Genomic DNA, 72,089 nt, shown 5'->3' with positions numbered 1-72,089 from the left:
AAAAAAGTGGAGAATGGAGAATTGGCGAACAGCGCTACGCAATAACTTCGTGGGGCTCCAGACTCGAAGGTAGAGGACACATGAACAGCGCTAGGCAATAAATTCATGGGGCTTCGAAAAAAGTTTGTTGGCAGGACCAAACGGTCCACCGGTTTTTTTTCACCTAAAAGGCAAACATGCTTTTTGCAAAGAAAAATAAATCATTCGCGAGAGCACCATATCTTAGAGAAACAATATACTTGTGCCAAGGGTAATCTTCCTTGTAATCGAGAATGAAGGGCAGAATGTCAACATTTAGCTTTTAAATGAACATGCAGGGGAAACATCGAGATAAGTTGAAAATAAATCACTCATAGTGTATAAAACTCACACAGGCAAGTGTTTCACCCTATTCCCAAACCATAACTGCACCATGACTTTTTTGCACACGATTTCCTATCGAATTAGAGATCACACGTACGATCACGGATCAATAGGATTTTCTCGAGGGTAGTGTTTTTGGAGAGGACGCTGGGTGTTTCGGTCTTTTCCTCTTTGTACATGTGGGGTGGGATATCGCCAGTCGAGAACGACCTTGAATGGCAATCTGAAGGGAAGAGACACCAAAAATGGGTTTTCCTTTGCCGGCAGTCACTTACCTTGCTGAAAATTTATCTGGTCTGAAGATCTTCCATTCTCTTTCTTTCATTGATCGAGAATTGCCTCTTTTCCCTTTTTACTTCCTTTCGATCTTTGATCGGGAAACCTTCCTTTTCTTTCTTTTGTTCTTTTCTTTATTTTCATCTTTTTTCTTTTTCTTTCTTTCCATTTCTTCCTTTTCTTTCTTTTCACTTCTCCTTCCCCATCCCTTTCTTTGGGAAATCGGGTTTTAGCATTCTATTCGCTCTCCCTTGAGGAGATTCCGCTGTCCTTTGCTTCGGGGAAGGAATGAGGATTCTTTTTTATAGGCCAAGGTTCAAAAAGTCTAAGGTTGTGTTTCAATGGCGTCTTTTATCGTGGGAACCCAATCTTGATATCTGGGGCAAAACAAATTTGGGTGTCAAGGTGTCGGTCTCGGGCCGAACTCCCATATTACTCCACAAGGCACACGTGACAATGATGATTTGAAAACAACGTGCAAAATTAGTCATGGCTACAGCCAGGTGGGCACTTAAGCATCCCATTTATGGCATTGTGATACTACGGTTGGGAATTTACACAAACAGACCCAACGTTTCCAAGTTATGTTCTTTCATCAGTTCAATGAATTCATCCATTCTTATCTCGGTTATTCCAGAAACTAAACTCTTAGCGTCAGTCCCTTGTTCCCAGAAGATACGTTTTCTCTTTACGAATGATTTATACTTCTTAACTATAACATGTCGACCTTCGCGGTCTTTCTTTCTTTTTCCTTTTTGTTTCATTTTTATATATTCACAAAATTACACACCTATGGTCCTCTATGAATAAATTTTCTTTGTATATCTACACTCTTGTACATAACAAACTCTTTCTGTATATGCATTGGAACTCTCTCTCTTCACGTCACACGATCAAACCCTATTTACATTCAAAGATCTTTTTCGTTTTTCTCAACACACACCTATGGTTCATACAAAAGTTTCTTTATATACATTCGTTGCTCACACCCACAGGGATTTCTTTTCACACATTACTTACACACGCAAAAATCCTTCTATATGTATTTTTCTTCTACATACATATATGAGAAACATTTTTCTTTTTCTTTATATACGTAGACATTTTATTCACAATGCTTCTTTCTTTTTATCATGATTTTGGTTCATTCATTTTTTATTTATTTTGGACGACGTTCCTAAAAGTGAAAAAAAAACTACACGATACCAGAACTTCAACAAACACTATTGACAACAACAAAGTAAACATTAACATAACAGTTCAAACGATATGTATGTACAAAACAAAAGTCAGTCAAAACAAAACAAGCGTTAGTTCCTCAGTTAAACAAAAGATAGCATACAAATGATAAATGATGGAACATACAAATTTGGGGATCCCACGGTCATGTGGCTCTGCATGCCCCTGGACTTTTGGGTCATGGTAACAAAAGGTGGGGTGGTCGACAAAAGCAGGGCTTTTGCTCCTACGTATCCTCCATTTGTGATGAGGAACTCAGACCTACGTAGTTCTTGCTAACTGTGAGACTAAAAATAGTCTCGGTGTTTTCTTCACTAAAATGCGAACATGCTTTAGTAAAGAGACAAAAATTCCAACTGATCAGAGCAACATATGCTTCTTTTTTTTTTTTGATGAAAAATGATGTGTCTATCGGGGAAGGAGAGTATGCTGATGAAAATTTCTCGTAACCATAAATGAGATTTTGGATGTTAGCATTTCGTTTCTAAACGACCATTTAGAGGAAACATCAGGTCCAACAAAAATAGGAGAAAATCACTCAAAGTGTATCAATCTCACAGGTAAGTGTTTTATCCTAATTCCTAACCATAGATATGTCATGACTTGACTTTGCAAATCATTTCCTATCAAATCAAAGATTATATGTATGATCATGGATCAATAGGACTTTCCTTGGGTATGGGTTCTTTTGGTGGGAAATTTGGCTTTGAGTGTTTTTGGGCCTTTTCCTTTTCTGTTTTTGTTTAGTGCGGGACGAGAAAGTCGCTAGCGTACAAGATTTTGGTTGACAATCAAAGGGAGAGGACCACTTTAGGTCGTGGTTTCCTTTCTCCCTTTTTTTTGTTTATTTGGTGACTGTCATACCCTAATTTCGTCCGGGGACCTTTGCTTGGTGACATGCGACCTTTCTTTGGTCCTTGTGAGGTGCTTGGCACCCATCATTAGGCAATTTGTGAAATTCCAAGACATGCCGGAAAACCAAAAAAATATTGATGCACAATCCGTAAGTTTCCGTGACACACCGGAAATCAAATGGAAGCATCGTTGCATAATTAAGTGAGGTTCCGTAACATTCCGTAAGTCAAAAGGGGGATGATTATGTAATCCGCAAGGTTCCGTAACATTACGGGAAGAAAACAAGTATCGTTACGAAATTCGTAAGTTTCCGTAACTTTACGAAAAAAGAATCACCAAAAAAAAGCAGAGGGGGGTGTACTTAGTAAAAATGGGGGTGCAAATAGCACCCAGGCCCACTTGGGCCCTCCAGAATATTCCTCCAGAAGGCTGTTGCTTCTGGAGGAAGCAACCTGGCTCGCCTGGGCGAGCTGAGCTCGCCTGGGCGAGCTGGGCGGCAACCACCTCCCCTATTTTGCTATAAATAGGGGAGGAAGTGAAGAAGAAAAGGGTTCAGCCCCTTTGGCACTTCTCTCTCTTTCGAATTTGCTTGGAAAAATCGTTTCTGTGAAGAAAATCTAAGCCGAGGCGCTTCCGAAACGTTTCCGTAACGTTTTCCGTGAAGAATTTCGCAAAGGTTTCAACCGTTCTTCGACGTTCTTCATTCGTTCTTCATCGTTCTTCGATCTTCAACGGGTAAGTACCTCGAACCAAGCTTTTCGATTCATTCTATGTACCCGTAGTGGTCCACATTGTGTTTCGTGCATTTTTATTCTCGTTTTGTTTACTTTTTATACCCCCTGTTGACGTGCTTAAGCCATTTTACTTAAGTCATTTCTCGCTTAACTTAAAAATAAAATAAATTTCCACCGAACGTTTGAATTGTATTATCCATTAACTTCGGTTAAAATAAATTCCGACCGTTCGGTCGTGCCGTAACCACGTTGGAAATCAAAAAGAGGTAAAAAATAATATAATAATCAAAAAGACATCTTTTAGTAAAATAAAGCGGAAAATCAATCGGACGTTTTCTCTTTGGGATTTCTCATTCTTAATCGAATTGATTAATAACTAAAGTGAAACTAAAGGCTAAAATCAATTCGCCTAGTCAAGCTCGTCCATAAAAATAGGCTTTTGAAGTTTGTCATTTCATTTTCTCACTAAGTAAAATGGATCATTTTTAAGGTCCAACGCCTTAAAATGATCACCTCTTAAAGTAAAAAAGAATCACTTGATAAAAAAGAACTACGTAGGTCTGATTTTCTCATCCCAAATTGAGGAATACGTAGGAGCAAAGGGAAACACCCTTGTCGACCACAAAAAGAGAAAATATAAAAAGGGTATAAAGGATATAGAGACATAAAAAGGGAACATAAAAAAAATCAAAGTCATGTTTGCACATTCGATTAAAGGCTGCCGTCCCTTGGGGCGGACGTGTGGGGTGCTAATACCTTCCCCGTGCGTAAATACAACTCCCGAACCTTTCACTTAAAAGTTCGTAGATCGCGTCTTTTCCGGTTTTTCCGACGTTTTCCTCAAATAAACGTTGGTGGCGACTCCGCGTGTATTCCTTTCGTGGAACACGCATCCCGCGAGTCACGCGTCGCCCTCCCGCCGAAGGGTAGGTTGCGACAGTTGGCGACTCCACTGGGGACTGTTTTTAGAGAGTTAGGCCATTTAATTTTGTGCAATGTTTTACCGTGACTTACCCCTTTGTTGGTTTCCTTTCATTATGTTCTTGTGTATATAAACTCTTTGTTGCTTTTAGTGCGTTTTAAATGTATGCATGAAGTAAATATTTATTCATTTGATGCACACAAACACCAACACTATTTGCACACACTGTGAGTGAAAAAGGGCCCTATACCCGGGTTCATGGGAGCATAAGGAGTGGAGGTGAATCTGTGATCATGCTAGGTCTCCGACTTGCTTGATTACAGTGAACCCTCATCTAGAGCTTTTCTCTTTGAAAACCTATTGTTGCTAGTAGTCCCTACTGCTACAATATGTTCTTCAAAGGGGATGATACCTCTAGAAACCCTCAAGAGAGATATAACTACCTTGGGGATTATTGCTAAAAGCCTAGTTAGTTCTCTCCCTTATAGGTCCCTTAAATAGGGGCACGAAGCAAACACGCTGCGTGCCATTTTTCACACTGCCATGCATGAGTATCATATACCCTTTTGCTTATGTTCGGTAAATATTGTCATACTGTGCACATTCCCGCATTGTGTCTTTTGCATAGGCATTGCATATGGGTTCTGTCTTGATCCCTACTGTAAACAAACCAACGGAGGGTCCGTGTCGCCTTCTTAAAAACATGCGTTGGGGCATTTCGCTACCCCTAGACGTCGTATCTAAGAAGGGGACAAATTCCCTGGACCCCCGCATTCCTAGATTGCATCTGTGTCATATGCATTCCATCATGCATTCATCCATCCCACCCATGAGATATCGGAGTTTTGATTTGCACCAGCTTTTGTCTCACTTTGGTAAGCATGGGAACAAATCAAACCGGCAAGAGGTTTTATCAAGTCAAAATCAAGAGCTTAGAGGTCACCAGTTTACGAAAGTTGGGGCAATTAATGGGTCAACTTCAACGGCAAGCCTTCCGCAAAGCCTATGGTAAGCATTTGGGACCTAGCTAGGGTAGAAGTCTCCATGGAACCAATTGCCTCCCTCGCCCAGTATTATGATCAGCCGTTGAGGTGCTTCATCTTTGGGGACTTCCAGCTATCACCAATGGTGGAAGAATTTGAAGAGATCCTAGGATGTCCTCTAGGGGGAAGGAAACCATACCTCTTCTCAGGGTTCTACCACTCATTGGCCAGAATTTCTAAAAAAGTCCAAATCTCGGCGTAGGAATTAGACCGCCAAAGGCAAGTCGAAAATGGGGTGGTCGGAATACCGAGAAAATATTTGGAGGTAAAAGAAAGAATCTTGGCAGATAAAGGCGAGTGGACCCCATTCATAGATATTCTCACACTGTTGATTTTCGAGGGAGTCCTCTTTCCAAATGTGGATGGGTTGGTGGACCTGGCAGTGATCGACGTTTTTCTCGCCTATCATAATCACAAGGAAAGTCCGGTTGTCGCTATGCTAGCCGACCTATATGACACCTTCGACCGAAGATGTGAAGAAAGCAATGCAAGGATTGTTTGTTGTACTCCAGCTCTCTATGTGGGGCTGGTTTCACACCTTTTTCTCCAAGAAGGTAGGCCCGTCTATCCGCTACAAGGTTACCGCTCGTGCGTCAAAAAAGGAAAGGCGAATTGGGACCAACTCTTGGCTAGCATGGGGGGGCGTCTGTTAATTGGTTCCCTCGCTAGAAGGAAGGAAGAATCAGGTTTCTATCTTCATGCGAAGGATGTCCAAATGTTCCCTTGATGGGAACAAGGGGTTGTATTAATTATAATCCCGTTCTCACCATAAGACAGCTTGGCTACCCCATGAGAGGAGCGCCATTAGACGAAAGCATCACGCCTTTCATCGCACGGGGTTTTAGTGACCACAACGCGAGGGTACTCCAAGGAGTTCGCAAGGCATGGGATGCGGCGTGAAGAAAGGACAGAGAGCTTAGGGGAAGCAGTAATGGGATCATCGGCGGCTATCATAAGTGGCTGAGAGTCCGAACACAAGGATTGGATTGGCTCCCAAATCTAAAGACTGTGAGGGACGATGAGGTTAAAGCTTCGGAAGAAAGTGATGAGGTACAAGCCCTAAAGGCAGAGCTTGAAAGAGCCCGAGTAGTCGAAGAGAAGTTCAAGTCCATAGCCATCAAAGTCTGAAAAGAGTATGATGAACTAAGGGACGTCAATATGGCCACCGCTGATGCCTTGGAACGAGAAACCAAGAAGGCCCAAAAGGAAGAACACGTGCCAGCAAAGTTTTGAGGGGCTTTATAGGGCAGCAATAGTAAGCTCAAGCTCCGAAGAGGTGAAAGGAATCATCACGGGTCAAAGGCATGATCTTGAAGGACGAGCTAAAGGCTTACCTTAGGTCGAAAAGAAATTTGTCCCAACAGTTAAGCGAGACTGAAGGGAATATGTGGGCCGTCATCGATGAGTGCAAAGAGAAGCTAAATCTAGCGGCGACTCACGAGCAAAGGCTAGAGGATGAGTACGCCAAGATATCAGCAGAAAGCGAAGCAAGGGAGAGGGTAATTGATTCATGGCACCAAGAGGCAACAATGTGGACGGACCGATTTGCTCTTACTTTGAACAGGAGTCAAGAACTTCCCCGATTGCTAGCCAAGGCCAAAGCAATGGCGGACACCTACTCCGCCCCCAAGAAGATCCACGGACTTCTCAGCTATTGTCAACATATGATAGACTTAATGGACCATATGATTAGAAACCGCTAGGAAGTTTGTATTGTCGCTCAGATCTTGACTAGTTATAACTTTTTGAATAAAATGAGTTTATCCCACGTTTTTACTCCAAAAATCAGTGCGAATAAAGTCACTCCCGCATTTTATCTCTAGCATGCATTGTATGTTGGTCTCGTCCTTTGTCACGGGAAGCCGGAAGGTCCATATCACCTTCTTAATTGTACACATGGGGCACTGCGCCCCCAAATGCACAAGTAAGAAGAGATAATTTTCCGGGCTCTCGTGTCCGTAAAATGCATTCATATCATGCATCGCATAAGCATCTCTTCATAACATCATAATGGACATATCCTGCATTTGTCCGTTATCATATTCCAGCCTCACATTTTGCATGAGTCATGGCATCATCATGCATATGCGTTCAACAAACTTTTTGATCTGCAAAATTGCATACCATTTGTTTTCATGTTTGCTCATCCTTGCGTTTTCCTCTACAAAACAAAAACAAAAAAGGGGGAAGCGTGAAACTTCACACTACATTCTTAGTTTCATGTGTTAGGCACCACGAGCCAACCATGTTGGGATCATAAACCCGTTTCACTTAAAAACAAAATAATTGAACATGGTACCTAATGCATGGTTAACTAGGAAATGGTGTTTCTTCGGGCATCTCAATTTCATAATTACATTTTCCGTGCATAAGCTTAAAGTATGCCCGAGTCATTCATCCCTATGAGATGTTGTTGAAGTATTGGCGATCAGAATTGCCATTCCTTGGATTATAGGGTTGAACCAAGCTCATGCTTTTACAAAAAGGTTCATCAAGTCAAGTTGAAATATGGAAGTAACCGTCTTGCAAAATTGGGGCAAAAGATGAATCGAGTCACATCACTGCTTCATCTACTGCCAAACATATTTAGGATTATTGATGTCCTTGTTACTTCCAGTTTCACCTTGACAAAGATGTCATGGACCATGTTGAAAATCTAAATTGATTCAACCCCATATCTTGCGTAAAAATTCGCAATACTTCAATTGTACATCATTCGCATGCATCCATGCTTTTCATTGGTTGCATTGCTCGTTGCATTCTTTCCTTGAAAAATAAAATAAAATGAACTTAATCATTGTTATAAAAAAGAAAGGGGCACGCTTTACGACGCCCTTACCGAACTCGTGCTAGAGCTAGAGTAATGGGTGAAGTAGAGGAGATACAAGAGAAGATGAAGGCCGACATGGAGGCCATTAAAGAGAAAATGGCCACAATGATGGAGGCCATGATGAGCGTGAAGAAGATAATGGAAGCCAATGCGGTTGCAATTGCCGCTACCAGCGTTGTTGCTAAGGTGAACCCGACGTCCCCATCCGGCCTCAAGCAAATGAATCATCCAACCTCAAATATGGTAGGCAAAGATTTAGGAAGTACGGGCGGCCCCCATGATGTGCAAATTCAAAACGAGCACGCCTTCCCGTCATATGGCTTGCCTCTCAACTATACGCCACCCAATGTGGCGTACACTCCCAATAAGAATGTCAATAACTCCACTCCTATACCCATTGAAAGCCAGCAACCCCAAACTGATCATGCACATGTCTCTTAAACTGTGGAAGAGACCCATGAAATTCCCCATCACAATCTAGCCGACTTCGAGCCTTGGCTCGGATATACCACTGAAGGGCAAGCAGTTGGTGGTATACCCCTACAAAACCCTTTGGAGGGCCCTCAGTATCACCCACAACTGCACCTCTTGCATTCCACAGCGGTTAAAAACCCTTATGACTATGGCAGGAATGGGAAAGTTGGATCATCTAGAGGAAAGGCTCAGGGCCATTGAAGGAGGTGAAGATTATGCCTTTGCTAACCTAGAAGAGTTGTTCCTAATACCCAAACATGGTCATTCCCAAGTTCAAGGTGCCGGACTTTGGCAAGTACAAGGGGACTACTCGCTCCAAGAACCATCTAAAGATGTACTGTCGGAAGATGGGGGCATACGCAAAAGATGAGAAACTGCTGATACATTTTTCCTGAGAAAGTCTTACTAGGACAACTGTCGCCTGGTATACTAACTTAGGAACCTTCTTGAGTCCATTCTTGGAAGGACCTAATGGTTGCCTTCATTAAGCAGTGTCAGTACAATTCTGATATGGCTCCGGATAGGATGCAACTACAAAAAGTGTGCAAAAAGGGGGCACAAATCTTTCAAAGAATACGCCCAAAGATGGAGAGACTTGGCAACTCAAGTAGCACCCCTAAAAACAGAGAAAGAGATTATCACAATGATAGTAGACACGTGACCGGTGTTCTACTATGAAAAAAATGGTGGGTTACACACCTTCAAGTTTTACAGATTTGGTCTTCGCCAGCAAAAAGATCGAAGTGGATCCGAAAAGAGGCAAATTTGATCGTCCTACTAGGACAACTGAGAAAACTGGGGCAAATGAAGAGGGTGAGAAAGAGGGAGAAACCCATGCTGTGACTGCCATTCCTATACGGCCAAGTTTCCCACCAACCCAACAATGTCATTACTCAGCCAATAACAAACCTCCTCCTTACCCACCACCCAGTTATCCACAAAGGCCATCCCTAAATCAACCACAAAGTCTGTCTACCGCACTTCCAATGACGAAGACCACTTTTAGCACAAACAAAAAAAAAACACCAACAAAAAGGAATTTTGCAGCAAAAAGCCTGTAGGGTTCACCCCAAATTCCGTTGTCATATGCTAAACTTGATCACATATCTACTTGATAATTCAATGGTAGCCATAACCCTAGCCAAGGTTCATCAACCTCCATTTCTCCAAGAATACGACTCGAACGCAACGTGTGCTTGTCACGGAGAAGCCCCGGGGCGTTCCATTGAGCATTGTAGGGCTCTGAAGCGTAAGGTGCAAGGTCTAATTGATACGGGCTGGCTGAAATTTGAGGAGAATCGCTTGTTGAATCCTAACATTAACAAGCAACACCATACATGGGGCAATTCTGGAAGCTGTTGTTATGACTCATCAGGATTTTCAAGTTTATGCCATAAACCACAGTTACAATGTTAAATGATATGGATAAAATGGACATCCTCTCACGAACACATCTTTGCTTATTCAACTTCCACCGGAATGTGAGTGTAAGCCATTGGTCTGTTTGCTCAAGCAACCTGCGCTCCTGAGTGTTGACTTCCAAGACCGTTCAATCAGAGATTACTCATCTTGCACGTTGGTGGGGGTGCCGTAAAACAACGAGCAAAGTTCAAAACAAATAAGTTTCAAAATAAAAAATAAAAAGGCATTTGATTGACTGTGTTTTCAAGTAAAAATATAGACGTTCATGTGACCTCATTTTGTCTTTTTAGAGAGAAGTGAGTTATCAAGAATAGGGTGTTGGACAAATGGCCTCAGTTACCTTGAGAAGAAGAGGGGATTGAATTAAGATACGAATATTATTCCCCAATTAAACTTTCACTCTCTCTTTTCGGATTAACAATGCACATAGGGACAACCCTTCCCTTGTGTTCAAGAATCCTCTACTACAAGAGACCCACGGTCTCTTAATCCTTTTTCAGAAATAAGAAGAAGAAATCTCTCTTAAAAGGGATAGATTGTACAATGAAGACCAATCAAAATTCCTTATTGAATAAGCAAGTGGTTGACCAAGGAATCTTTTTGAGAGGATAAGACATTTCAGTTCAGAAATACTCTTGATCTTTCGAGAGGATAAAACTGTTTGGGCAATAAAAACTCTCTTTAAAACATTTTGAATGGCCGTTCATAAAACATTTGAATAGATATGTCTCTTGGAAATTATTTTCTGAAAATCCCCTCTGGTAATCAATTACAAGACTTACGTAATCGATTACAGGTTTTAAAAGTTTGAATAAAAACATTTTTAACTACTGGTAATCGATTACCGGAGAGCAAATCTCAAATTGAAATGATAGAATTCTTTGGTGAAACCTTTGTTTGTTTCAATTTGGAAACTTCTTCCTAAAGATTCTAAAGAGATCAAACTTGATCATATATCTTGATTTTCTTGGATAAAACTTAGAAGCACTTGATCCTTTAGCATCATCAAGACATCAAAACATCTTGCTTCTACATAGGAGTCATTTGACTTAACCCATCAACTGAAAGATCCTTCAATTATTTCTCGTCATTGGAAAATTCTTTTTTGCAAGAATCAACTGCTTCTTTCATTCTCCCTTGCTTCAAGGTTGTCACCTCATAGCCCTACACTGGGGCAATGAGGGGCATCGTGCATGAGCCTCAAGTGAACCTAGGGGCAGATTAGAAGTTCTCACTCAATAGGTTCCCAGCTACAAGGTCATGACGAAAGACAACGATTGGTACCTCAAAGCCTTACACTGGGGCAATGAGGGGCACCGTGCATGAGCCTCAAGTGAACATAGGAGCCGATCAAAAGTTCTCACCCATCGATGTTTTTAACAAAAAAAAGGGGACAAACCCTAGGATTTCAATGGATTGATTAAACATCAAACGACTCCATTGCCGTCACTCCAAAATGGTCAAGTGACTAAATCAAAAAGAACATACACTCTGAGGGAGTTCCCGGAGAGATTTGCAAAAAGATAGGATGAGGTTGCATGAATTATTACCTTTTTCAAAAAGGCAGTCAATCTGTGTTTTCCAAAAAAAAAAAAAAAAAAAAAAATCAAAATCAAAATCACAAAATAGGGAAAGAATGCCATGAACATTGTACAACTTTCCATTACATTGCATTGTTTCATATAAAGTCCGCATTTACCCAAATTTCACGACAAAGGTTGCATGCATCTGCATCCCTAAAAATCATGTTAACTGCATAGATTTCCTACATCTAATGTCCAAATCTTGTGGATTTGGGATGACCGGCCCTCTCGGTGAGTCGATCTCTTGCTTTCTCATAAAGGTGGACCTTGGGTACTAGTTACCCTCACCGTTGAGAGGACTACACGTCCTCGCCTTGACAGGACTACATACCCTCACCATCAGAGGGTTGCACGCCCTCGCCTCTAGAGGACTACATGTCCTCGCCTTGGGTACTAGTTACCCTCACCGTCAGAGGGCTACACGCCCTCACCTTGAGAGGACTACACGTCCTCACCATCAGAGGGCTGCATGCCCTCACCTCTAGAGGACTACATGTCCTCGCCTTGAGAGGGCTACACGCCCTCACCTTGGGTACTAGTTACCCTCACCGTTGAGAGGACTACACGTCCTCGCCTTGAGAGGACTACACGTCCTCACCATCCGAGGGCTGCACGCCCTTACCTCCAGAGGATTACATGTCCTCGCCTTGAGAGGGCTACACGCCCTCACCTTGGGTACTAGTTACCCTCACCGTCAGAGGACTACACGTCCTCGCCTTGAGAGGACTACACGTCCTCACCATCAGAGGGCTGCACGCCCTCACCTCCAGAGGACTATAAGTCCTCGCCTTGAGAGGGCTACACGCCCTCACCTTGGGTACTAGTTACCCTCACCGTTGAGAGGACTACACGTCCTCGCCTTGAGAGGACTACATACCCTCACCATCAGAGGGTTGCACGCCCTCGCCTCTAGAGGACTACATGTCCTCGCCTTGAGAGGGCTACACGTCCTCACCTTGGGTACTAGTTACCCTCACCGTCAGAGGGCTACACGCCCTCACCTTGAGAGGACTACACGTCCTCACCATCAGAGGGCTGCACGCCCTCACCTCTAGAGGACTACATGTCCTCGCCTTGAGAGGGCTACACGCCCTCACCTTGGGTACTAGTTACCCTCACTGTTGAGAGGACTACACGTCCTCGCCTTGAGAGGACTACACGTCCTCACCATCCGAGGGCTGCACGCCCTTACCTCCAGAGGACTACATGTCCTCGCCTTGAGAGGGCTACACGCTCTCACCTTGGGTACTAGTTACCCTCACCGTCAGAGGACTACACGTCCTCGCCTTGAGAGGACTACACGTCCTCACCATCAGAGGGCTGCACGCCCTCACCTCCAGAGGACTATAAGTCCTCGCCTTGAGAGGGCTACACGCCCTCACCTTGGGTACTAGTTACCTTCACCTTCAGAGGACTACACGTCCTCGCCTTCAAAGGGTCATGTACCTTCAACTTCAGAGGACTACACGTCCTCGCCGTCAAAGGGTCATGTGCCTTCACCTTTGTAGGGCTACACGCCCTCACCTTCAGAGGACTACACGTCCTCACCTTTAGAGGACTACACGTCCTCGCCATCAGAGGACTACATGTTCCCCATTTTCAAAGGGGGGCATGCCCTCACCTTTAGAGGATTGCACGTCCTTGCCATCATAGGACTACATTCCCTCGCCTTCGAAAGGCGACACGTCCTGAACTTCAGAGGGCTACACGCCCTCGCCTTTAGAGGACTACGCGTCCTCACTTTCAGTGGGCTCCATATCCACACCTTAAGATAATTTAAGGTCCTCTGTCCTTAAATGCTTAACCGAGACTTGCACTCCCGATTAAGGGACCAGTAGTTTCCTTTTAACGGTTCCTGGGCCACCCCCTGATATTGGAGGAGGGCCAACTGTGCGAGCACAACCAGAGAGGGAGGCTATCACACAGCTACTATGCATACTGGGGCAAGATTTCACCCGTGCCGCTGCAAAGAGAAGAGTGCGGACCATGCGCACCAACATGACCACTCTTACACAGATATAGATGACATTGCTACTTAGCAACATTCTGCCCAGCGACCGCAATGCCAATCTCCCCCTGCGGAAGTATCAGTTGGTCTGTGTCGTCCCGACATGGGTAAGTATGCATATGGTTCAACTGATTTCTGATACCATTTATTTGTTTGCAGGGATCGCACCCACAAAGACACCCAGTGAACCTGAAGAAGTCCAACAGGGCCCTGGGGTTTCCAGCTCTGGTTACGGGCCTCTATCAGTCCTACAGGGTGCCCGTACCCCCCCGGCAAGGTCACGTCATCATAGGTAAGTATGCACATCGCTCAACTGATTTCTGATTTCATCTATTGTTTGCAGGGATCGTGACTGCAAGACACCTAGTGGACCCGAAGAAGTCCAACAGGGTCTTGGAATTGTCAAGCTCTAATTACGGGTCTCTGTCAGTTCTACGGAGTACCTGTCACCTCCAGCAAGGGCATCAGGCCCCCTACTAATCGAGCTTTCATCAAGAAGTACTGCGCCCCAGACAGGCGCAGGGCGAAACACCACAACATCATTGGGATGGTCGGCAGCGAGAAACAGACGCACCGCCATCACCTCTAGAGTTCACCTCTGCGCATCCACAAAAAGGTTTGAGTATTGCCTACACACATGGCCGACCAGTAGGCGACCAAGTCCAAAGCCAAAGGTAAGCAAAGTACTAGGTCCGTGACCAACAAGTCATATAGCGTCCAGCTAAAGACGTTAAAGAAGCGCTACTAGGAGGCAACCTAGTACCTTTTGAATCTATGCTTGTTATTTGATCACTTTTTATAGTAGGACGCACCTAGTTGCTCATGATCCTGGGGATTTAAATAAAACAAGCGCAAGCTCGGAAGGTAGTCATACCTCACAAAATATATATATGTATGTTTAGGTAGTGAAAATACCTTAGATATGCTTGTATGTAAACAAAAAAATACTTCACAAAATATATATATGTATGTTTAGGTAGAGAGATACCTTAGATGTGCGTGTATGTAAACAAAAAAATACTTCACAAAATATATATTTGTATGTTTAGGTAGAGAGATACCTTAGATGTGCGTGTATGTAGCAAAAAAATACCTCACAAAACATATATATGTATGTTTAGGTGGCAAGATACCTTGGATATGCATGTATATAGCAAAAATACCTCACAAAAATATGCACATGTTTAGGTAGCAAAATACCTCATGAAAAAAAAAAAAAGAAAAAAAAAACAAACAAGAAAAAGAAATAAACAAATGATAATGATAAAAAAAAGAAGGAGAAAAAAGAAAAAAAATAAGTTATCTAGCTAAAAAACCAACATGCTTTTGAAAGAGATCACTTCCAACTTTTCTTTGAAAAAATTCGCTGATCATAGCTAGTTTTTTTTTAAAAAAAAAAATGTGTATACACCTGAAGGGTGAATGCTGTGAAGATTTTCCCGGACGCCCAAAATGGACTCGAATGAATGCACTAATTGATAAAAGAACATATTTTGGAAACATTGGGTTGATTTAAAATAGAGGAAATAAATCCTGAGCCCTAGCATCACATGACCATAAAAATTTGACACTTGAGTGTCCGCATAGGTGCATGCATGACCAGTTTTGCATAAAATTTCCAAATCATCATTTTTGCATTTGTGTCATGGAAATAATGTGGGGCATCCCTTTTTATCCTTGAACCAAACCAAACCCTGACATGTATCATGTCTAGCCATTCTACAAGCCTTGAGCCAAAATCCTGACTCACCATAAACCTTACCCTCGGAAGCAAAAAAAAAAAAGAAGGAAAGGGAATTTCCAATCAAAGAGAAAGCAAAAAAGGAAGGAAAGGAAATTCCCAATCAAAGAGAAAGCAAAAAAGGAAGGAAAGGAAATTCCCAATCAAAGAGTGGGAGAAAGAGAAAAAAGAAAAGAAAGGAAATTCCCAATCAAAGAGTGGGAGAAAGAAAAAAGAAAAGAAAGAAAATTCCCAACCAAAGAATGGGAGAAAGTAAAAAAGAAGGAAGCTCCTGGTCAAAGAAACCAGAAGAAATGTGCAGAGAGGTCTTTGGACCAGACAATATCTGAACAGTACAGAATTGTCACCAAATGAACAAGAAGAAGGAAAGGAAACCACGACCTAAAATGGTCTTCTCCCTTTGATTACCAACCAAAATCCCGTGCGCTAGCGACTTTTTCGCCCCGCACTAAACAAAAACAGAAAAAGAAAAAGCCAACAAAAAAAAATCAAAAGCCAAAAACACATAAAAGCCGAAAAACTCCCCAAAAGAACCCATTCCCAAGGGAAGTCCTATTTGATCCATGATCACGCATGTAATTTTTGATTTGATAGGAAATAATTTGCAAAGTCAAGTCATGACATATCTATGGTTCGGAATTAGGATGAAACACTTACCTGTGCGAGATTGATACACTTTGAGTGGATTTCTTCTATTTTTGTCGAACCTAGTGTTTCCTCTAAATGGTCATTTAGAAACGAAATGCTAACATCCAAAATCTCATTTATGGTTATGGGAGATTTCATCAGCAGACTCTCCTTCCCCGGTAGACACATTGTTTTTCACTCAAAAAAGCATATGCTGCTCTAAATCAGTTGGAATATTTGTCTCTTTGCTAAAGCATGTTTGCATTTTAGTGGAGAAAACACCGAGACTTTTTCAAGTCTCACAAGTTATCCAGAACTACGTAGGTCTGAGTTCCTCATTGGAGGATACGTAGGAGCAAAAGCCTCGCTTTTGTCGACCACACTGCTTTCTGTTACCATGACCCAAGAGCTGGTAGCCTGCGGAGACACCTTACGGTTATCCGCACCTCGAGTGTGATTGATAAGCGGAGGCCAATATGGTCATCTGCACCCTTTCCAGAGATGTAGGCATCTTCTGGTGGAGACTTTTTCAAGTCTCACAAGTTATCTAGAACTACGTAGGTCTGAGTTCCTCATTGGAGGATACGTAGGAGCAAGAGCCTTGCTTTTGTCGGCCGCCCCATAATCTTTCTCATACTGACCCTGAGGTCATGTGACATGCCCCCTTGTATCATCCAGAGGCGGCGGGCCCGATGATACGCGGAGATACCTTACGGTTATCCGCACCCTTTTTGTCATCCAGAGGCGGCGGGCCCGATGACAAGCAGAGACCAAGTTTGGTCATTCTGCACCCTTGTATCATCCAGAGGCGGCGGGCCCGATGATACGCGGAAATACCTTACGGTTATCCGCACCCTTTTGTCATCCAGAGGCGGCGGGCCCGATGACAAGCAGAGACCAAGTTTGGTCATTCTGCACCCTTGTATCATCCAGAGGCGGCGGGCCCGATGATACGCGGAGATACCTTACGGTTATCCGCACCCTTTTTGTCATCCAGAGGCGGCGGGCCCGATGACAAGCAGAGACCAAGTTTGGTCATTCTGCACCCTTGTATCATCCAGAGGCGGCGGGCCCGATGATACGCGGAAATACCCGAGTGGTTATCCGTATAAACATTCTTTTGCTATCTGTAAGACAGAACGCTTGATAGCATGCAGAGGCTGACATAGTCTTCTGCACCTTTTGTTCCTCCGGGAACAACAAGTCATTTACATGCGGAAATTTCATGGTCACCCGCGACTCTCGTCAACCGAGAGGAGCGAGATTAGTGTCGTACACTAATTTTCGTCCAGGTACCTTTGCTTGATGACATGCGACCTTTCTTTGGTCCTTGTGAGGTGCTTGGCACCCATCATTAGGCAATTTGTGAAAATCCGGGAACGACAAGTCATGGTCACCCGCGACTCTCGTCAACCGAGAGGAGCGAAATTAGTGTCATACACTAATTTTCATCCGGGTACCTTTGCTTGATGACATGCGACCTTTCTTTGGTCCTTGTGAGGTGCTTGGCACCCATCATTAGGCAATTTGTGAAAATCCGGGAACGACAAGTCATGGTCACCCGCGACTCTCGTCAACCGAGAGGAGCGAAATTAGTGTCGTACACTAATTTTCGTCCGGGTACCTTTGCTTGATGACATGCGACCTTTCTTTGGTCCTTGTGAGGTGCTTGGCACCCATCATTAGGCAATTTGTGAAAATCCGGGAACGACAAGTCATGGTCACCCGCGACTCTCGTCAACCGAGAGGAGCAAAATTAGTGTCATACACTAATTTTCGTCCGGGTACCTTTGCTTGATGACATGCGACCTTTCTTTGGTCCTTGTGAGGTGCTTGGCACCCATCATTAGGCAATTTGTGAAAATCCGGGAACGACAAGTCATGGTCACCCGCGACTCTCGTCAACCGAGAGGAGCGAAATTAGTGTCGTACACTAATTTTCGTCCGGGTACCTTTGCTTGATGACATGCGACCTTTCTTCGGTCCTTGTGAGGTGCTTGGCACCCATCATTAGGCAATTTGTGAAATTCTGGGAACAACAAGTCATTTGCATGTGGAGATTTTATGGTCACCAACGACTCTCGTCAAATCGAGAGGAACGAAATTAGTGTCTTATCTTTACTTTCCTTTTATCTCCAATAAAAGACAAGTAAAGAGGGGCAACTGTCATACCCTAATTTCGTCCGGGGACCTTTGCTTGGTGACATGCGACCTTTCTTTGGTCCTTGTGAGGTGCTTGGCACCCATCATTAGGCAATTTGTGAAATTCCAAGACATGCCGGAAAACCAAAAAAATATTGATGCACAATCCGTAAGTTTCCGTGACACACCGGAAATCAAATGGAAGCATCGTTGCATAATTAAGTGAGGTTCCGTAACATTCCGTAAGTCAAAAGGGGGATGATTATGTAATCCGCAAGGTTCCGTAACATTACGGGAAGAAAACAAGTATCGTTACGAAATTCGTAAGTTTCCGTAACTTTACGAAAAAAGAATCACCAAAAAAATGCAGAGGGGGGTGTACTTAGTAAAAATGGGGGTGCAAATAGCACCCAGGCCCACTTGGGCCCTCCAGAATATTCCTCCAGAAGGCTGTTGCTTCTGGAGGAAGCAACCTGGCTCGCCTGGGCGAGCTGAGCTCGCCTGGGCGAGCTGGGCGGCAACCACCTCCCCTATTTTGCTATAAATAGGGGAGGAAGTGAAGAAGAAAAGGGTTCAGCCCCTTTGGCACTTCTCTCTCTTTCGAATTTGCTTGGAAAAATCGTTTCTGTGAAGAAAATCTAAGCCGAGGCGCTTCCGAAACGTTTCCGTAACGTTTTCCGTGAAGAATTTCGCAAAGGTTTCAACCGTTCTTCGACGTTCTTCATTCGTTCTTCATCGTTCTTCGATCTTCAACGGGTAAGTACCTCGAACCAAGCTTTTCGATTCATTCTATGTACCCGTAGTGGTCCACATTGTGTTTCGTGCATTTTTATTCTCGTTTTGTTTACTTTTTATACCCCCTGTTGACGTGCTTAAGCCATTTTACTTAAGTCATTTCTCGCTTAACTTAAAAATAAAATAAATTTCCACCGAACGTTTGAATTGTATTATCCATTAACTTCGGTTAAAATAAATTCCGACCGTTCGGTCGTGCCGTAACCACGTTGGAAATCAAAAAGAGGTAAAAAATAATATAATAATCAAAAAGACATCTTTTAGTAAAATAAAGCGGAAAATCAATCGGACGTTTTCTCTTTGGGATTTCTCATTCTTAATCGAATTGATTAATAACTAAAGTGAAACTAAAGGCTAAAATCAATTCGCCTAGTCAAGCTCGTCCATAAAAATAGGCTTTTGAAGTTTGTCATTTCATTTTCTCACTAAGTAAAATGGATCATTTTTAAGGTCCAACGCCTTAAAATGATCACCTCTTAAAGTAAAAAAGAATCACTTGATAAAAAAGAACTACGTAGGTCTGATTTTCTCATCCCAAATTGAGGAATACGTAGGAGCAAAGGGAAACACCCTTGTCGACCACAAAAAGAGAAAATATAAAAAGGGTATAAAGGATATAGAGACATAAAAAGGGAACATAAAAAAATCAAAGTCATGTTTGCACATTCGATTAAAGGTTGCCGTCCCTTGGGGCGGACGTGTGGGGTGCTAATACCTTCCCCGTGCGTAAATACAACTCCCGAACCTTTCACTTAAAAGTTCGTAGATCGCGTCTTTTCCGGTTTTTCCGACGTTTTCCTCAAATAAACGTTGGTGGCGACTCCGCGCGTATTCCTTTCGTGGAACACGCATCCCGCGAGTCACGCGTCGCCCTCCCGCCGAAGGGTAGGTTGCGACAGTGACAATTCTGTATTGTTCAGATATTGTCTGGTCTAAAGACCTTTTTGCATGTTTCTTCTGTTTTCTTCTGATCTTTGATCGGGAACTTTGTTTCTTTTTTTTTTTTGCTTTCTCCCACTCTTTGATTGGGAATTTTTCTCTCTTTTTTTTTTGTTGTTTTCCGAGGGCAAGGATTGACATTCTCACCTTGGGTCAAGGTTTATGATAAGTTGGGATTTTGGCTCAAGGCTTGTAGAACGACTGGTCATGATATATGTCAGGGTTTGGCCAGCGGTTCGGGGATAAAGGGGATGTCCTACATTATTTCCATGATACACATGCAACAATGATGATTAGGAAATTTTATGCAAAACTAGTCATGCATGCACCCATGTGGACACTCAAGCATCAAGTTTTTATGGTCATGTGACACTAGGGCTCAGGATTCATTTTCCCTATTTTAAGTCAACCCAGTGTTTCCAAAATATGTTCTTTTATCAAATCATTCATCCGAGTCCATTTTGGGCGTTCGGAAAATTTTCACAGCATTCACTCTTCAGGTGTATACACATTTTTTTTTTCAGAAAATGGTTAAGATCAGTAAAATCTTTCAAAGAAAAGTTGGAAATTATCTTTTTCACAAGCATGTTGTTTTTTAGCTAGACAACTTTTATTTTTTATTTTTTTCTTATTTTCTATTTTTTTTCTTCCTTCTTATTCTTTTCTCTTCAGGTGTGAGGTATGACTACCTTCCGAGCTTGTGCTTGTTCTATTTAAATTCTTAGGATCATGAGCAACTAGGTGTGTCCTGCTATGACTTGAGAAACAAAGGTGATCAAATAACAAGCAGAGATTTAAAAGGTACTAGGTTGCCTCCTAGTAGCGCTTCTTTAACGTCTTGAGGTGGTCGCGTGATGGCTTGTCGGTCACGGACCTAGTACTTTGCTTACCTTTGGCTTTGGACTTGGTCGCCTATTGGTCGGCCATGGGTCGTAAGCAACGCTCTAAGCTTTTTGTGGATGAGCTGAGGTGAACTTTAGAGGTGATGGCGGAACGTTTGTTGCCCGCTGCCGGCCATCCCCAGGCTGCTGTGGTGTTTCGCCCTGCGCCCGCCTGGGGACGTAGTACTTCTTGATGAAAGCTCGATTAGTAGGGGACCTGATGACCTTGCTGGGGGTGACAGACACTCCGTAGAACTGACAAAGGCCCGTAATTAGAGCTTGGCAACTCCAAGACCCTGTTGGACTTCTTCGGGTCCATTGGGTGTCTTGCGGGCACGATCCCTACAAACAATAAATGAAATCAGAAATCAGTTGAGCGATGTGCATACTTACCTATGTCATGATGACGTGACCTTGTCGGGGGGAACGGGCACCCTGTAGGACTATAGAGGCCCGTAACCAGAGCTGTAAACCCCAGGGCCCTGTTGGACTTCTCCGGGTCCACTGGGTGTCTTTGTGGGTGCGATTCCTGCAAACAATAGATGGTATCAGAAATCAGTTGAACCATATGTATACTTACCTATGTCACGATGGCATGACCTTGCTGGGGGAACGGGCACCCTGTAGGATTGACAGAGGCCCGTAACCAGAGCTGGAAACCCAAGGGCCTTGTTGGACTTCTTCGGGTCCACTGGGTGTCTTGTGGGTGCGATCCCTGCAAACAATAGATGACATCAGAAATCAATTGAGTCACGTGCATACTTACCTATGTCATGACGGCACAGACCAACTGATACATCTACAGGGGGAGATTGGCATTGTGGTCGCTGGGCAGAATGTTGCTAAATAGCAATGTCATCCATGTAAGAGTGGTCATGTTGGTGCGCATGATCCGCACTCGTCTTTTTGCAGCGGCACGGGGGAAATCTTGCCCCGGTATGCATAGTAGATGCGTGATAGCCTCCCTTTCTGGATGTGCTCGCACAGTTGGTTGCCCTCCAATGTCAGGATGTGGCCCAGGAACTGATAAAAGGAAACTACTGGCCCTTTAACCGGGAGCGCAAGTCTCGGTTAAGCATCTAAGGGCAAAGGACCTTATATTCTCCTAAGGTGTGGATATGGAGCACACTGAAAATGAGGACGCGTAGCCCTCTAAAGGCGAGGGCGTGCAGCCCTCTGCAGGCGAGGATGTGCAGTCCTCTGATGGCGAGGACATATAGTCCTCTAAAGGTGATAGGTACTAGTACCCAATGGTCCATCTTTATGAGAAAGCAAGAGATTGACTCATCGAGAGGGCCGGTCATCCAACATGATTGGACATGAGATGTAGGAAATCTATGCAGTTAACATGATTTTTAGGGATGCAGACGCATGCAACCTTTGTCGTGAAATTTGGTAATGCTGACCTCATATGAAACAATGCAATGCAATGGAAAGTTTGTACAATGTTCATGACATTCTTTCCCTATTTTGTGATTTTGATTTTGATTTAATTTTTGGAAGACACAGATTGACTGTCCTTTTGAAAAAGGTGATAATTCATGCAACTTTATCCTATCTTTGCAAACCTCTCCGGGAACTTCCTAAGAGTGTATGTTCTGTTTGATTTAGTCACTTGTCCATTTTGGAGTGACGACAATGGAGCCGTTTGACGTTTAATCAATCTATTGAAATTCCAGGGCTTGTCTCCCTTTTTTTTCTTGTTTAAAAACATCGACGGGTGAGAACTTTTGATCTGCCCCTATGTTCACTTGAGGCTCATGAACGATGCCCCTTATTGCCCCAGTGTAAGGCTTTGGGGTACCAATTGTTTTCTTTTGTCATGACCTTGTAGCTGGGAACCTATTGGGTGAAAACTTCTAATCTGCCCCTAGGTTCGCTTAAGGTTTTTGCATGGTGCCTTTCGTTGCCCCAGTGTAGGGCTTAGAGGTACCAATTGTTGTCTTGTTTTCACAACCTTGTAGTGAGGAAGAATGAAAGAAGCAGTTGATTCTTGCAAAAAGAATTTTCCAAGGACGAGAAATAGTTGAAGGATTTTTCAGTTGATGGATTAAGTCAAATGACTCCTATGTAGAAGCAAGATGTTTTGATGTCTTAATGATGCTAAAGGATCAAGTGCTTCTAAGTTTTATTCAAGACAAGAATCCAAGAAAATCAAGATATATGATCAAGTTGATCTCTAGAATCTTTAGGAAGAAGTTTCTAAATTGAAAAAACAAAAGGTTTGACCAAAGAATTCCATCATTTCAAATTGAAATTTGCTCTCTGGTAATCGATTACCAGCAGCTGAAAATGTTTATAACAGTCACTAGAAATTTGAATTCAAAATTTATAACGTATAATTGATTACACATGGATGGTAATTGATTACCAGCAGCTTATTGAACGTTTTAATTTAAATTTTAAAGTCTGTAATTGATTACACAAGTCTTGTAATCGATTACCAAAGGGGATTTTCAGAAAATAATTTCCAAGTGTCACATCTATTCAAATGTTTTATGAATGGCCATCAAAGGTGACTTGGAAACACGAATTTAAAGGGAGTTTTCATTGCCCAAAAAGTTTTATCCTCTCAAAAGATTAAGAGTTTTTCTGAACTGAAATGTCTTATCCCCTAAAAAAGATTCCTTGGTCAACCACTTGTATATTCAATAAGGAATTTTGATTGATCTTCATTGTACAATCTATCTCTTTTAAGAGAGATCTCTTCTTCTCTTCTTCTTATTTTTGAAAAGGGATTAAGAGACCGTGGGTCTCTTGTTGTAGAAGATTCCTGAACACAAGGGAAGGGTTGTCCCTGTGTGGTTCAGACTTTGTAAAAAGAGTTTTACAAAGAGAATGGAAAATCTCAAGTGGGTTGCTTGAGGACTGGACGTAGGCACGGGAAGTGGCCGAACCAGTATAAATCAAGTTTGCATTCCTCTCTTCCCTTAAACTTCTTTTATTTATTGCTATTTATCTTTTGCTTTAAAGAAGTTTATTTTGAATTGTCTTTTGAGTAATTCATGTTTAAGGGTGCATTGTTAATCTGAAAAGAGAGAGTGAAAGTTTAATTGGGGAATAATCTTTGTATCTTAATTCAACCCCCCTTTTTCTTAAGGTAACTGAGGCCATTTGTCCAACATCCTATTCTTGATAACTCACTTCTCTCTAAAAAGACAAACTTTCCGGAATGATAAAATGAGGTCACATGAACGTCTTGAAAACACAGTCAATCAAATGCTCTCTTTTTTTTTTGAACCCTTTTTTTTATTTTTATTTTTATTTATTTGTTTTGAACTTTACTCGTTGTTTTACGGCACCCCCACCAACGTGCAAGACGAGTAATCTCTGATTGAATGGTCTTGGAAGTCCAAACTCAGGAGCACAGGTCGCTTGAGCAAATAGACCAATGGCTTGCACCCAATTCCGGTGAAAGTTGAAAATCCTGATGAGTCATTAGAGACATCTAACAACAGCTTTCAAAATTGCCCCATGTGTGGAATCTCTTGTCAATGTCAGTATTTACACGCGATTCTCCTCAAATTTCAGCCAGCCCGCATCAATTAGACCTTGCACCTTACGCTTCAGAGCCCTACAATGCTCAATGGAACGCCCCGGGGATTCTCCGTGACAAGCACACGTTGCGTTCGAATCGTATTCTCAAAGAAATGGAGGTTGATGAACCTTGGCTGGGGTTATGGCTACCATTGAGTTATCAAGTTGATATGGGAGCAAATTAGCATAGGACACTGGAATTGGGGTGAATTCTACAGGCTTTTTCATTGCAAAATTCATTTCTTGGTTGGTGCTTTGGTTTATGCTAAAGGTGGTGTTTGTCATTGGAAGTGCGGTAGGTAGGCTTTGTGGTTGATTTTAGGGATGGCCTTTGTGGATAACTGGGTGGTGGGTAAGGAGATGGGTTGTTATTGGTTGAGTAATGACATTGTTGGGTTGGTGGGAAACTTGGCCATATAGGAATGGCAGCCACAACATGGGTTTCTCCCTCATTCTCATCCTCTTCATTTGCCCCAGTTTTTATCAAAGCAGGATGATCAAATTTTCCTCTTTTCAGACCCACTTCGATCCTTTTGCCGGCGAAGACAATATCCGCAAAGCTGGAAGGTGTGTAACCCACCATTTTCATAGTAGAATACTGGTAATGTGTCTACCATTACGATTATCATCTCCCTTTCCATCATTGGGGGTGCCACTTGGGCTGCCAGATCCCTCCACCTTTGGGCGTATTCTTTGAAAGATCCGTGCCCCCTTTTTGCATATGTTCAGTAATTGCATCCTATCCAAAGCCATTATACTGACACTGCCTAACGAAGGCAACCATTAGGTCCTTCCTAGCATGGGCTCGGGAAGGTTCCAAGTTAGTGTACCAGGTAACAGCTACCCCCAGTAAGACTTCCTTGGAAGGAATGTATCAGCCATTTCTCATCTTTTGCGTATGCCCCCATCTTCCGACAATACATCTTTAGATGGTTCTCGGGGCAAGTAGTCCCCTTGTACTTGTCAAAGTCCAACACCTTGAAATTGGGAGGGGTGATGATATTGGGTACTAGGAACAACTCTTCTAGGTTAGCAAAGGCATAATCTTCACCTCCTTTAATGGCCCTGAGCATTTTCTTTAGATGATCCAACTTTCCCATTTCTGCCATAGCATGAGGGTTTTTACTTGTTGTGGAATGCAAGAGGTGTAGCTGGGGGTGATACTGAGGGCCCTCCAAAGGGTTTTGTAGGGGTATACCATTAATTGCCTGCCCTTCAGTGGCATATCCGAGGCAAGGCTCGAAGTCGGCTAGATTGTGGTGGGGCATTTCATGTGTCTCACCCATGGGTTGAGAGACATGTGCATGATCAGTTTGGGGTTGTCGGCTCTCAATGAATATGGGAGTGGAGTTATTGACATTCCCACTGGGAGTGTACGCTACATTGGGTGGTGTATAGTTGGGAGGAAAGCCATGTGGCGGGAAGGCGTGCTTGTTTTGACTTTGCGCATAATGGGGGCCGCCCGTACTTCCCAAATCTTTGCCTACCATAGCTGAGGTTGGATGATTCATTTGGTTGAGGCCCGATGGGGGCATCGGGTTCACCTTAGCAACAACGTTGGTAGCGGCAGTTGCAACCGCATTGGCTTCCATTATCTTCTTCACGCTCATCATGGCCTCCATCATTATGGCCATTTGCTCTTTCATGGCCTCCATGTTGGGCCTTCATCTGCTCTTGCACCTCCTCTACTTCACCCATTACTCTACTTCTAGCACGGGTTCGGTAAGGGCACCGTAAAGTGTGTTCTTTTCCTTTTTTATAACAATGATTAAATTTTTTTTCAAGGAAGGAATGCAATGAACAACATGGATGTATGTGAATGATGCACAGTTGAAGTATTGCGAATCTTTACGCAGGATATGGGGTTGAATCAATTTAGATTTTCAACATGGTCCATGACATCTTCGTCAAGGTGAAACTGGAAGTAACAAGGACATTAACAGTCCTAAATGTGTTTGGCAGTAGACGAAGCAATGATGTAACACAATCCATCTTTTGCCCCAACTTTTGCAAGATGGTTACTTCCATACTTCAACTTGACTCGATGAATCTTTTCGTAAAAGCACGAGCTTGGTTCAACCCCATAACCCAGGGAATGGCAATTTTGATCGCCAATACTTCAACAACATTTCATAGGGATGAAAGATTCGGGAATACGCATGCTATGTATGGAAAATGTAATTATGAGATTGAGATGCCCGAAGAGACATCCTTTCTTAATTAACCACACATTAGGTACCATGCTCAATCATTTTGCTTTGTTGTTTGTGTTTTTTTTTTAATTTTAGAAATGGGTTTATGATCCCAACATGGTTGGCTCATGGTACCTAGCACATGCAACTAAGAATGCATCATGAATTTTCATGCTTCCCCATTTTTTTGTTTTTGTTTTGTAGAGGAAGGCACAAGGATCATGTATGAGCAAACATGTAAAACAAGAAGGTATGTAATTTGTAGATCAAAAAGACAGTGAACGCATATGCATGATGATGCAATGACTCATGCAAAATGTGAGGCTGAAATATGATAACGGACAAATGCAGGAACAATATGTTCATTATGATGCCATGAAGAGATGCTTATGCGAGGCACGATATGAATGCATTTTACAGACACGAGAGCCCGGAAAGTTATCTCCTCTTACTTGCACACTTGCGGGTGCAGTGCCCCATGTGTACAGTTAAGAAGGTGATATGGACCTTCCAACCTCCCGTGACAAAAGAGGAGACCAACAGACAACGCGTGCGTGACGACATGACGCAGACGTGCAAAAGCATAACACGGGGATGTACACAACATGACAATATCCACAAATAATCGTACAACAAAGGCGTACATGACATTTAGGTCTACATGCATGGCAGTGTTAAAAATGGGGCGCAGTGTGTTTGCTCTGTGCCCCTATTTTAGGGACCTATAGGACAATATCTAGGGGTCTCTAATAACTACTCCCCAACAATTCATAACTCACACGGCTATTTTCTAGAGGTATCATCACTCAAGATAATAATATTGTGGCGGTATGGAATACCAGCGACAACACATTATAAAGAGAGAAAGCTCTAGACGAGGTTTCACTATTATCAAGCAAGTCGGAGACCTAGCATGATGATAGATTCACCTCCACTCCTTAAATTCCCATGAACCCGGGTGTAGGGCCCCTTTTTTTACTCAAACCCGTGGGTGCTTAGTGTAAAAATGTGAAAAAAGACAGCAGTTATTACACTTTACACAGTTCAATAAATGCACACACGAGGTTTCATAATTCCACAATTCCTTAGAATAGGCCTAACTCACAAAAAATCCCCAGTGGAGTCGCCAACTGTCGCAACGTGCCCTTTTGCGGGCGAGCGAGGCGAGGCGAGGCTCACGGGTGCGCTTTCCAAAAGAGGAAAAGATGTGCGGAGTCACCACCAATGTTTATTTGTGGAAAACGTCGGGAAAACCGAAGGAAACCAGTCAAAATGAAAATTCTAAGTTTGGGAGTTGTATTTACGTTTGAGGAAGGTATTAGCACCTCTCACGTTTGTCTCAAAGGACAACAACCTATTTTTTAGAATTGTGGAAATTGTATTACCTTAACTTTTATTTCTTTTTATTTTTTCAGGTCGACAAAAGCAGGGCTTTTGCTCCTACGTACCCTCCTTTGGAGAGGAAATCAGACCTACGTAGTTCTTTCTTAAGAGTGAATCAAGCGATTCTTTTTACTTGAATTGTGATCACTTTTAAGGCGTTGGACCTTAAAAATGATCCTTTTTACTTGGTAAGAAACTGAAATGATAAACTTTCAAACCCTATTTTTTGTGGACGAGCTTGACTAGGCGAGTTGATTTTAGCCTTAGTTTCACTTTAGTTATTAGTCAATCCAATTAAGAATGAGAAATCCCAAAGAGAAAATGTCCGATTGATTTTTTTTTTCGCTTCATTTTACTAAAAGATATTTTTTATTATTATATTATTATTTGACCTCTTTCTTGATTTCCAACATGGTTACGGCACGACCGAACGGTCGGAATTCATTTTAACCGAAATTAATGGATGATACAATTCAAATGATCGGTGTAAATTTATTTTATTTTTTGATTAGGCGAGAAATGACTTAAATAAATGACTGAAGCACGTCAAAAGGGGGTATAGAAAGTGAATGAAAACGAGAATAAAAATACATGAAACAAAATGTGGACCACCACGGGTACATAGAATGAATTGAAAAGCTCGGTTTGGGGTACTTACCAGTTGAAGACTGAAGAAAACGAAGAACGAACGATGAATGTCGAAGAGCGGTTGAAAATCTTCGCGTAATTACTCACGGAAACGTTACGGAAGCGCCTCGGCTCGGATTTTATTCACGGAAACAATTTTTCTCAGCAATTTCGAGAGAATAAGAAGTGCCAAGAAGGCTGAACCCCTGCTCCCTTCATTCCTCCCCCTATTTATAGCAAAATAGGGGAGGAGCTTGTCACCCAGCTCGCCCAGGCGAGCAAGGTTGCTTCCTCTAGAAGCAACAGCCTTCTGGAGGAAGAATCTGGAAGGCCCAAGTGGGCTTGAGTGCTATTTGTACCCCCCCTTTTACTAAATGCACCCCTTTACCTTTTTTTGGTAATTCTTTTTCTGTAACGTTACGAAACTTTACGAATTTTGTAACGATACTTATTTTCCTTCCGCAAGGTTACGAATCCTTAAGGATTATGTATTTACTCTTTTTTAGCTTTCGAAGAAGTGACGAAAACTCACGAATTGCGAAAAACACCTCCTTTCGATTTCCGTCACATTATGGAATTTTCACGGATCGCGTAAGCCTGCTTCCTTTTGATTTTAGGCACGTCTCGGGACTTCACATATTGTGCAACAAAGGGTGCCAAGTATCTTGAAGCGGCCAATCAAAGGTTGTATATCATCAAATAATAATCCCCGGACGAAATTAGGGTATGACACCTAGATTGTGAGAAAGACTCCCACATACAATTGTTTGTACTTTTGTTCTTATCCTCTTGAATCAGAACATGTCACGTAACCTTATCTCTTGTTGTGTTGTGAGACAAAGATCATTTCAAGGACTCAATACTATCCCGTAACGGATCCTTACTAAAGTCTATAAATGGCAGATTCTACCCAAAAATCATGATGACAAAATTATTATGAAAAAGAGAATAACTCTAAAGCAAAATTATGTAGAAATCACTAGACAATTCATTTAAGCTTTCATTGTTTATCCTTTGCTAAGCAAAGTTATCTTGTATTTGAGTTTTATTGTTTATCCACTCATTGAGTGTTATTGAATACTTGTATTCATTCAAACTATTGTTTGTGAAAGCCAAAGTGGCTTGGTGATCAACAATATTTGAGTTTTCCTAGATTCAGGGAGTCTAAGATAGTGTCAAAAATGGCTAGAAGAATACTTGTATAGCCAGAAGTGGCAGAACAAAATACAGAATACTTGCTTTGTAATCAAATTTTGATTAATGAAACCATTTACTGTTATGTAAAGGAGAATGGAATGTAGCTATGTTTGAGTGAACCAGTATAAATTAAGTGTTTCTATGTCTCTTAATGGTTTTATTAAGCATTCTCTTAGCATTTTTTGTCATCCTTTTTAAATCAAGTGTTTGCTTGAAAAACTATTTTAAAACCTTATTTTACATAGTTACTAGATGATTAAACTTTTTTTTTTATCAAAACTCATTTCTTTTCAGTGGACGACTTAATACACACATATGTCTGAACCTGTGATAAACATTTTAAAACTCATTTTTTTAATTAACAAGCTATTCAACTCCCTTCTAGTGTAATTGTTATTATTTCAAGGATGCTGGTGGGATCCAATTTACCTTAGCCTTTAGTTTTCTCCAATAGAGCAACTAATAGAGCAATTGATTTTTTTAGCTCATTTTACTTTTCAACGTAAGGAGAAATATTGGATTACCAATTAGCTCTCATTGTATCAAATGATGTTGTTGGATCAAAGAGTTTGAAGACTTGAAGATTAGTCTTAGGTTCTTTTGGTTTTTATATTTTGCAATGCCAAACTAATTTCTAAAAATGTGGGACTTGTATTGGTTGCTCTTATACTAGGCATGGTTGAGTGTTTTAGACTTAGTTATCTTTATCCATGCTTAGTGGTTGTCAAAGAAGATAAATGATTTGATCTCAAAGTTTCTAAGAAGCAATAAGTTCAATCACTGTGTAATAGATTATCAAGTTTAAGTAATTAATTACAAAATATTAGAACAAGCAACAAAACTTACTTCTCTTGAAATATTGACAAGTTTTACTGAATTAATAGTTACCAAGTTTTGTAATCGATTACCCAAACTAGTTTCCGAAAAAGGGTGTCTCTGTAGCTCGAAATAATCGATTACATAATTGATTAGATTGCGCCTGAAAACTTAAAAGCTCTATTTTTTCAGAATAATCGATTACCACAGTTGATAATCGATTATTCTAGAAAGCATATAAGCATGAGAAGCTCTCTGTGAAACGAGATAATCGATTACCCCATCTTGTAATCAATTATCAAGTTTTTGGAAATGCAAAACAAGAGGGATTTGAACGAATTAATCGATTATCCCATTTGTTAATTGATTAAATATGTTTTTTCTGTTAAAATCTGTATATATCCTCTCTTGTTAATTCTCATTAGTGACTCTTGATCAGATCTTATCTTTTGAAAATGCTTTCTAAGAGTCATCTAAGGGAACCACTCCGCATCTTCAATGAGAGATTCATGATGATCAAGATTCTTTCATTCTTCATCATGGTTTGAGCAAGGAAAGAAAGGCTTGAAGATATTGTGATATGCACATTCAGGTGTATTCAATCCTATTTCAATTTCTTTCTAGTTTTTTTTTACCTTGATTAGGGTTATCAAGGGTTTATGTGAGTTGATAGGATTTCAACTCCTAATATTTCTCTTGTAGGATTCAAGAGAATAGTAGATTTTTTATGAAATTGTGTGTGCATAGTGTTTCTACTTGATTATCTAATAGTAGAAGTTCTAATGAGTTAAAAAAATCTTTATTATCTTGTTTAATAGAACTTGATTACCTGAGGGATTGGTTTTAATTGAACTTTAAAGAACATATTGGTAATTTAAAAAGAATTTATTCTACCCCCTTCTAGATTCCTGCTTATTCCAACAAATGTTAGGCATTTGGCCTTTGTTTTTGAATGAAAGGCAATGTTTACATAAAAAATATCTTATATGGATTATGATAAAATAGTCTTAATTATATTTTTGATTCCTAAACTTTTTGAATGTTTTACTTTTATTTCCTAAATATTTTATATGGATTATAATAAATTCTTTGTTAACTGTTTAAGTCCATGTTAAATAATATTTATGTTGGTAGTCCAATAGTATTTTATATGGATTATAATAATGTTAGCTTATGAAGTAATATTTATGTTGATAGTCCAATAACTTATCATGTTAGCAAGGAATTAAACAAGATAATCATATGTATTTTTTTTAAACACTTAGATAGATTGTCAAAGTCAGACAAGTTGATGGATTAAAATCACAAAAAAGTAAACATGGTTGTACCATCTAACTCTTTATGTAACATTAACAAGTAACTCCTAATATGTCTACCACGTTGTCAGCTACCGTTGTTACTTGACAACATGAACTAAAGATTAAAAAAAATGTAAATTATACTCGCACCCCCTGTGTTTTTCTCAAATTGCATCTGATATCCCTCCCTCTTTTTACATTCCTTTTATCCCCCTTCTGTTAACATCGTCAACTAATGTCAATTTAAATATATGAGTAGACGAAATTGCCCTGACATCTTTGTTACACTCGCACCCCTTGTGTTTTTCTCAAATTGCACCTGATATCCCTCCCTTTTTTACATTACTTTTACCCCCCTCCTTTTGTTAATGTCATTAACTAACGTCAATTGGAGTATGTGAGCAGACGAAATTGCCCTAACATCTTTGTTAAATACTCAATAACATATTAACAATTGACCCTGTGAATGAACCTTTCTTAAGGCAATAATACTTTTTCCATTAATATTTGACTCTTATTTCATTGTTGTTAAAACTTGAAGAAGATGCAGCTCTTGATTGAGACATTATATCAAACACCTAGCCATCAAAAATAAATATTTCAAAGAAAGGAGTTAAAAACACAAATGCATGAGAAAAACACTAAAATTTGAAGCAAAGGACCATGTTCAATCAATAGGCATTGTTGGGAACACGTCCAACAAAAATGCAGCAACCAAATGACCCAACATGCACCAAAAAAATTGAACTAAAAAGAAGAAGAAGAAGGAATGAAGGAAGGATGTTAAGACATGCGTACCAACAAGGTGGGTTCACATCTAATTAGAGAAAAAATAAAAAGAAGGAAGAGTATTAAAATATTTTCAGGTTGAAAATGGTGTCATATCTTTTATGGAGTTAAGAGGAAGAAGATGAGAATATTTTATACATAAATTCTCATTAAAAGTCATGTGATCAACATGTGTCTATTTTCTGTTAAATTATTAAACAGTGTTTAAACATGTGTTGATTTCATAAAATATCGCTTGAGATCTTCTCAAGGTCCAACGCCTTAACGATTCTCTCCGCTTTTCATCAAAACATCACTTGAGATCGTTTCAAGGTCCAACGCCTTAAACAACTTTTGTTCGCAATTAAAATTAATCTTTCAAAAAACGTAAAATTAGTGTAACACATAAACTTTCAGACTTAAAGAACTACGTAGGTCTGAATTCCTCATCGCACTTGAGGATACGTAGGAGCAAGGGCAACACCTTTGTCGACCCGAAAAAATAAAAATATATAAAAAGGAAAAATACACAATTTTCAAGTCATGATTTTGCACACTCGATTAAAGGCTGTCGTCCCTTGTGATGGATGCATGGGGTGCTAATACCTTCCCCGCAATAAACAACTCTCGAACCCTTATTCTTAAAATTTGCAGACCCCTTTTTGGTTTTTCTAGCGTTTTCCTCGAATAAATGTTAGTGGCAACTCCGTCGCGTTCTCCTTTTTGGAAGACGCACCATTGTATCTCGCCTCGCCTTTATGCCGAAGGGTAGGTTGGGATAGTCCCTTAATGTACCTACGAGATGAATTATATATTCATCATTAGAGAAAATGGAGATGGGTTTTTTAGGCTTCATAACCATAAATCGAACGGTACACTTGAGATGTCCCTTAATATGGCTCCAAGATGAATATATTAGGTTGAAATGTCCTTTAAAGTGGTATGGTTGAAATGATATTGAAATGTCCCTTAAGGGACTGTCCCAACCTACCCTTCGGCAGGAAGACAAGGCGAAAAACCAAAGGTGCATCCTCTCATGAAGAAAACGTGTAGGGTCGCCACCAACGTTTATTCGAGGAAAACATTAGAAAAAATGAAAAAGACGAAGGTCTGTGGATTTTCAAAATGAAGGTTCGAGAGTTGTTTATGCACGGGGAAGATATTAGGACCCACGTGCCCGTCACAAGGGACGACAACCTTTAATCGAGTGTGCAAAACATGACTTCAAAATTGTGTATTTTTCCTTTTTATATTTTTTATTTTTTGGGGTCAACAAGGGTGTTGCCCTTGCTCCTACTATCCTCAGGTGCGATGAGGAATTCAAACCTATGAAGTTCTTTAAGTCTGAAAGTTTATGTGTTACATTGATTTTATGTTTTTTGAAAGATTGATTTTAATTGCGAACAAAAGTTGTTTAAGGCGTTGGAACTTGAAACAATGCTCTAAACTTTGAAAAGTGGAGAGAATCATTAAGGTGTTGGACCTTGAAATGATCTTAAGTGATGTTTTGATGAAAAGCGGAGAAAATTGTTAAGGCGTTGGACCTTGAAACAATATCAAGTGATATTTGATGAAATGAAGAATTTTATGAGTTGGTTTTATTTTGGTTTTTCTTATTAACCTTCAATCTTTTTAAAGATAACTTGCGGCACTAATGATCGGTTAAAACTTACTTTACAAGAAGAAAATGAGATTACTGATGATAGAAGAAGGAGATGAAGATGCACAAAACAAGAAAGAAGACCCCTAAGAGAGCATAGATCGCATTCATATCCTTAAAGCAAAAACTAACCGGATGACAAATGAAGAACGATGTTGGACCTAGGCCTCGTTTTTCTCTTCTTTCTTCTTCTTCTTCTCCCTGATTTCTCTCAATGCTGGACCTTGGAACCCTTTACTCAGCCTCCCTCATGCCTATTTATAGCAAAAGATGGCATTAGGGGTCATGGCAGCTCGTGTAACACCCTGAAATATTACTAGTTGTAAATCGATGTTTAATTGTATTTATCATGTTATTTGACTATATAGTTTACTTGAATGAGTTGAGGTATGTCTTGAATTAGTCATGTGTGAATTTCTTGATGCGGGTGTTGAGTTATGTGGAGTTTTGTTGACATAAGTTGAAATTATGAGATTTCAAATTTTACCTAAACCTAGTTCAGTAAAATCGCGATCCCATATTCGTTAACTATTGGATCGTCTTCAAATTTTGTCTGGTGCTTCCAAAGACATGTTTACACAGTATGACCATTGGGATTTTGAAAATAAAAAATTTTGGTCTCTCGCTAAGAGAGAATGGCGCGCTAAGCGCAATTCCAACCAGAGAGGGAATTGCACTGAGCGAGCAGGGGCACACTAAGCGCAATTCCAACCTGAGAGGGAATTGTGTTGAGCGAGTTTTGGCCCGCTAAGAGAGCCCTAGTGCAGGGGGGGTTGCGCTAAGCCCAAATAATCGTGCTAAGCACGAAAATTGGACTCCGGCTTAGTGAGATAAGCTCACTAAGCGAGATCTACAGATTATAAATACGTTTCTCAGCGTGAAAAACACGATTTTTCACTCTCCTCTTCTCCAAAACGTCACCCAAATCCTAAAACCTCATTTTTCCACCACCCACAACCACCGGTGGCCGTTGCGAGCTGCCGTTGCTTGCTATTGAACCCCCACACCAAGAGGAATACTTTAATTGGAGCGGAATCCTCAAAATCCTCCTCAAGGATTCGGTGGAGAAAATCCCCCAATCCTCCATTTCATAGCTTCTCCGAGGTAATCTTGATTTCTAAACCCTTTTCCTAGTTAGTTTGAGTTCCTCTTATTGTCTCTTGTGTGTTGGATACTGTAATAGGGTATTTTCCACTTCCTTTGGAAAAACCCTAGAGAATGAGACATTGTAAAAAGTTATCTTTTTACAACATTGATGTTATTTTTGTAACTTTCACTGAACCTCGGTCACATTGGCGTGATCAGAATTTCAAAATGATGTTTCCTTTATGTAGAATCCGAAACACCCCTCATCTCTTTATGTTTTGATAGGGGTATTTGACTCTGAATGTTTGTCATTACTTTGTTTCTGAAATCTATATTAAATTTTCTTCAATTTGGCATATAGAGAATTGTGTTTGGACTGACAAGCATGAACGAGAGAAACCTCCGAGTGACGCAAAGAGGAATTGAAGGAGAGCTCACAATAGGTGAGGGGAGTTTATTATAATTTACCGTTTTTGATACCATAGTTGGGGGTCAGGGAATCATTGTTATCATCAAAACACCTTTGAATCACCTTTGATTCATCATGAAGCTTTGCTTCTACACAGTGTACTTGATGGTGCCCATGTTTCATATGTTGGATGTTGTGTATGTTCGTGAGAGTTTTAAGCATCTCTAGAGGGGATGGCTTAGGATCTTTAATTCATCCATGGTTAGTGTACTTGATGGTGCCCACGTTTCATACGTTGTATGTTCATGGGGGGGGGGGGTGCATTGACCTTGTCGGATGTCCCTGGTGGGGGAAAATCGAGTGGTTAAAGAGTTTTAAGCATCTTTGGCGGGGATGGATTAGGATCTTTAATTCATCCATGGTCATTGTGCTTAATGGTGCCCATGTTTCATACTTCATATGACACGAAAATAGTATAAACTTTGCCAGTAAGTACTTGTAGTTCCTTGTGAGGAGGAATACTTATACTAGAGGGTGTGTCACTCGGTTTGGAACTCCCTTGAGACTCAGGCTGATCACCGTGGGGGGGGGGGGTTGCCTGTGCACGACAGAGTGGCCTCGACACTTACTACCTAGTTTTCCTAAGTGAGAGTGTCATGTGGACACGCTTAGGCTATTTCCTTGGGGATGGTACCACATTACATTTGAGAGTTGAGGTCAGGTGCATGCATCATACTGAGCATGATTGATTTGAAACTATGGACTAATGATGATTATTTGATGAGTGTGTGTTAGACTAGTGAATGTTTGTGTAAGCTTATGATATTTGTTAATGTTTTCTTCTAATTGTGGTTATTTAATCTTTGTATAGATTTCTTTTATATTAAACTCACCCTTGCAATTTTTGTATCGTGTGGTTGATACCTGTGATGATCGCGAACCATTGTTTGTGGGAGCAGAATGACAACAGTAGGGTACAAGAAGTGAAATTCTTTTGTGGAGCCACTGAGCCGACATGATGACGTTGGGATTATTTTGGGGGAGCGTTGTGTTTTGTTAATCAACTCCTCCATAGCTAGTTCCACAATTCTTTTTTTTGAATTGAAGATGTAAATCACAAATTTAATTATATGTATGAACAAATTTACTTTTCATTATGTGAATTATGTGTACTAAGTTACTATACTAATATATATGTATTCACTTAAGTATTGGTGCGTTGTTTGGCGAATGTATATCGAGGAAAGAAGGAAAATTTACTTTCATTTTTTTATAAGAAAATTAACGGAGTTTTCATTTAAAATTTGAAATTTCTCACGGTTTAGAGTGGTGATATCGTAGCGATGAGGCGGGTCGTTACAGCTCGCCCAAGCGAGCTGTTGCTTCAACCTGATGTAACCTTGCTCGTCCAGGCGGGCTGGTTACTTCACCCTAAGCAATTTGGGGGCCCAGGCGAGCCAGAGGCTAGCCTGGGTGAGCCAGGGTTCAGAAAACCCCCTGAAATGACCCTTTTGCCCCTCCCTTTCAGTATCTTTCGCATTCTTGATCAAAACATTGAAGGATCATCTGTTTCACACTGTAACTGGAGTTCAACACCGTAAGTCGACTAACAAGGATCAAAAGATCAACAAACGATAGTCCCTGGACGAAATTAGGGTATGATAGATGTGCATGTTGGTTTTCAAGAAAAGTTGTGTTTTTAACTAATGGGATGTGATATATTTGTTATTGATGATTGAAATTGTAAAAAATGTTGTTGTTGTAATGATTGGAATTTTTGGGAAAAGTGATGCAATCCTACCCCCCAAGGGCATTGGATAGAAGACTCCAAGAAGATTGAGCCAAAGATGCAAGAGAAGGCCCTAGGGTTCTTATGAGCCTTAGGATAGATTTCGGGCCCATGGGCTAAGTATGAGCCCACTTATCTTTGTAGATATTATATTAAGGTTTCATTAATTTTGGGACTTGTATTTAGGGCTCCATAATGTATGTAGGGTACCTTAGAAATATAGGATTTTCAGCCCTTGTATTTTAGGGCACCTAGACTAGTTTTTGTATTAGGGGTAGTTTTGTAATTTCACATGCACTAAGTGAATATTTAATGTGTGTGGTTGGACATAAATTTAATTGAATTGGTAGAAGCCCAATCCAATTAAATTTTTGAGGGGGAGGTGAGCATTTGCTTACTACACCCTATTGCCACATCATATAGTCACACTTTGTGCATGTCCTTCATGCTTTACATGCCTCATGACACCTAAGCACACTTAGTGGAGAATCTTGGAATTGATCTTGGATTAGTGGGCTGAACCATAACTAAAATTCACTAATCATAATTAGTGAAATTTTGGATCCACAAATTCAATTTCAAATTCAAGTGAAATTTGAATTGAAATTCAAATTTCCCTCCAATTTTGTGTGACACTTAGGCTATAAATAAAGGTCATGTGTGTGCATTTTTTTCAACTTTGATCATTTGAATATTAAACTTCAGATTTTAGAGCTCTTTTAGAGCACAAAATTTCCTGCTCTTCTCTCCCTCTCCCTTCATTCATCTTCTTCTTCTTCCTCCAGGCTCTTATCCATGACCTCCTATGGTGGTGAGCTTTTTCTAAACTCATCTTCTCCTTGAAGTGGCGTCTCCTCTCTCTCTTCCTTCTCCATTCCGCTGCCATTCATCTTCCAAGAAGCAAAGGAATCCATTGATGAAGAAGATCCTAGGCCTACAAGCTCCGATGGAGCTTACATCAAAAAGTCTTATTTTTGGGAAAAGCTGCCCAAAATTTTATATTTGTTCTTCTATTTACTTCTTTCTTAAATTTTAAATGGGCATACGAGTTTGTTTTGAATACCATAGTTCTCCTCTTTAATTTAGAATTTTCCTTAAAATACCAGTCTCGTGATATTATGGATTGTTGTTGTATGAGGTTTATCTTGCCGGAAGACCTGGGGAATATGAATCCCAAGCATGAATTTATATGTATGTGTTGCAACCTGCCCTTCGGCGGGGGTGCGATGCGGGACTCGTGGATGCGTCTTCGAAGGAAGGAAAATGCACGGAGTTGCCACCAACGTTTATTCGAGGAAAACATCGGAAAAACCAAAATGGAAACGGTCGAGGGTCTGCATATTTTGAAAATGAGGGATCGAGAGTTGTTTACACACGGGAAAGGTATTAGCACCCCACGCGTCCATCACAAGGGACGGCAGCCTTTAATCAAATGTGCAAAATCATGACTTCAAGTTTGTTTTATTTTCCCTTTTTTTTTATGTTTTTAGCTTTTTGGGGTCGACAAGAGCGGAGCTCTTGCTCCTACGTATGCTCAATTGCGATGAGGAACTCAAACCTGTGTAGCTTTTTAAGTCTAAAATTTTGTTGGTTAAATAGTTTTTATCTTTTTTGAAAGATTGATTTTAACTAGACAAAAGTCGTTTAAGGCATTGGATCTCGAAATGATCTTTTGATTTTTTTGAAAAGAGGAGAGAGTCGTTAAGGCATTGGACCTTGAAATGATCTTTCTCAAATTCGAAAGGCGAGAATCGTTAAGGCGCTGGACCTGGAAATGACCTCTTGATTTTTGAAAGGAGAGAATCGTTAAGGCGCAATCTCTTGATTTTTTAAAGGAGAGAATCGTTAAGGCGTTGGACCTTAAAACGATCTCTTGATTTTTGAAAGGAGAGAATCGTTAAGGCGTTGGACCTTGAAACGATCTCTTGATTTTTGAAAGGAGAGAATCATTAAGGCGTTGGACCTTGAAACGACCTCTTGATTTTTTTGATGAAATGAAGAAGTTTATGAGTTGGTTTTATTTGTTTTTATGCTAATTAATCTTCAATCCTTTTTTAAGATAACTTGCAGCGTTAATGACCGGTTAAAACTTCTTTTTTTGTTGAAAAGAGTTTACGACACAAACGATCGGTCGAAACTTATTTAAACAGTGATTAAGTGAGATTACAACATAAACGATCGGTTGAAATTCATTTAAACAGTGATTAAGTGAGATTACAACACAAATGATCGGTTGAATTTTATTTTAACGGTGATTAAATGAGATTACAGTATGAACGATCGATCAAAACTCGCTTTAAACAAAGGAAAAGATCATCGATGATCGAAGAAGGAGGTGAAGATGCACAAACAATAAAAGGGACCCCTAAGGGTCCAAAAATAAAATTCAAATACTTAAAGCAAACACTAACTGGATGAAGAAGGAAGAACGAATGATGAATGAATGAAGAATGACCAAAGAACCAACGACGAACGGTGTAGGAATCGATCACGGATGTGATTCAGAAGTGTTTTGACCTTGTTTTCTCTTCTTTCTTTTTCTTTTCTCTTCTTTCTTCTTCTATTTGGACCTCAGGGAACCTCAAGAAATTTTACTTCATCCTTCTCACACTTATTTATAGCAAAACAAGCCACTTGGAATGATGGTAGCTCGCCCAGGCGAGTTGATAACTTCATTCTGAAGCAACTTGCTTGCCCAGCCGAGCTGGTTACTTAATCGTGAAGTTATCTAGGTGGCTTAGGGGCTGAAAAATGCCCCAAAAGTGACCCTTTTGCCCTCCTTTTTGAGTATTTTGCACATTTCCTTCTGAAATGTCGAAAACCTTACGGAATGCACGTTAATTGGTGTTAAGCAACTCAATTCGGCTGGCAAGAATCCAAATGTTGGCAAACAATCATCCCTGTCATACCCTAATTTCATCCGAGGATGATCATTTGCAAACATTTGGATTCTTTCCAGCCGAATTCAGCTGCTTAACACCAATTGCCATGCATTCCAAAGGGTTTTGTGACATTTCGAAAGGAAATGTGCAAAATATTCAAAAAAAAGGGGCAAAATAGTCATTTTGGGGACATTTTCTAGCCTCTGGGCCCATTAGAAAACTTAAAGGTGAAGTAACCAGCTCGCCTGGGCGAGCAAGTTACTTCAGAATTAAGTCACAGCTCGCTTGGGTGAGCTACCTTTAGCCCAAATGCCTCATTTTGCTATAAATAGGCATGAGGGGCTGAAGGAAAAGGGTCTTGGAGGTTCCCCAAGGTCCAGAGGTCCAGAGAGAAGAGAAAGGAGGAAGAAAGAAGAGAAAACAAGGTTGAAACACTGCCGAATCACATCCATGATTGATTCTTGCCCCATTCGTCGTTCTTCATCTGTTCTTCGTTCTTCATTCGGTTAGTGCTTGCTTTAAGGATTTGAATTTGATTTATGGACCCTTAGGGGTCCCTTTATTGTTTATGCATCTTCATCTCCTTCTTTGATCACCGGTGATCTTTTTCTTTGTTTAAAGTGTGTTTCGACCGACCGTTCATACCGTAATATCACATAATCACCATTAAAATAAAATTCAACTGATCATTTGTGTTGTAATCTCACTTAATCACTGTTTAAATGAATTTCAACCGATCGTTTGTGTTGTAATCTCACTTAATCACTGTTTAAATAAATTTCGACCGATCGTTTGTGTCGTGAACTCTTTTCATCAATGTAAAATAAGTTTTAACCGGTCATTAGCGTCGCAAGTTATCTCTAAAAAAGGGTTGAAGATTATCGAGCCAAAACCAAATAAAACCAACTCATAAACTTCTTCATTTCATCAAAAAAGAGATCGTTCAAAGGTCCAACGCCTTAAAAATTCTCGCCTTTCAAACTTGAGAAGATCGTTGCAAGGTCCAACGCCTAAACGACTCTTTCTCCTCTTTTCCAAAATAAGAGATCGTTCAAAGGTCCAACGCCTTAACGGTTCTCTCCTCTTTTCAAAAATCAAAAGATCGTTTCAAGGTCCAACGCCTTAAATGACTTTTGCTTGGTTAAAATCAATCTTTCAAAAAAAGATAAAAAAAAACAATTTAACCATTGTTCAGTTCTTAAAGAACTACATAGGTCTGATTTCCTCATCACAATTGAGAAATACCTAAGAGTGAGGGAAACATCCTTGTCGACTCGAAAAAAGTAAAAAAAAAAGTCAATAAAGATAAAAGAGAAAATAAATAAAATTAAAGTCATAATTTGCAAACTCGATTAGAGGTTGCCATCCTTTGTGACGGGCGTGTGGGGTGCTAATACCTTCCCCATGAGTGAAAAACTCCCGAACCTTCATTTTCAAAATACGCAGACCATCGATCTTTTCCATTTTGGTTTTTCCGACGTTTTCCCTAAATAAACGTTGGTGGCGACTCCACGTGTTTTCCTTCAACGGAAGACGCACCCTTGGCCCATCCAAGAGGCCCTTTCTGCACCACCCCCGAAGGGTAGGTTGCGACAGTTGGCGACTCCTCTGGGGACTGTTAGAGAGTTAGGCCATTCAGTTAGTGTGCAATGTTTTTATCATGACTTCTTCTTTATTTATTTTCCCTTTTCCATTTTATCTTTTGTTTGTCCATATGTACATATAATCTTTGCTATGTTATTATGTTTGGCGTGTTGATGCAATCCTACCCCCCAAGGGCATTGGATAGAAGACTCCAAGAAGATTGGGCCAAAGATGCAAGAGAAGGCCCTAGGGTTCTCATGAGCCTTATGGTAGATTTCGGGCCAATGGGCTAAGTATGAGCCCACTTATCTTTGTACATATTAGATTAAGGTTTCATTAATTTTGGGTCTTGTATTTAGGGCTCCATAATGTAGGTAGGGTACCCTAGAAATATAGGATTTTTCAGCCCTTGTATCTTAGGGCACCTAGACTAGTTTTGTATTAGGGGTAGTTTTGTAATTTCACATGCACTAAGTGAATATTTGATGTGTGTGGTTGGACATAAATTTAATTGAATTGGTAGAAGCCCAATCCAATTAAATTTTAGAGGGGGAGGTGAGCATTTGCTTACTACACCCCATTGCCACATCATATAGTCACACTTTGTGCATGTCCTTAATGCTTTACATGCCTCATGACACCTAAGCACACTTAGTGGAGAATCTTGGAATTGATCTTGGATTAGTGGGCTGAACCATAACTAAAATTCACTAATCATAATTAGTGAAATTTTGGATCCACAAATTCAATTTCAAATTCAAGTGAAATTTGAATTGAAATTCAAATTTCCCTCCAATTTTGTGTGACACTTAGGCTATAAATAGAGGTCATGTGTGTGCATTTTTTTCAACTTTGATAATTTGAATATCAAACTTCAGATTTCAGAGCTCTTTTAGAGCACAAAGTTTCGTGCTCTTCTCTCCTTCTCTCCTTCATTCATCTCCTTCTTCCTCCAAGCTCCTATCCATGGCCTCCTATGGTGGTGAGCTTCTTCTAGACTCATCTTCTCCTTGAAGTGGCATCTCCTCTCTCTCTCTTCCTTCTCCATTCCGCTGCCATTCATCTTCCAAGAGGCAAAGGAATCCATTGATGAAGAAGATCATAGGCCTACAAGCTCCAATGGAGCTTACATCACGTGTGTTTGTCTATCGATTACATTCATAGTTAGAAATACTTTTTTCTACACACACATGACACCTACACCTCGCACACACATTGAGATATTAGGCCCTATACCCAGGTCAATGTGAGCCATAAGGAGTGGAGTTCAATCTGTGGTCATGCTGGGTCTCCGACTCGCTTGATGACAGTGAAGCCTCATCTAGAGTTTTCCTCTTTTAGTGATGCATTGTCGTTGATATTCCCTATCGCCATGATGTATTACCTAAGAGGATGATATCTCTAGAAGCCAGTAAAGTTACTTGAAACCACCCTTTGGAGTTATCACTAGAAGTGGAATTTTGGATCATTTTCATTAGGTTCCTTAATTAGGGGGCACATAGCAAGCTTACTCTGGCATATTCCTTGATTTCGTCATGCATCTCTTCATGGCATCATGATGGGCATATCACTCCTGCATCATATTCATGCATTGCATTTGCATAAATCACCGCATTATCATACCCCTTTCATTTAACATGCTTTTGTTCTACAAACTACATACATTTTATTTTCATCAGTTGCACTCATGCATGATCCTTGCATTTTCCTCTGCAAAAAAAAAAAAAAACAAAAAGGGAACAAAAAGAAAGTCACACCACATTCTTAGTTATATGTGTTGGGTACCATGATAATGGCTATAAACCAACCATGTTGGGATTATACATCTATTTCTCTAAAAAAATAATTGAAAATCATGTGAATGTGGTACCTAATGCATGGTTAACTAGGAAAATGATGGTTCTTCGGGCATCTCAATCTCATAATTGCATTTTCCATGCATATCATGAGCATACCCCAGTCATTCATCTCTATGATAGGTTGCTAAAGTATTGCCAATCAAAACTTCTTTTCCTCGGATTATGGGGTTTAACCAAGCACATTCTTTTAAGAAAAGGTTCATCAAGTCAAGGTCAAGTATGGAAGTAACCGGCTTGCAAATTGGGGCAAAAGATGAATCGAGTTACATCACTCCTTTGTCTACTGCTAACACATGATTTACAAATTAAGGACTGTTGATGTCCCTGTTACTTCTAGTTTCACTTTGACTTTGACAAGATGTAATAAACAATGTCGTCTGAATTGATTCGACCTTATGTCCTATGTAAAATTTTCAACAGTTCAACAATGCTTCATTTGCATACATTCATGCTTCTCATTGGTTGTATCGCTCATTGCATTCTTTCCTTGAAATCAAAATTGTAATCATTGTTATCAAAAGGAAAGAATATGCTTTACAGCGCCTTTACCAAACATGTGCTAGAGCTAGAGTAATGGGTGAAGTAGACGAGGTGCAAGAGCAGATAAAGGCCAACATAGAGGCACTGAAAGAGCAAATGGCCACAATGATGGAGGCCATGATGAGCATGAAGAAGATAATGGAGGTCAATGCGGCTGTAGTTGCTGCTACCAGCACCGTTGCTAAGGTGGACCCGACTCCCTCATCTGGCCTCAACCAAATAAATCATCCAACCTCAGATATGATAGGCAGGGAGGCAAAGAATTGGGAAGTACGGGCGGCCCCCATTTTATGCAAGTTCAAAATAGGCATGCCTTCCTGCCATATGGTTTAGCTCCCAACTATACACCACCCAATGTGGTGCACACTCCCAATGAGAATGTCAGTAACTCCACTCCCATATCCATTGAGAGCCAACAACCCCAAGCTGATCATGCACATGTCTCTCAACCCATAAGGGAGGCACATGAAATACCTCACCACAATCTAGCCGACTTCGAGCCTTGCCTTGGATACACCCTTGAGGGGGATTGGGGAAGCAGTTGGTGGTGTACCCTTGCCAAACACTTTGGAGGGCCCTCAGTTTCGCCCACAATCACAACCCTTGCATTTTGCGGTGGGGAGAGCCTCTCCTGCTATGGCGGAAAAGGGAAAGTTGGATTGGATAGAGGAAAGGATAAGGGCTATTGAAGGAGGCGAAGATTATGGCTTTGCTGACATGGAAGATTTATGCCTAGTACCCGACGTGGTCATTCTTCCAAAGTTCAAGGTACCAGACTTCGATAAGTACAAGGGGACTACTTGCCCCAAGAATCACATGAAGATGTACTGCAGGAAAATGGGGGCATACGCAAAAGATGAAAAACTACTGATGCATTTCTTTCAAGAGAGCCTTACTGGGGAAGCCATCACATGGTACACTAATCTTAAACCTTCCCGAGTCCATTCTTTGAAGGACCTAATGGTTGCCTTCATTAGGAAGTATCGGTACAATTCTGATATGACTCCAGATAGGATGCAACTACAAAACATGTGCAAAAAGGAGAACGAATCCTTCAAGGAATATGCCCAAAGGTGGAGGGATATGACAGCTCAAGTAGCGCCCCCAATGATGGAGAAAGAGATGATCACAATGATAGTAGACACGTTACCGGTGTTCTACTATGAGAAAATGGTGGGTTACACGCCTTCAAACTTTGCCGATTTGGTTTTCGCTGGCGAAAGGATCGAAGTGGGTCTGAGAAGAGGCAATTTTGATTATCATGCTTTGATGGATGAGAAAGCTGGGGCAAATGAAGAGAATAAGAAGGAGGGAGGAACCCATGCTGTGACTGTCGTTCCTACATGGCCAAATTTCCCACCAGCTCAACAATGTCATTACTCAGCCAATATCAGCTCTTCTCATTACCCACCACCAAATCAATCACAAAGGCCATCTCTAAACCAACCACAAAGGCCACCCCTAAATCAGCCAAACACCACCCTTAACACAAACCAAAACACCAACCAGGGAGGGAGTTTTCCAGTGGAAAAGCCTGTAGAATTCACCCCAATTCTGGTGTCCTATGCTAACTTGCTCCCATATCTACTCGATAACTCAATAGTAGTCGTAACCCCAGCCAAGGTTCCTCAACCTCCATTTTCTGAGGATACGACTCGAACACAACATGTGCTTACCATGGAGGAGTTTTGGGGCATTCCATTGAGCATTGTAGGACACTGAAGCATAAGGTGCAAGGTCTAATTGATGCGGGCTGGCTGAAATTTGAGGAGAATCACTTGTGAATTCTCATGGGGCAATTTGAAGGTTGTTGTTAGACGTCTCTAATGACTCATTAGAATTTTCAAGTTTATGCCATTATTGTAAACCACAGTTATAATGCTAATAAAATGGATAAATTTGACATCCTTGTCTCTCATCCTCTCACAATGACATCTTTTCTTATTTGACTTCCACTGGAATGTGAACATAAGCCGTTGGTTTGTTTGCTCAAGCGACATGCGTTCCTGAGTTTTGACTTCCAAGACTGTTCAATCAAAAGTTACTTTTTCTGCATGTTTGGTCGGGGTGCCATAAAACGACGAGTAAAGTTTGGAACAAAAAAAAAAGAAAAAGCATTTGATTGACTGTGTTTCAACTAAAAAAATATACAGACATTCATGTTACCCCATTTTATCATTCCTGAAAGTTTGTCTTTTTGAGAGAGAAGTGAGTTATCAAGAATAGGAGTCATATGACTTAATCTGTCAATTGAAAAATCCTTCAAATGTTTCTCATCCTTGAAAAATTCATTTTTGAGAATCTGCACAACTTCTTTCATTGATCCTTGCTACAAGGTTGTGACAAAAAAACAGCAATAGATACCTCAAAGCTCTACACTGGGGCAATGAGAGGTGTCGTGCATGAGCCTTAAGCGAACCTAGGGGGCAAATCAAAATTTCTCACCGGTTAGGTTGAAAACCCAAAGGGCAGCCTAAGCAAAATTAGGGTAATAAAAAACAATAATAAAAACAATCAGGGGCATGTTGTTAAGGTTTTGTCCCAAAATCCAAACTACAAAAAGGATCTAAGTTAGGATTTGAAATGACTGTTAGTAAGATAATACGACTAACTTTTGTGTAAGAAACTTGTGTAAATTGTATACAACTCCTCCCATTTATAGTCATTTTTGTAGTGTTGTAATTACTTTTTGTTAAATATAGGGAAAAAGTACTAAGTGTCCCCATTTTGTGTATTTAATGATCATTCCTTTTCAATTTCAGGCTAATTAGGCAAGTTTGGTGGAAGTGCTGATTTTGAGAAGCTCGCTAAGCCAATTCTCTGGCTTAGAGATCCATCCACTAAGCGTAGCAGTTCGTGGCTAAGCGTGTAGAAGATCCTGGAAGCAGATGAGTTGTCCAAGATGCGCTCAGCGAGAATCAATTTGCTAAGCGCACCGCTCGAACCTCCAGGCTGAGCGAGCATGCCTGGGGCTAAGCCAAAAGTCACTTACACGCGCTAAGCGAGCCTATCTCCCGTTAAGCGCGTGCCTTCCATCAGAATTGCCTATTTAAAGCTAAATCTTGAAATTGAGAGGGTTGTTGAGTTTTTTGAGAGTTTCTGGCTGTGGAGAGACTAGAGAGAACCGAGCTTGAAGAGGAAGCTATCTTGTGAAGCATTGGATGAGATTTTGAGTGATTATGAGGTTTCCAGAGGTGGAGGAGAAATCCCCACTACCTGTAATTCTTCAATCTTTCACTTTCTCTTCTCTTTGTTGTAAAAGAAGCCTCCCTGTTATGGAGAGCTAAATCCTCAGTTGGTTCTTCCTATGGGGTACTTGATGTAAATACTTTTATATCTATCTGATGATGTTTTATGTGTTCTCTGTACTATCAGTACTTCATGTTAGTATGCTTTTGCCTTGATCACGTAGATGCATGCTGAGTTAGGGTCATTCAACATTGGGAAATGGTTTGATCCTTAGAACTTGATAGGACCGGGCTAGTTTATCGTATTGTCATGAGGGATCGGGGTACAGTAACCTAGTTGTTGGTATGTATGTCTAAATGCGGTTCTGGTCAAGTTTAATCCAGCAAGAGGGATTTGAGGATGACGCTTGACTAGGATTAGGCTAAACATGCATGAGAAATCGGGGTTTAGCAGTCCAGGAGACATCATAGAACACAGAAACATTGTTAGGTAGATAACATCTTTAATAACATCAGTCATCCAGTAGGAAGACCAACACGTTCTTTATCTGTCTTCACACACCACTACTCACGTGATTTACTTTTGAATAGTTAGTTATATATTTGTCCATACCATGCACCAAACTTTCATCCAAAGGCTTATCCAAGTAGTCTTTTCAATACAATTAGCTTACTCACTAGCCTTTCACTTTAACTTGTATTTGGCCTTATTACAACAACACACACTTTCTTTGATTGCTTTTTTATTTTTAAGACAACTTATTTGTTGTGTATGCTGATGTGCTTTACCTTCCACTGTACATCCCAGTTAACTCCCCTAGATTTGGGGCAAATTGCCTTGAACCATCTGCTTTCCAAGCAAGGTATCAGGAGATATTCATTCAAGGTCAGGGTTCAATTTTGAAAATGTAATTTAGCTCACAAAGGGTGCAAAGGATACAATTATAATTCAAGGTAAGCTTTTTGGTCAATTGGCTTGTATATACAATCATGGCCTTCATCATGTCCTCATTCATACATTTCATTCTAAAATTCAGAGATTGATGCAAAGACTATTACTCAAAGCTAGTCTTCACTCATAGTTTAAGATCACACTCTCACCGATTATGGTTCAAGCTTTTCTTTCTCAATCAACCTGTCTACTGACTAATAATTCTAATCGCAGACTAACATTCTTGTTCTTTCTTTATCTAACATACATACTTGCTCAAACTTATGAAAAGAAACACAAACTCCATCACAATCATGCATTCAATCCAAAATCAGTTCATAACATTAATTTCACAAAAAGATAAAAGTTTTTTTCACAGCATAATCATCAAAGTCAAGTTAAATTATTCCATATGCTTCAAAACAAGCATACCAACTATCCACAAAAACACAAGTATATATAAATGTAAATCAAAATCACTAAAAACAATGTGTTAAAATTAATATAGTTATAATCATTATCCAAAAAGCAAAATCATCAGGATTAAAAGTCCTAAGATAGATCCTGGGTATCTTGAGTCTGAGCATCCTCCTCATCTGTCAAGTGAAGTACTGGAGTAGCTGGAGGAGAGGTGTTCAGTGCCTAGACTGATGTGGTCTGGTCCTCTGGTATGTCAAGTACAGGAGTGGAAGGGTCAGCTGCAAGCTGTAGTGAGGAGAGGTCTGCCACTGGAGTAGGAGGCTCTGATGTGCCCTCAAGTGATCTCTCAGAAGTAGCAGCCGTCTTTGGTCTGGCCTATTCTTCCCCTGCCTTAGGATGAAGAGTGAATGGCTCTAGAATGGTGGTCTCGGAGGAAGCATCCTGTACCTGTTGGGGTACCTGGGCTATGGGACCTTCACCTTCCCTATCAAGAGAAGGTTGGGCCCCAGGCCAGGCTACCCTATCTAAGAACTACTCCACTGCAAGGATGGATCCTGGAGAAGCTACCACTGGTAGACTCTGCAGCAATAGAATCTATCCCTGATGGATACTTTGAAGCATGGCTTCAAAGCGCTGCGAGTCAACATATGCTGGAACTAAAGGAGCTGCAGAAGTAGATGCTGGAGCTGTAGAAGTAGATGGAATATCAGTTGGCCTCGCCCTCCTAGCCCCCCAAAAAGCAACTGTTAGATCACCAGGGTTCCAACATTTCTTCCTGATGTAGGCCAAGTTAATAATCGAGCTCAGGCGCTTAAATGTGAGGCTGTCAGAGACAACCCCTCGGGCTCGGCATAGTGCAGTAATCAAAGCAGGAAACCCAAGTCTACAAGAGTTAAACTATGCAATAGAAGTCATCTATCCTGAGATGAGAGCATCGATGTTCATATCCATATGAGAGACCAGGCCAAAGATCAACCTGGCTCTGTCCACAGTAAGGTCTGATGTATGAGATGTAGGGGCCAGGTTAGAGTAAGAGAGAACACTCCACACCTGGGCCAAGGTAGTTAGATCCTTCTTGAGAATCATCCCTGGATGGCCCTCAACATTCAAAATGAACCCCTGCCCTGGTATGTAAAGAACAACCTCAATCTCTCTGTGGTCTGTGGGCAACCTGCAGTACCTAGAGTAGGTGGGTAATGTCTCCCCCTCCTCTAGGACTACAGGAGTCTCTAGAAATGTGTTGAGGCTGTCAGCATCTATCTTCACCAGGTGGCCTCTAACTCTGGCTTGCTTTGGTGAAGGGTCCTCAGAGCTGTAGAGATTAGCATAAAATTCCTTCATCAAAGCAACATCAATAGTCCCATTAGCCAAGTTGGTGAGGCATTTGTGAAGATTACACCTCTCCAACTCTGTCTTGAAGTCATCAAACTCCGTGTGGTATATCTCAACCTTCTTCTCTGGCAAAATGCTCCTTCCCAAGGCATTATCTGTATAACGGTTCCTCGCATCAAGCGAATGGAACCGTCTAGTATCATACTGAGCAGCTGGCCTTGCCCCAATGCTCTTATGTTTCCTGGAGGCCATCTGCAACACAAAGGAACCCAAAAAGTCAATTAGACCATAAGTTATTCAAATTGAAAAACAGAAAAATAAGACTGGCGACTTAGCGGGACATGGTCCGCTTAGCGCGCCTTCACAAAATAAACACTACCGCTTAGCGACATGGAGGCAGCTTGGCTAATGTTGCAGAGAATTATGCTTTTGCATAATCGGCTTAGCGAGAGACTGCCTGCTAAGCCTAACAATTTCCGCAACAGATGTGTGCTAAGCTCAGTAGGGTTACGCTTAGCAACACCATGAAATTCAAAAAATTCACTAAGTATGGGGGCTTAGCGAGCCAGGCTTGCTTAGCCCAGTGGCTGCCACAAAGAAATGAGCTTAGCCTAGATAGGCTTGGCTTAGCATGCAGCTCTCAACAAAAAAATTAACTAAGTTACCTGGGCTTAACGAATCAGCCCCGCTTAGCCACAGGCAACTCATCAGGGAGATGAATGTTTTTCTCCAAAAGATGAACTCGCTTAGCGCGGTAAGCACGCTTAGCGAGTTCGTTTGAAAATACATATATTCAAGCAATTTTGGATGAACTCGCTTAGTGCAGCAGGCGTGCTTAGCGAGTGCATCGCTTTTTTTCCAGAAAAACGCAGAAAACACAGTTCGTTTTCTCCTCTATTTTTGAGCCTCTAAAAGGCATATCAAACATGCAAACCAGTCAAAACTATCTACACAACACAATCATTCAGAAAATCCTAATCTTTCACTAATCTAAAATCATTCAAACCCTAGCAATCAAAAGCTAAATCTATGGTTTTCTAACCTAAGGTTCAACAAAATAAAAGAAAAAGAAAAAGGAATGAGGAACTTACTTGGATTGTTGTATGCTGAAGATGCCTAGAAGATGCGGAAAGAATACACGAATTTGGTGAGAGAGAAGATGCAAGCAGTGTTCTGAAAATTTTAGGCGAATGTGAGTGTAACTGATGTTACACTCACTTAAGCAATTTTTTACCCTCTCGCTTAGCGAACTGCAGTGCTAAGCGAGCCAGAGAGACGTTTTGTTTCTCAAAGAGGTTCGCTTAACAGAACTATGCGCTTAGCCCAAGTTTGAAATTCAAAATCTATTTTTTTTTAAAGTTGGGCTTAGCGTACAGAAGGGGCGCTTTGTGAATTCTGCAGGTCGTAAAACCTGTAACTCTCACTGAGCCGGGCTTTGGGCCGGCTTAGCTAAAATAATGCATCTTGAATACAGAGGGGCATGCGCTTAGCGGAAGATGAATTGCTTAGCATTTCCATGGCCGCAAGGAATTGGGCTTAGCTGGCATGAGTGGCACTTAGCTCAATGAAACCCAGTTTAGGCCGCATCAAAATGGGCTTAGCGGCAACATGTTGTGCTTAGCCAGTGAATACAATGCGCTTAGCTAGCAGGTCCTCACTTAGCTGGATTTAGATTGAATCGGAATGGGCTTAGCTTAGCCTTGGCTAGCTTAGTGGACCAAATCAGCTTGAGGTGCGAGGGTTGAGCGCTAAGCGCTTGAGACTCTCCGCTTAGCACATGACAAAAGATGCGCTTAGCGAGAGGACTAATTTTCAAAAAAAAAAATTCTAAGTTATTTTTCAGTCCTTTACTCAAGAAATTGAAACCCTTATATCTATCATTCAAAAACAAGCTGATATACCCCAATGTAACGATTATGAATCAAGTTCCACATTGTGCCATACATAAAAGAAAAAGAATAGCAGAAATTAGTGGAAATTAGAACTAGGTTGCCTCCCGGGAAGCGCTTCTTTAACGTCATTAGCTTGACGCTTTTACCTCAATGGGTGATCATGTTTTGGTTCTTACTTCTAGAACCTCCTTACCCACTTCCATTACCTGTAAGCAAACATTTTGTTCTGGAGCAGGCTTGTCTTCGAAAAATAAATCAAAATCAATTTTCTGATCTTCAAAGCCCAGCTCCACCTTCTTTCTTCCCATATCAACTATGCAGCTCACAGTTAACATGAATGGCCTTCCCAATATTATAGGAATGTCATTATCTTCACAAATATCCATTACCACAAAGTCTATCGGGAAGATAAAATGTTTTACTTTAACCAGCACATCTTCAATTTCTCCATATGGTCTGGTAATTGAGCGGTAACAAAGTTGTAAAGTCATCTTAGTGGGCATGATCTCCAACTCTCACAACCTTCTGCACATGGAGAGTGGCATTAAATTAATACTGGCTCCCAAATCAATAAGTGCCTTTCCCACAGTGACTTCTCCAATTGAACAAGGAATGGTTACACTCCCAGGGTCTTTATGCTTGGGTGGAAGGATCTTTTGAATCACAGCACTACAATTTCCTTCCACAACAATGTTTTCCTGGTGAATATACTTGTGTTTCCTTGTTAACATATCCTTTAAAAATTTGGAGTAGAGTGGCATTTGTTGTAAAGCTTCTACGAAGGGCATGGTTATTTCTAGTTTCCTGAAAATATCTAAGAATCTCGCTAAATGTCGGTCCTTCTCCTTCTTGGAAGGTACCACAGGATATGGTACTTCCGCACCTTCGTTCACAGCTTTTTCTCTTTTCTTCTCTCTAGCTTGTTCGCTTCTACTCCTCTTTTCATCTTTTTCTTTTTCTACTTCTTTTTCTTTTTCTTGGTCATTTAATTCTTTTTTTCTTGATCATTATTTGTTTTTCTTTTTCCTGATTGCTTTCACCTCTCACATCATCTTTCTTTTCACCAGTACCTTTCTTTTCAACAGCTTTCTTCTTGGATACGACACTATCCTCATCCTCCGACTCCACAAACCTCTTACTCCTTGTCATCACAGCTTTGCAATCCTCCTTGGGATTCTTTTCTATATTCGCCACAAAGTTGTTGGATGACTTGTCAGCTATCTGCTCGGCCAGTTTCCCACCTGGACCTCAAGGTTTTCAGTGCTGACTTAGTGCTTTTATGATTTGACATTGTTACCTGCATAAACTGAGTCAAAGTCTCCTCCAGCTTAGTAGTCCTTTGAAAAATGTTAGGCCCTTGTTGAATTGGCTTGTTGGAAGGTCCACCCTGGTCCTTGTTGAATTGATTGCCAGGGTATGATCTCCACTGTCCTTGTTGGTTATAAGGACCCTGCTGGAAGCCTAAAAATCCTCCTTGAGTATATCCTTGTCTCTATTGATTTCCCATATAGTAAACTTCTTGAGTGTTTTCATCAATGGGAATACATTGGCCTATTTCATGAGCCTCACCACAGATGGTACAACCTGTAACCTGCAAAACAGAAGAATGTGTAGGTTGACCAATATACAATTTAGTTGGCAACTTACCAAATGTTTCTGTTAAAATCTCAAGTTTCCTAGAAATCAACTTATTCTGTGCCAATAAAGCATCATGTGATGATAGCTCTAACAAGCTTTTCTTTGTGGGTTGATGAACTCTGTCGCACAGAATGGCATGATCGATGGCTGACATATTCTCAATTAGCTCAGTTGCCTCTTCAGGGGTCTTTAGCTTTATTTTTCCCCTTGCTGAAGCATCTAGCAGTTGCTTGGTTTGTGGTCTTAGCCCATCTATAAAAATATTCAATTGAATTGGCTCAGAGAACCCATGGGTGGGAGTCTTTCTCAATAAACCTCTAAACCTCTGCAACACTTCACTCAAGGACATGTAAGGGAACTAATTAAATGAAGAGATTGCAGCTTTCCCTTCCGCAGTCTTTGGCTCTGGGAAATATTTCTTAAGAAACTTTTCAACAACTTCTTCCCAGGTTTTTAGACTGTTACTGTCGCAACCTACCCTTCGGCGAGAGGGCGACGCGTGACTCGCGGGCGCGTGTTCCAAGAAAGGAATACGTGCGGAGTCGCCACCAACGTTTATTTGAGGAAAACGTCGGAAAAACCGAAAAAGACGTGATCTACGAACATTAGGTGAAAGGTTCAGGAGTTGTATTTACGCACGGGGAAGGTATTAGCACCCCACGCGTCCGTCACATGAGACGACATCCTTTAATTAAATGTGCAAACATGACTTAATTTTTTTAGGTTCCCTTTTACGTCTTTATTCCTATATATATATTTTTTATCTTTTTGCGGTCGACGAGGGTATTTCCCTTGCTCCTATGTATTCCTTAATTGCGATAAGGAAATCAGACCTACGTAGTTCTTTGTGAACAAAGTGTTTGGTTAAGTTGTTTTTATCCTTTTTGCAAGATATGTTTTTGTTGAATGAAAGGTTATTTAAGGCATTGGACCATTAAACAAACTTTCGATTCTTTTGAAAAGAGAGAAGACATTAAGGCATTGGACCATTTAATGTTCTTTTTATTTTTTGAAAGAGGTAATAAAGTTACGTGTTGGTTTTAGGCCTTTAGAAATTTACACTTAATCGATAAAAGCGGAAAAGACCATTTCAAGGCTTTGGACCTTTGAAAATGGCTTTTTTAGGCGATGACAAAAGTTTTGGTTTATGAATTGATTTTAGCCTTTGTTTCACTTTGATTATTAGTCGATTCAATTAAGAAAGAAAAATCCCAAAGAGAAACGTCCGATTGATTTTTTTTTTTGACTCATTTTACTAAAAGATGTTTTTTATTATTATATTATTATTTTACCTCTTTTTGGTTTCAAACGTGGTTACGGCATGACCGAACGGTCGGATTTCATTTTAACAGAAATTAACGGATATTACAACTCAAATGATCGATGGAAACTTATTTTATTTTTGATTTAGGCGAGAAAATGACTTAAGCAAATGACTAAAGCACGTCAAAAGGGGGTACGGAAAGTAAATGAAATGAAAATAAAAGCACGTAAAAACAAACGAGGACCACTAAGGGTACATAGAATGAATTGAAAAGTTCGGTTTTCAGAACTTACCGGTTGAAGACCGAAGAACGATGAAGAACGAACGAAGAACATCGAAGAACGGCTGAAAATCTTCGCGAAAATCCCCACGGAAACGTTATGGAAGTGCCTCGGCTCGGATTTTTTTCACGGAACCAATTTTTTTCACTAATTTCAAGTGATTCTTGAATTACCATGAGGGGTGAACGAAATTCCTCTTCACTTCTCCCCTATTTATAGGAAAATGGGGGAGATGCTTGCCACCCAGCTCACCCAGGCAAGCTCAGCTCGCCCAGGCGAGCAAGGTGGCTTCCTCCAGAAGTAACCGCCTTCTGGAGGAATCTTCTGGAGGGCCCAAATGGGCCTGGTTGCTATTTGCACCCCCATTTTTACTAAATACACCCCCTGCCCCCCTTTTTTGGTGATTCTTTTCCCGTAAAGTTACGAAAACTTATGCATTTCGTAACAATACTTGTTTTCTTTCCGTAATGTTACGGAACCTTGTGGATTACATAATCATCCCCTTTTCGACTTACGGAATGTTACGGAACCTCACGAATTGTGCAACGATGCTTCCTTTTGAGTTCCGGCATGTCACGAAACTTCACGAATTGCCTAACGATGGGTGCCAAGTACCTCAAAATGGTCAAATGAAAGTTGCATGCCACCAAGCAAAGGTCCCCGGACGAAATTAGGGTATGACAGTTACCCTTAAATGAGTGGAGCCACCTCTTGGCTTATCCTACCAAGGAAAATGAAAATAGACCAAGTCTAATGGCTTCATCTAGCACGCCTGCAATCTTTATAGTGTTACATATTTCAATGAATGTCGCCAAATATGCATAGGGGTCCTCATTAGGTAATCTTTGGAATAAGTTCCCCTGTGTCATACCCTAATTTTGTTCGGGGATCATCTTTTTGTTAGGGTGCGACCCTTGCTTGACCACTTCGAGGTACTTGACACCCATTGTTAGGCAATCCGTGAAGTTCCACAACATGTCGGGAGTTGAAAGGACGTGTTAAGGCACAATCCGTAAAGTTCTATAACATTTCAGAAGCCAAAGAAGGGATGATTGTGTAATCCGTAAGGTTTCGTGACATTACGGAAAGAAAACAAGTATCGTTATGTAATTCGTAAAGTTCCATAACATTACAGAAAAGAATCAGCAAAAAAAGGATAGGGGGTGTATTTAGTAAATAGGGGGGTACAAATAGAAATTAGGCCCACTTGGGCCTTCCAGGATCTTCCAACAGAAGGTGGTGCCTTCTAGTGGAAGCAACCCAGCTCGCCTGGGCGAGCTGGGCGGCAGGACAAGGGAGGAGGGCAGGACAAAAATGTTCAACCCCCCTGGTATCTGAGAATCACTTAAAATTAGTGAGAAAAATTGTTTCCGTGAAGAAAATCCAAGCCGAGGCGCTTCCGTAATGATTCTGAGATGTTTCCGTGGGCGATTTCGTGAAGGTTTTCCACCGTTCTTCGTTCGTTCTTCGTCGTTCTTCGGTCTTCAACCGGTAAGTTCCCGAAATCGAACCTTTCAATTCATTTTATGTGCCCTTAGTGGTCCCCACTTGTTTCGCGTGCTGTTATTTTTATTTCATTTACTTTCCGTACCCCCTTTTGACGTGCTTTAGTCATTTGTTTAAGTCACTTCCTCGCCTAATCAAAAAATAAAATAAATTTCCACTGATCATTTGAGTTGTAACATCTTTTAATTTCTGTTAGAATAAAATCCGGCCGATCTTTCATGCCATAACCACGTTTAAAACCAAAAAGAGGCAAAATAATAATATAATAATCAAAAAATATCTTTTAATAAAATGATAATAAAAAAATCAATCGGACGTTTTTTTTTTGTGATTTTTCTTTCTTAATCGAATTGACTAATAACCAAAGTGAAACTAAAGCTAAAATCAATTCATAAATCAAACTTTTGTCATCACTTAAAAAGCCATTTTTAAGGTCCAACGCCTTGAAATAGTCTTTTCTGCTTTTATTGGTTAAATGTAGATTTCTAAAGCCTAAAATCAACACGTAGCTTTGTCACCTCTTTCAAAAAAACAAGATATCATTAATGGTCCAGTGCCTTAATGTTTTCTCTCCTTTCAAAAGAATCAAAAGATTGTTTAATGGTCTAACGCCTTAAATGACCTTTCATTCAATCAAAATATATCTTGCAAAAAAAGGATAAAAATAATTTAACCAACGTTTAGTTCTCAAAGAACTACACAGGTCTGATTTCCTTACCACAATTGAGGAATACGTAGGAGCAAGGGAAACACCCTTGTCGACCACAAAAAGATAAAAAAATATATAAAAGGCATAAAAGACATAAAAGGCGTAAAAAAGGGAAGATAACACAAATTGAAGTCATATTCGCACACTTGATTAAAGGCTGCCGTCCCTTGTGACAGACGTGTGAGGTGCTAATACCTTCCCCGTGCGTAAATACAACTCTCGAACCTTTCACTTAAAGTTCGTAGACCACGTCTTTTTCCGTTAAACGTTGGTGGCGACTCCACGCATTTTCCTTTCTTGGAAGACGCACCCGTGAGCCTCGCGTCGCCCTCCTACCGAAGGGTAGGTTGCGACACCCTGTATTAAATGAATCAAAGAATGAGGGTAATTTATGTTGTGAGCTTGCACTTCAGGACGTGCAATGCTGGTAAAGAATTGTGGCACTGAACTACTTGAGTTGTCCTCAAGGGTAACCCTTTGTTGGTGTTCATCATCCATGGTAATGGCCTCTGGTAAGTTTGAAGCTGATTCCCTTGATAATGGTGAGTCAGATGATGAAGAATCAGAAAAATGAGTTTCTTCCTCAAGAATGGATGCTACTGTCCTGTCTTGCAGTAATTTTCTTCTCCTTTTGGCTCTGTTCCTTCTTAATGTAGCTTCAATCTCCAAGTCCAAAGGAACTAAATTGCCTGTGGGAGATCTATGCATTTAAAACACTAACAGAAACAACAGTTATCCAGTTCAAGAGGAAAAAAAATATGAATTAAAAGCAAATATTCACAGTTAATCAACGAATAAAGAATAGACTCCTTGGATTGAACTAACTTTACAAATAGAAAGAAGCTCCCTGGCAACGACGCCAAAAACTTGTTCGAGCCCAACAAGTGCACCGAATCGCGCAAGTTGTATAAAATGGTAAGAACCGAGTATCGAGCTCTCGAGGAACTTGTGTTACTTGGTAAAGCTATATTCAGTGAATAGGTGTCTAGTATGAAAAGATATATGTGGACTATGAACAGGTATGTAAACTAACTATCAAAAGGAAAATCACATGAGTAATGATGGGTAAAGACAAGTAGATAACATGTTGGTCTTCCTATTAGGTGCCTGATGTTATAAGGATATTCTCTACTTAACAATGCTCATATGTTCTATGGTGTCTCTTGAAATGCTAAACCCCGATTCCTGATGATAGTCTAGCCTAATCCTGATCAAGCATCATCCTCAGATTCCTCTTGTTGGACTAAACTCGACCAAAACCGCAATAAGATGAACATACAAACAACTAGGTTACTGTACCCCGATCCCTCGTGATAATACGATAAACTAGCCCTATCCTATCAAGTTCTAAGAATCGGGCCAGTTCCCACCGTTAAATGATCCTAAAAAAGCATGCATCTATGTGATCAAGGCAAAAGCACACTGAAATGACGTACTGATAGCACAGAGAACACATAAAACATCATTAAATAGATATACAGGTATTTACATCAAGTACCTACAAGGAAGAACCAATAGAGGATTTAGCTCTCCATATCTGGGAAGCTTCCTTTACAACAAAGAAAAGAGAAAAATGAAGGATTGAAGAAATACAAGTAGTGGGGATGTCTCCTCCACCTCTAGAACCTCACAATCACTCACATACTCATATCATGCTCTCAAGATGCCTTCCTCTTCATGCTCAGTTCTCTGCCAGTCTTCGCACAGCAAAACTCTCAAAATTCTTTGGAACTTGGACCTTTCTCTCTCTAGAAATCTCTAATCATGCAAAAGCTTTGAGAATTTCCCAAACTCTCTTTTCATTTTTGATTTCAGGCTTAAATAGGTGGCCTTGTTGGTGCTTGCGCGCTTAGCGCGAATATGGGCCGCTTAGTGCACATAAGTGAATTTCGGCTTAGCAGGATGCATGTATGCTGTGTGTTTAGCGGGATGAGCCCTCACTTAGCGTGTGTGTCCAGCTCATCCTTCTTCCAGATTCTACCTCGCGCTCAGTTGCAAGAGTGGTGTGCTCGGCGGATGGCTCGCTAAGCCGACAGATTGGCTTAGCGAGAAGCTAAAAATTAGCACTTCACAAACTTGCCTAATTATCCTGAAATTGAAAGGAAATGATTATTAAATACGCAAAATAGGAGTACTAAGTACTTATTACCTATATTTAACAAAAAGTAATTACAACACTACAAAATGACCATAAATTGGAGGAGTTTGATACAATTTACACAGGTTTCATACATAAAAGTTAGTCGTATTCATCGACTAACAGATAGCAGGGGAAACTTTAGTAGTCTTGATCGAAAAACGTTGAGTCTTTCGACGAGGGAAGCATATGACTATGTTTGTCTCTTTATGCCATCGAACTTGATTGTCTCCAGATAGCAAAGGGAACTACAACAAATCTCAAGACAAAACACTTAGAAACGTGCGACCATCATCGTCCCCGCATATCATCGGACTTGCTTGTCTCTGGATGGCAGGATGGAGATTAAAGTAGTCTCGGTCGATAGACATTGAGTCTTCGACAAAAAGGTGCAGATGACCACGTTGGTCTCTGCGTGTAAACGAGCTCGCTTGCCTCTGGTTGATGAAAGTAGCGGATGACTATGATTGGTCTTCGCATGTCATCGGACTTGCCATCTTTGGATGATGAAGGTGAGACTAAAGTAGTCTTGATCAACGGGCTCGCTTGCCTCTGGTTGATGAAGGTGGCGGATGACCATTATTGGTCTCCGTGTGTCATTGGACTTGCCATCTCTGGATGACAAACGTGAGACTAAAGTAGTCTCAATCAACGGGCTCTCACTTAGCGTGTGTGTCCAGCTCATCCTTCTTCCAGATTCTTCCTCGCACTTAGCCACAAGAGTGGTGCGCTAAGCGGATGGCTCGCTAAGCTGGCAGATTGGCTTAGCGAGCAAATCAAAATCAGCACTTCACAAACTTGCCTAATTAACCTGAAATTGAAAGGAAATGATTATTAAATTTGCATAAATATCTTACACAAAAGTTAGTCGTATTCATCAACTAATACTTTTTAAATTTTTGCTTGTTAGTTATTCACCTATGTTTCTTAAGTCATAGTTGAATATGCCTAGTTTCCTCATAATCCTAGGAATTAAAATAAACAAGCGCAGACTGAGAAGGTGGTCAAATTTTTCAAAGGATTCTTTCAAAAAGAAAACAAAAAGAAAAATAGTTAAATTTTGACTAAAAAGCCAAGACGCTTTTAGAAAGAAGTGCCTACCAGTTTTTCTTTGAAAAAAGGTTTCACCAATCAGAACACAAAAGGTTTTTGAAAAAAAAAAGAAAAAATGTGTGTACACCTGAAGGGTGAATGCTGTGAAAATTTTTTCGAATGCCTAAATGGGCTCGGATGTGTGCATAAATTGATAAAAGAGCATTTTTTGGAAACACTAGGTTGATTTTAAATAGGAAAAATGAATCCTAAGCCTTAGTGTTACATGACCACAAACTTGAAGCTTAAGTGTCCACATGGGTGCATGCATGATCAGTTTTGCATAAGTTTCTAAATCATCGTTGTTATATGCGATGCACCCATGTGTTGGTGCATGCATGATCAGCCTTTTATCCCTGAACTGCTGGCCAAAGCAAATACCTTGACATACATCATGTCTTGCCTTATGTAAAGCCTCTTTGGACCAAAACCTCAATCCTTTAGCCCTAAGCCTCGACCCAGGGTAGGAATTTTTACCCTTATCCTTGAAAAAAAAAGAACAGGAGGATAAAAAAAACGAGAGGAAGAAAAAGCTTCATTTACTGTTAAGTTATGAATGTGCCTCAAAAGGAAAAGAAAAAGAGAAAATCCCCGATCAAAGATTGGAGGAAAGCAAAAGAAAAAGATAAAAAATTCCCGATCAAAGATCGGAAGAGAGCAAAAGAAAAATATACAGAAAGGTCGTTGGACCAAACAATGTCTGAATAATGTACGAAATTGTCACAAGCAAAAAAAGCAAAACAAAAGAAACCATGAATTGAAACACATGAAGCTCCCTTCTTGGTTATCAACCAAATCTTTGTGCCTGCATCTCTTTCGCGTCGTGCTAAACAAAAAAAAAAGGAAAAGGAAAAGGTCGAAACTCCCAAAGCCGAATTTCCCACCAAAATCCAACTTCCTAAATGTCCAATTGATCCCTAATTACGCATGTTATCTTTGATTTGATAGGAAATGATTTTGCAAAGTCAAGTCGTGACATATCTATGGTTCGGAATTAGGATGAAACACTTGCCTGTGTGAGATTTATACACTTTGAGTAATTTTCCTCTATTTTCAGTTGGACCCAGTGTTTCTTCTAAATGATCGTTTAGAAATGAAATGCTAATATCCTAAATCTCATTTGTGGTTATGAGAAAATCTTATCAGTATGCGAAGAGCAATCATGGTCATCCACCACTTTCGTCAACCAGAGGCAAGCGAGCCCGTTGATCAAGCCTACTTTAGTCTCACCTTTGTCATCCAGAGATGGCAAGTCCGATGACACGCAGAGACCAATCATGGTCATCCGCCACCTTCATCAACCAGAGGAAAGCGAGCCCATTGATCGAGACTACTTTAGTCTCACCTTCGTCATCCAGAGACGGCAAGTCCGATGACACGCAGAGACCAATCATGGTCATCTGCCACCTTCATCAACCAGAAGAAAGCGAGCCCGTTGATCGAGACTACTTTAGTCTCACCTTCATCATCCAGAGATGGCAAGTCTGATGACATGCATAGACTAATCATAGTCATCCACCACTTTCATCAACCAGAGGCAAGCGAGCTCGCTGATACGCAGAGACCAACATGGTCATCTGCACCTTTTTGTCGAAGACTCAACGTTTATCGACCGAGACTACTTTAGTCTCCATCCCTCCATCCAGAGATAAGCAAGTCTGATGATATGTGGGGACGATGATGTTCGTCCATTTCTAATTGTTTTGTCTTAAGATTTGTTGTAGTTCCCTTTGCTATCTGGAGACAGTCAAGTCTGATGGCATAAAGAGACAAACATATGAAACTTGTGTAAATTGTATCAAACTCCTCTAATTTATGGTCATTTTGTAGTGTTGTAATTACTTTTTGTTAAATATAGGTAATAAGTACTTAATACTCCTATTTTGTGTATTTAATAATCATTTCCTTTCAATTTCAGGATAATTAGGCAAGTTTGTGAAGTGCTAATTTTTAGCTTCTCGCTAAGCCAATCTGTCGGCTTAGCGAGCCATCCGCTGAGCACACCCCTCTTGCGGCTGAGCGCAAGGAAGAATATGGAAGAAGGATGAGCTGGACACACGTGCTAAGTGAGGGCTCATCCCGCTAAACGCACTGCTTGCATGCATCTGCTAAGCGAGAATACGAGCGCTAAGCCGAAATTCACTTATGTGCGCTAAGCGGCCCATATTTGCGCTAAGCGGGCAGGCACCAACAAGGCCACCTATTTAAGCCTTAAATCAGAAATGAAAAGAGAGTTTGGGAAATTCTCAAAGCTTTTGCATGTTTAGAGATTTCTAGAGAGAGAAAGGTCCACGTTCCAAAGAGTTTTGAGAGCTTTTATTGTGCAAAGACTGGCAGAGAACTAAGAGTGAAGAGGAAGCCATCCTGAGAGCATGAGATGAGTCTGTGAGTGATTGTGAGGTTCTAGAGGTGGAGGAGACATCCCCACTACTTGCATTTCTTCAATCCTTCATTTTTCTCTTCTCTTTGTTATAAAGGAAGCTTCCTAGATATGGAGAGCTAAATCCTATGTTGGTTCTTCCTTGTAGGTACTTGATGTAAATACCTGTATATCTATTTAATGATGTTTTATGTGTTCTCTGTGCTATCAGTACGTCATTTCAGTGTGCTTTTGCCTTGATCAAGTAGATGCATGCTTTGTTAGGATCATTCAATAGTGGAAACTGGTCTAATTCTTAGAACATGATAGGACAAGGCTAGTTTATCATATTATCACGAGGGATCGGGGTACGGTAACCTAGTTATTTGTATGTTTATCTTAATGCGGTTTTGGTCGAGTTTTGTCCAACAAGAGGAATCTGAGGATGATGCTTGATTAGGATTAGGCTAGACTATCACGAGGGATTAGGGTTTAGCATTTCAAGAGACACCATAGAACACATGAGCATTGTTAAGTAGAGAATATCCTTATAACACCAGGCACCCAATAGGAAGACCAAAACGTTGTCTACTTAACTTTACACATCATTACTCACGTGATTTTCCTTTTAATAGTTAGTTTACATACCTGTTCATAGTCCACACATATCTTTTCATACTAGACACTTATTCACTGAATATAGCTTTACCAAGTAACACAAGTTCCCTGAGAGTTCGATACTCGGTTCTTACTATTTTATACTACTTGCACGATCCGGTGCATTTGCCAGGTTCGACCAGATGCCTCCTAGTAGCGCTTCTTTAATGTCTTGAGCTGGATGTAGGACGACGACCTGTCGATCATGGGCCCAGTACCTGCTCGTACTTGCCCTTAAGTCTCCAAATACAGGAAAATTGTACTGCATAGTAAAATATGACTACTACCATTTACCTTTGCTTACCTTTGGCCTTGGACTTGGTGTGGTACCGACCAACTCTTCTGTTGTCCTCCAAGTCACGGGACAACAAAGATGTACATGCATTCTTATGATTGGGCAGTTCAAGGGTAATAATTCAAACAAATATTTATTTTGTCCAAAATTACTTAAACACTCGCGACATGCCTATAGATCGAGCGAGATGGCTTAGGATAGATCACATGCACCATTTGAAGGATGGCAATGGATTGTCATATTTTGGTGAATGACCAAGTGAAACTTTCTTGATTTAAGGTCATAGAGTGATGCCAGGGGTCTGTTGACCCTACTGAAACTTGATGGCAAGGGTTGATCTTGACAAGATTTACGTAATGAAGCTACCATTGGATTCGAAAGAAATATCAAAGAGTTTGCATGAGAGACTAACATTAGATGTTTGGGCATCTTCCATGAGCTCTTAGCCAAATGAGTTTGCTTCTCAAACATGCAAGTGCGAACCTCAGGGATTTCTCTTTTTGTTTTATATATTTTTTAACAATCACAAGCATGTGCGGGTTTCATTCTAGAATCCTAACTTAAAAGCAAATTAGTCATTCCTTGATCCACATGGGCATTATTGGGCTTGTAATGTGGTCAGGGGTAAGAGGGCTATGAAAGAAAGGATTAGACAGGCTCAAAGAGTGTTTGAGGATTATATTGAGTAAGAACCTCAAGAGTGTCTTGCTTGTACCTTTTGTTGTAGAAGCAAGCTTCATGATGATGAATCAAGTTGATTCAAGTAGTTTTGATGATGACAAAAAACCCAAAGAATGATTTCAAGATTGAGTCAACAAGTTTCAAGATCAAGATTAATTTCAAGTTTCATGAGAAGAAATCAAGAAGATTCAAGAATCCAGAGAAGTTTGATTTCAAGATTCAAGAGAAGATGAATTCAAGATTCAAGAGAAGAAATCAATAAGACTTCACAATGGAAGTATTGAAAAGATTTTTCAAAAAACAAACATAGCACACTTTTGTTTTTCAAAAGATTTTTTCTCAAAATTATCTAAGTTACAAGAGTTTTTACTCTCTAGTAATCGATTACTAGTTTCCTGTAATCGATTACCAGTGGCAAAGTTTGATTTCAAAAGCTTTTAACTGAATTTGCAACATTCTAATTGATTTTTAAATGGTGTAATCGATTACAATATATTGGAAATCGATTACCAGTGTATCTGAACGTTGAAATTCAAATTCAATTGTGAAGAGTCGCATCTTTTCATAAAATGCTTTGTGTAATCGATTACATGGTTTTGGTAATTGATTACTAGTGACAAGTTTTGAATAAAAATCAAGAGATGTAACTCTTCCAATGGTTTTCTCAAGATTTTCTCAAGGTTATAAGTCTTCCAATGGTTTTCTTGACCAGACATGAAGAGTCTATAAAAGCAAGACCTTGACTTGCATTTTAAAAACTTGATACAACTTTTCATATATACTTTTACAACCTTTGAATCTCTTTGAACATCTTTTTGAACTTCTTCTTCCTTTGCCAAAAGCTTTCTGAGTTTTCTGGTTTCCAAACCTTGGTCTTTCACAGAAAGCAAAAGTGTGCTATTCATGTTTTTCATTCTCTTCTCCCTTTGCCAAAAAGAATTCAACAAAGACAAATCGCCTGAATTCTTTTTGTGTCTCTCTTCTCCCTTTTCCAAAAGAACAAAGGACTAACAGCCTGAATTCTTTTGTATCTCCCTTCTCCCATTTCAAAGAATTCAAAACGACACAGTCTGAGAATTCTTTTGATTCTTCCATTTCCCTTAAACAAAGGATTTCAAAGGACTAACCTCCTAAGATATCTTTTGTTTCCCCTTCACAAAGTTTCAAAGGACTAACCGCCTGAGAACTTTGTCTTAACATATTGGAGGGTACATCCTTTGTGGTACAAGTAGAGGGTACATCTACTTGGGTTGTTGTAACTGAGAACAAGAGAGGGTACATCTCTTGTGGATTAGTTCAAGTGGAGGGTACATCCACTTGGTTGTTCAATGAGAACAAGGGAGGGTACATCCCTTGTGGATCTTTGCTTATAAAGGTTTTTACAAGGTTGAAAGAAATCTCAAAGACCGTAGGTTGCTTGGGGACTGGATGTAGACACAGTATAAAATTCTTGTGTTTGTCTTCTTCTTCCCTACACTCTTTAATTTTCGCTGTGCACTTTTAATTATCGCTTTTAGTTTTGGTTAAGTTTCTTTTTCTATTCTTTATTTTCTTAACTTTGTAGTAAAAGTCTAATTAAATCTAGTAACATTAAGAAGGATAAATTTTTAATTAGTCAAGGCACATTAATAATTAATTTGAACCCCCCCCCCCTTCTTAATTATTCCGAGGCCACTTGATCCAACAAGTGGTATTAGAGCAAGTATCCTCTAGAAAGTTTAACCACTTGAAGATTCATGGCCTCTTCAAATTCTTTGTTTCCTGAAGGAAATTCCATCCATAGGCCACCTATCTTCAATGATGAGGGTTACCACTATTGGAAAACCCGTATGCAGATTCTCATTGAAGCCATAGATTTAAACATTTGGGAAGCAATGGAAATAAGACCTTACATACCCACTATAGTAGATGTAAGCACTAGCACCACAACACAAAAACCTAGAGATAAGTGGACAGAAGAAGATAGAAGAAGAATCCAGTATGATCTTAAAGCCAAAAACATTATTACTTCAGCCCTAGGAATAGATGAGTATTTTAGAGTGTCAAATTGCACAAATGCTAAGTAGATGTGGGATACTCTCCAACTTACACATGAAGGCACCACTGATGTGAAAAGATCTAGAGTCAACACCCTTACACATGAATATGAATTGTTTAGGATGAACCCTAATGAAAACATCCATAGCATGCAAAAAAGATTCACACATATAGTCAACCATCTTGCCTCTTTAGGAAAATCTTCCCTAATAAAGATCTAATTAATAAAGTTTTAAGATGATTAAGTAAGGAATGGCAGCCCAAGGTAACTGCTATTTCTGAAAGTAAAGATCTTTCCTCTATGTCTCTTGCTACTTTGTTTGGAAAATTGCAGGAACATGAAATGGAACTCCAACGTCTTAATCAAAATGAAGAAACCGATAAAAGGAAAAGAAGTATAGCACTAAAAGCCTCATCATCAATGCAAGAAGAAAATGAAGAAGAAGAATCAGAAGATGAAGAAGACTTCTCACTCTTTGTGAAGAAGTTTAAAAAATTTGTCAAGAAGAGAAGAATCGAGAGGCGTCAGAACTTCAACAATGGTAGAAGATCTCAAGAAGACTCTCAAATTCTTAGATGCTACAAATGCAACCAACTTGGTCACATCAAAGCAAATTGTCCCTCAAATAAGGAATGGCCTGAGAAGAGTGATAAGAAAAGGTATGAAGAAAGAAGGACCAAGAAGGCTTACATTGCATGGGATGACAATGACTCATCCGATGGTTCAGAGAAAGAGATCAACCTTCTAACCAAGGATTATGAGAACGATGAGAACATTTCTCAAGAAGATTAAGCAAAAAGCAAAAGTATGACTCTCATCTTTGAAGATCTAGGAACTTAAATCATGAAAAAGGTAACATCAAAACCATTCTCTTTTACGTTAATTTGGTTGAAATTTTCCTTCAATTAATTTGATTATGATGACTAACAAAATTTTGTTTGTTTGTCTTGATTGATTGAAATTATGAGAATGTGTTTGTATGTTTTGATTGAGTTAATTTTCTCTCTCAAAGCATGAAGTTTCTTTTTAGATGTTTGATGATATCTATGATCTTTATTCTTCAATACTTGTGTTTAATTATTTTAATATAATTGAATATATACAATGACTATTTTTTAAAATGATTATGCATGATTTTGAATGTGATATGTGAATTACTTGCTTAAGGTTCATTCATAAAGTTTTTCAAAATCCATTATGTTATATTTATTTATTTTTATATAAGAATTTTCAGATATAAAGTACTTTTTGATTCTGAAAAATCTGTTATCAAGCATGAGCATGATAAAGATATTGAGCATATAGGTTTCAGAGAAAATAATGTTTACATGATTGATTGAGTTCTTTGAACTTTCTAAGTTTTTTTTTAAATTACCTTTAACAAATCTGAATGTTTGATGATGCCTGTGATCTATATCCTTCAATCCTTGTATAATTCTTGTTTGATATGTTTGAATTACTTGATTGATTGTTCAAAATATTTTTTTTTATGTTTTTCAAAATTATTATATTTTATTTCAAATAAAATTATTTTGATATGATAAAACCTTCTATGTTAATAAAAACTCATATTGGTAAGCGTTGATAGTAAATTAGCACTTAGTCTTAGGAAAAAGGTGGCTGTGTTTTTAAAATTTGTAGATACTAAAAACCAACTTGCAGACATCTTCACAAAACCACTAACCAAAGATTCTTTCTACACCATTAGAAGAGAATTAAGACTTCTAGATGCAAGTGACTTAGACAAATGATTTATGTTTTGATGACTTATGACGTATTTGTTATTTATGCGCATATGCTTCTATTATAATGTGAGGATAATTTATTATCTTGTTTGATTTCTATAAGCTTCTCTCTTTTCTTGTCTAATTATTATATTTTGTTTTTAAGCTTTGTATTTGGCTATGTTTTTATGACATTTGAACACTTAGTATTTCTTTTAAATATTTGCTTAGTATGACTGAACATGATGATTATATTTACTTGCTCTTGGTTGTTTATGGTTATGAGTTTTAAACTTAATTATTTTGATGATATATGACTAGTGGTACGTACTTTTATTTGGTTATTATGAATGACTTTCTGGATTATATGACATTCTATGAAGTATTATATTTCTAGTGTGATGAATGGTTATGATATCTTGTTTGATTGTTTTCTATTCTCGTGTATGATTAGTCATTTATGTATGCTTTATATTTCTTACGCACTTTGGCTTTTGGTTGATGCCAAAGGGGGAGAGAAAATAGGTATTAAATCAAGAACTCACATAATTAAATAACTGAATTTCAAGTGAAGCTTAAACTCAAAAACAAAGGGGGAGAATAAGGAAAGTTAAGTGAGTGATCGACTAGGAAAAAAAATGTGTATGTGTTTCTTGATTTCAGGTTTGTCATCATCAAAAAGGGGGAGATTGTAGAAGCAAGCTTCATGATGATGAATCAAGTTGATTCAAGTAGTTTTAATGATGACAAATAGCCCAAAGAATGATTTCAAGATTGAGTCAACAAGTTTCAAGATCAAGATTAATTTCAAGTTTCATGAGAAGAAATCAAGAAGATTCAAGAATCAAGAGAAGTTTGATTTCAAGATTCAAGAGAAGATGAATTCAAGATTCAAGAGAATAAATCAAGAAGACTTCACAAGGAGAGTATTGAAAAGATTTTTCAAAAAACAAACATAGCACAGTTTTGGTTTTCAAAAAAAATTTTCTCAAAATTTTCTAAGTTACCAGAGTTTTTACTCTCTGGTAATCGATTACCAGTTTCCTGTAATCGATTACCAGTGGCAAAGTTTGATTTCAAAAGCTTTTAACTGAATTTGCAATGTTCCAATTGATTTTTAAATGGTTTAATAGATTATAATATATTGGTAATCGATTACCGGTGTATCTGAACGTTGAAATTCAAATTCAATTGTGAAGAGTCACATCTTTTCATAAAATGCTTTGTGTAATCGATTACATGGTTCTGGTAATCGATTACCAGTGACAAGTTTTGAATAAAAATCAAGAGATGTAACTCTTCCAATGGTTTTCTCAAGATTTTCTCAAGATTATAACTCTTCCAATGGTTTTCTTGACCTGACATGAAGAGTCTATAAAAGCAAGACCTTGACTTGCATTTTAAAAACTTGATATAACTTTTCATATATACTTTTACAACCTTTGAATCTCTTTGAACATTTTTTTGAACTTCTTCCTCTCCTCTTCCTTTGCCAAAAGCTTTATGAGTTTTCTGGTTTCCAAACCTTGTTCTTTCACAGAAAACAAAAGTGTGCTATTCATCTTTTTCATTCTCTTCTCCCTTTGCCAAAAAGAATTCAACAAGGACTAATTGCCTGATTTCTTTTTGTGTCTCTCTTCTCCCATTTGCAAAAGAACAAAGGACTAACCGCCTGAATTCTTTTGTATCTCCCTTCTCCCTTTTCAAAGAATTCAAAACGACACAGTCTGAGAATTCTTTTGATTCTTCCCTTTCCCTTAAACAAAAGATTTCAAAGGACTAACCGCCTAAGATATCTTTTGTTTCCCTTTCTCAAAGTTTCAAAGGACTAACTGCCTGAGAACTTTTTCTTAACACATCGGAGGGTACATCCTTTGTGGTACAAGTAGAAGATACATCTACTTGGTTGTTGTAACTGAGAACAAGAGAGGGTACATCTCTTGTGGATCAGTTCAAGTGAAGGGTACATCCACTTGGTTGTTCAAAGAGAACAAGGGAGGGTACATCCCTTGTGGATCTTTGCTTGTAAAGGTTTTTACAAGGTTGAAAGAAATCTCAAGGATTGCAGGTTGCTTGGGGATTGGATGTAGGCATGGGTTGTTGTCGAACCAGTATAAAATTCTTGTGTTTGTCTTCTTCTTCCCTACACTCTTTAATTTCCGTTGTGCACTTTTAATTATCACTTTTAGTTTTGGTTAAGTTTCTTTTTCTATTCTTTATTTTCTTAACTTTGTAGTAAAAGTCTAATTAAATCTAGTAACATTAAGAAGGATAAATTTTTAATTAGTCAAGGCACATTAATAATTAATTCACCCCCCTTCTTAATTATTCTGAGGCCACTTGATCCAACATTTGTCCATTTCCACTTTGAGTTGGGCTCTACTCCTTTTTTCTTGTACATTAATCTTCTATTGCACTTTTGTGCCTTTCTTTTGGAGATCTTTTGTTTCTCTTTTTTCACTTGCCTTTGACGGAATCTTTCTTTTCATTGTTGCCCAACTTCATGCATATGTTTTTGCATTGCTCTTTAGCAGTGGTTCCCACTCAGGGTTTCTATTTTTTTCTTGCCATTTTTTCTTTGTTGTTGTTTTTAGAAAACAACATGATTTGGCTCAGAGGGGGATACCAAGGATAAACTAGTATTTGGGGATGTTGAAACATGGCCATGTGTCATTTCAAATCCTGACTTAGATCTTTTTGTAGTTTGGTTTTTACGCCCCTGATTGTTTATTATTATTATTTTCTTTTCTTTTTTTTTTCTTTTTTTTAACCCTAATTTTGCTTAGGCCGCCCTTTCGGGTTTTCAACCTAATGGGTGAGAAATTTTAATCTGCCCCCTAAGTTCGCTTGAGGCTCATGCACAGTGCCTCTCATTGCCCCAGTGTAGGGCTTTGAGGTATCTATTGCTGTTTTTCTTTGTCACGACCCTGTAGCAAGGAAGAATGAAAGAAGCTGTGCAGATTCTTGAAAATGAATTTTTCAAGGAAAAGAAACATTTGAAGGATTTTTCAATTGACAAATTAAGTCAAATGACTCATATTCTTGATAACTCACATCTCTCTCAAAAAGACAAACTTTCAGGAATGATAAAATGAGGTCACATGAATGTCTGTATATATTTTTTTTATTTGAAACACAGTCAATCAAATGCTTTGTTTTTAAAATTTTTACTCGTCGTTTTACGGCACCCCGACCAAACGCGCAGAACGAGTAATTTCTGATTAAACAGTCTTGGAAGTCAAAACTTAGGAGCATAGGTCGCTTGAGAAAACAAAGCAATGGCTTACATTCACATTCCAATGGAATTCAAATAAGCAAAGATGTAATTGTGAGAGGATGAGAGACAAGGATGTCAAATTTATCCATAGTATTTGCATTGTAACTGTGGTTTACAATAATGGCATAAAACTTGAAAATCCTAATGAGTCATTTAAAGACATCTAG

Source organism: Glycine soja, chromosome 18, assembly GCF_004193775.1.
Source record: "Glycine soja cultivar W05 chromosome 18, ASM419377v2, whole genome shotgun sequence".
Lineage (NCBI taxonomy): Eukaryota > Viridiplantae > Streptophyta > Magnoliopsida > Fabales > Fabaceae > Glycine > Glycine soja.
Note: the sequence above shows the minus strand (reverse complement) of the source record.